The sequence below is a fragment of the Acanthaster planci genome, unplaced genomic scaffold (assembly GCF_054643075.1).
Source record: "Acanthaster planci isolate LZ-2023a unplaced genomic scaffold, COTS_SCS Contig116, whole genome shotgun sequence".
Taxonomy (NCBI): domain Eukaryota; kingdom Metazoa; phylum Echinodermata; class Asteroidea; order Valvatida; family Acanthasteridae; genus Acanthaster; species Acanthaster planci.
The window spans coordinates 1-53,148 of record NW_028257738.1 but is presented as its reverse complement, the minus strand read 5'-3'; the positions used below and the strand labels follow the sequence as shown (position 1 = coordinate 53,148).

Here is a 53,148-nt window from a genome sequence, read left to right as displayed (position 1 = left end):
CTGGCCCATTGTCGGAGGCACTGGCCTCAGTTGCTGCTCAGTTGCTGAGACCATTTTTGTTCATTACTCAAGTACAAAATAAATACAGCCAAATGCCATCACCTCCCATCTAATCCTACCTCTCTTCATACTGAACAACCAGGCTTGTTCACCTTTTTAATAAGACTGTACTATTTTGGCAGAAGTTTAACTTTCCCGCAGAGTTTTGGAGAAGTAGGCCCACACACTTTACCACATGCAAAGCAAATTAACCGCATATATTGAATTTAACAAAATAGATCGAGGAATACTGTTGAACTGATTCCTATTTACCCTAACAGTCCTCAATTTAAAGGGATAGTAACGTCCAATGTGTACAAAACAGCAAGCAGCTATACCGTACAACTGCCTTCCTTGTACCATTATTGTGCCATATTTGCGTAAACCTTTGACGATTCCGTGATGCGAGACCGACATGCATGAAGGCACACTAAGATATTTGATAATGATCAAGCCAAAATTCGGAAAGTTCACCACTGATTGAGAACCGTCTTATCTGCTGTGAGTGCTGTCAATGCATTTTTCTTTCTTAGCATTAATTATAAGAAATATTTTGTTCCAAAGGACTTTATTACAATTCAGTCATCGAGTATCAGGTCATTGAACTTTGCGATTTGTTTTGTTTAATTTGTTCTTTTTTCTGAATGCCAACTATAATTGTGCACCCAACACAGTATGGGAAAACTGCGGCAGCTGAAAAAGACTCTACCGCAACACAGTGCCACGCTTCCTTATGCGTGAATACTGATTGGCTTTCAAATATGTGTCTGTTTGCCCTGTTTGCCGTATCATCCCCCTGGCCAATTTGCAGACAAACCTGTAGGTTACGTAAGAAAGTTCAATAGTCACCTGGAACACTTTTCCTAGGTCATAAGTGACTTTGTTTCCTTTTAATCGAAATGATATGGCATTTTAGAGTGTGTCATTCTACGCCGTGTTTGGGGGATTAATTGGAATATTTCTGGCAAAAAACTCTCTACATATTTGTAATCTTGATTCTTTTCTTTTAACTACAGGCAAAAGGAAGAGGGGTTTCGGAAGCCACTATTGGTCTCGTGTTTAGCGCATTCTCCCTCTCAGCGGGTATTGGATCACCGATATGGGGCAAAATTGTAGGTTTTATTTCACTTTCGAAAGGTGTCTGGACGCCCGGGCAAACTACTACTCCCGGGCGAAATACTAATCCGCCCGGGCGAAATAGCAGGCACAAAGTTTCCTTTAGTCGTGTCTTATATACGCTTCCGTAGTATCCTCAGTGAAATTATCTACTGCAATTTCCTGTGTGTATTCAAAGCCGATTTCTCTCAAACCTTAGGCCTAAACATTTCATGAGCCCTTTTTTCCCAATTTTTATTTCAGAATTCTTTGGTATTCTCTGTATTGTAACGCTTACGTTTCCACGTTATATTTCTACTTTTTAGATTCCTATCGTTGGCGCTCGGTTTGTCTTTTTGGCGGGAGCATTCGTTACTGGCGGTTGCAACATCTTGTTTGGGTAAGCAATTATATCTGTTAATGTTTTACAGAACCGTTTTATGCAAAATGTAAAAGTTAACATTAATATTTGATGATACTTTGTATACAGTCATTCTGTCTCAGTTAAAGGAAATTAATCAAAGGCCTCATTGAGTGTTTTCTTATTTCTTTAAAAGCAAAGTATCCAATCAACTAAACGTCTTTTTCACATAGCCATCAAGAGTTCACGTTTAAATTGGAAAAGAGGGGGAAAATAAATGGTATTTTTATTTGATTTCAAGAAGAAGCTATGTAGGGCATGGTGGCATGTAGTCGAGTAGGCTAGTGGTTAGGTTTGTAGCTTCTGATCATAGGGTCGAAGGTTCGAATCCAGCTGGTGGCAGCATGTTTTGCTGTTGGATAAGTCGCTACGCCATTTGCCTCTCTCCACCAAGGAGTGAATGGGTGCCTGTGAGGGCAGATTTGGTTATGTTATCCGTGTGCACCTGATCGGGCTACATCATCTAGTATACACCCAGAGAGCTGAGATGATTTCAGGAATGGTCACTTGTGAGCTCGTTGTGCAGGGATAAAAACAATGCGCCTTAAGCACCCGAGCAGAGTGGATACACACGCAATATAAGAAATTCTATTGTTTCGCTTTTTTATTCAGGTTTATTGCTACCATGCCAACGAAAGCAACATTTACGGGGTTTAGTTTGGCCATTCGACTTTTGGAAGGGCTAGGAAATTCAGCTAGTTTGACGGCGTCAGCAGCATGCGTGGCTTACGCGTTCCCCGAGAATGTCGGCACAACTGTGGTAGGGAAATGCTGCAAGTTTGTCAGACCTGTGACTTTAAAGTGTACGATGGGTGTCGAATAAGTGCAAGATTCATTGTGAGATTAGTGTGGCGCGTGTTGAATTCAGTTGTAAGAAGGCTGTTGTGTGATCATTTTACATCTGTCTCATAGTATTAGATCGGTGTTAAATCTGTGTCAGCAGACAGCTGAGTGATCGCTTTCATGTTAGTATTAAAAAGCAGTGTAATCTTTGTGACGTAGTTTTGGTGTCAGATCATGGCCACTCAGGTGTGAGATCACTGTATGATTAGATTGTGTAAGATTGGTGTCAGGTCAGTGTTACCTCAATGTTGGATCAAGACCAGATTATCAATATACATACACGTACTTCGACTTTTCACAGAGCTTGATCGAGATGATGGGAGGTCTGTCATTTGCAATAGGACCAGCTATTGGTGGCCTACTCTATGACGTAAGTTCACCATTGGAAAGGGGAAAAAACCTTAACACTTATCCAGTAATTTATAAAAACCTCTCGTTCATCTGAATTGTTTCAGAGAAAGAAGGTCAAGGACTTTTTTCGTACGGTTTCCCCTTCTTTATCTATGATGTTTGTTTCTGACAGGCTGGAGGCTTCGAGCTCCCGTTCTTTGTTCTCGGAGGAGTTGTTCTGGTTGTCGATTTTATCAATTTCTTCTTGCTGCCAGAGCAGGGTAAGACACATTGATCGATGTGGAATTAGTTTCTCTTCAAATCATTTTGATAATGGTGATCTTTCTATTACCAAAACCTTTTTGCAAGCGGTGACGTACGGTCACTTGTATCAACCTTTTTTTCTTCACACTCTACTAGCATTTCTTTGTACGAATCTGAGCCAAAGTCTCAGGTGGACCTGAAGGTAAAGATGTGGTTATAATCGTGCATCGTACATCAGCTATGGGTTTGTCTGTAGCGTATGGAGCGATAGGACAAATGGTTGAACAGGCTTGATAATAAATTATTTGGTTTGTGACGTAACAGTCAGGAAAGAACATCAACATTCTTCCTGAGTGATGTCCGCTGCATGCAGAGAAGTTGCTGAGAAGAAAATAAATTCCGTCTTCGCGTTTGGGTTTCAGTTTTTTGTTCATGTGACATGGAAGAATGATGGGAACCCAAATCCGGGACTATTGTTTTTGTGATCTTGTGTTAAAGAATGATGTTTTGATTTTAACCACCTGAACAGGAACGAAGAACGAAGAACCTGGTTCCTTGATCGGGGTTTTGAGCATACCTGCCGTATGGGTTGCCTTGACAACCATTGTTATGGCCGCAGCTGCATTTTCGTCCTTTGATCCTACCCTGTCGATTCATCTGAAAGAGGTATGTTCCCATGGTAACACAAAAAGTTACAGCCATTTGAAGTAGAGCGAATCTTTGAATACAATTCCAAATTACTTACTCAACTGTGCACATTTAAGACTTAAGCGCTGTAGGGTTGGCTTTGCCTGAATCTATTACATTTTCTTAATCATTTTGCATATAATTATGCATATATATGCATAATATATTTTTTAGAAATAACCAAACTTCCGATGGCATCATGCTGACCAGACACCTTGCATCCTTTCTACACCCCCCCCTTCATAGCTTGATTTCACGGTGATTCAAATCAGCTTGATCTTTCTGGGCTTCGGTCTTGTGTACGCGGTGGTCTCCGTAATTTGGGGAGCTGTTGCTGACGCTACGGTAAGTTATTGCCGCGAGGCATGACTTATCATTGGTGAAACACAGCGTGACCTTTGGGGTCAGACGTCCAAAGATCTCAGATGTTATTTTTCCATTCAAAATGGCGAAGATGGGCATTAAATTAAAAACGATTTAAGGGTGCATGTAGGTGTGTCTGGAAGACAAATCATGGTGGGATGTAAAAACGTCTATCTTTACAAATTGGGAAAAGGTGTCTTAAAAATCTCGAAATCCGCAGATTACAATTGATTGAGGAGTTTAAGAGCAATACTGGAATACCATTTATAAAATACAAAATTTAATCCAAACTTTCTACATGCGTAGACATCTATATACATGTCACAAAGTTGTTTTCCAATCGACCTTTAGCCTACAAGTGTCATGTACCTAAAATATGGAAGTTCTTGTTGCTGCGAGCAAAGTCTTAGCTATACAAGCCTGTCTCAAACAACATGCTAAACAGCAACAGAAACATGTAATTCTTAGTTCTTTTCTTATCAATTGCTTTTGCCGTTTAGTTGACTTGCCTTGTATTTGCTAGTTTTTATTCATACTATCCAATGTCATTTATTGTTTCTGAGAAGAAAAGACTCTCTTGCTCGCTGATTTGGTAAGTTTATTCATTTGGTTGCACAGAAAGCCACGAAGATTATGATGGTCATGGGGGCATTTGGCACTGCAGTCTTCTTTTTACTTGTGGGCCCGTCACCTCTGCTGAAAATACCTTCGTGAGTCGAACAGAAATAGACCGGCACTTTAAGCCTCTTCTCTGATGAATTAGAGTTCAATGCAAAATCATGTCAGTTTTTATTTAGAATAATTTAAATTTGTGCTACAATTATAGCAATGTTTTACGCAACATTTATGGGAAAAAATGAACCCAGAATAGTCTCGAAACGCCCCATTCCATACATAACCGAAACGCCCCATTCCATACATAATTATATTTAAATGTCTTCAACCACAATTTAAAAATATTAATAAATGAGGTTTGGAACCCAAAATAATCGGGCTTTACCCCCCCCCTTAATAGTTTAAACGTGACAGGTTGTAGGATTAAGATAAAAATGTCTCCCGTGTGAACAAGGTTTATTACACCAAAACTCTAAGTGGTAACTCCTTTCCCTTAGTTTTGATAGAGTTTCTGCCTGCGCCACAACATTGTCGTTTCTTCCCTCTACAGGACCAAGTTAGTAGCTATCCTAAGCCTTCTCTTCGGGGCTGCTGTGATTGCTTTGATAAGCATGCCGACATTTGTTGATATGTTTGACTCTGCGGAGTGAGTACAAAGAGTCCCTTTCCATTATTCGTTAATGGCTGCAAAAGACAAAGGGGTCAAATACAGCGGCCGCTGGGAGATGAAAGGTGCTATGGGCCTCGAACTAGAGGGGGAAAGGGCGCAAATTGCTTAGCAATGGAAGCTTCTTTGGTCGGCACTGAACTTTTCTGGTTCACGAACGACTCTGAAATGCACATCTTAGGGCCGCATTGCTTATATGAAGCAAACTATGGGACAGGGCCGCCTTTGTGTTGATCATTGTTATACTGGTATCTCAGGAATTCTTTTCAGACATCTAGGGGGATGTGTTAAGTGACAATAGGCTGGAGTGTGTATAGGGATTGGACTTGTTGGAAGGTACCCCTCTCGCCGATCTCGTGCCTGGTATAGCATCACTAGTGACAAAACACTCCCGACCAATACTGCTCTTTTCAGCCGATGAGGGGGTGCTTCTGCTCGAGGTGGCTCCACGCTTTCACACGTGCGTACAAACTTACGCACGACAAAAGCCTTTTCGTTTAATAAGGTGTTTACAGCATACTTTGCATCCGTCCTTTGCATCTATTCCTGGATAAATTGCGCAAATTGGATCAGAAAGGACGAAAAATAAGACAGTTTCAACTTACAAAATGAGGTAAAACAAAAACAACATTACCTCAAATCTCTCACAACATGAGCAAATCAGTGCACTTATTGTTAATTACGCAGTACAGGAAAACGAGTACCTCTAGTACGAGAACCAGAGTGATGTCCTCGTAAGATATGGTGTACAGTGGGGCATTGCAAACAAACATGTAAGTCCAAATAACAGGGACAAGGAAGGGGGAGCGGGTCCTCTCTCGTGTTTAGTATGAAAGATTACAGTTGGAATGTTGTGTACTGTCTACAGGTGGTATGGTATCCCAAACAACCTTGGACTGAGTTCCATTATATCTGGCCTTTGGAGCGGTGGGTTTTCAGTTGGGTGAGTTGTTGCTTGAGATTGAAACGTAAAGAGAGATCCCCTGCCACATTTACCATAGAGTCAGTTGTTGATATACTGCTGTTGCTTACTACTCCTCTTTTTTGACGAAGTGATGCTGGTGGTAATGAAGATGGTACACATAAGAGTGATGAGGTGCCGAAAGCAATTCTGATGTAAATGGTAATAATAGTATTGTTGGTAATTGTTATGAATGACAGGTGTATGACGACGATGCCACGTATAAAGTGGCATCAACAAGGAAAATAATCAGTCGCTCCTGATCATTATTAAAGCCGCTTTCCTACTTTTTGACGATGTTTATGGCTGCTTATCTGTTGTATTTTATATTTATATGTTGTTTAAATGTGCTCTGTGCGTCGAATTCATATAATTCTTGACAGACTCCTTGCTGGGCCGTTGTTAGGGGGATATCTGACGGATCGCTACGGATTTGCCATTTCGTCGACGATTGTCGCTGGTTGTTGTCTCGTGGTTATGATCTTCATTTGTCTGTTTGTAGTCTGGGAGTATCGGTGTGGCAAAGGGTTAGTACTCAGTCACTAGGTGACTTCACAGGACTGTTTTGTACTACACAGCAGATGCAAGGTATTTTGGATATCAGTTGGGCTTTTTGTGTTTCCATATTTGAGTCTTGCTTTATAATGCCTGAAGTGTACTTAATACTCCAAAGAACTAGGGTTTCACCAGACATAATTATCTTGCCAAGTTTTCATAATAATGGATCTGTTAAAATTCTCATTTGTAAAAAATGAGACATGATATAAGTTTGTCAAGTCAAATTTCAAGTCACCTAGAGCAATGTGTAATTCCACAGTGTGCAAATCAACTCTATCGCTCGGGTTGAGTCTCCGCAGCGTTTCTTTTACAAACAGAAGTTAGTGCAAACCTCCTGCAAATACAATGTTATCAGTGGGTTCACCTCCGGGACTTTTTGACGTTGCAGGAGACGAGTACCCAGATCACGGCTGGAAGCGGAAGCTAACTCGACAGAAGACGAACGGAGGCCACTCACTGCAACGGATGTGTGATTGAAATGTGGGTAGAAAGCTGTTAAATTTCGAAACAGAAAATTCCTTCTGTTTATCGAAACAGTTACTTAACCGGTTTTAAGCATGTTTCTACTATATTTGAGGTCAATTAGTTGTGCATTTAAACTTAAATCATTTATTTTTACCCAACAATTGTATGAAATATCTAGTTTTAATTAATGAAAACTAGGCATTTGTACACAACTAAGTTTTGTAAAGAGTCGAAAGCGATAGTTCGACTGTAATGTCGTTGTCGTTGATAAACAATGAAAGTACATTAATTTACACTTTTGTGAAGCTCATTAATATTGTAACAAAGTTATTTTGTACTGGCCTCAGCAGCTTTCAATTTAAATGTTTCGCATACCATTGCCTGGTTTCGGCCAGAAGGACCCCTGGCTGGGACCACACAAATAAGATTAGTCATTCTTTATATTTATACAACTGGAACCTTTTTTGTTGGAGCCCTCATTGCTTTACTATACAACTTTTCTGTGGTTTCAACCCGGCGTGGATTTGAGACTGGGCGTTGGTTGTGAGAGGTTCTGTTCATTTTTCCTTAGCCATTTGTAATGTGCATTGGTGGACAACTTCGACTCAATTCTGCTCTGGCCTGGTTAGAGAAATATGTAAGTTCTTTTGGACAATTTGGCTCCCTCTCCGACTATATTTTTATTTATGTGTAATAAATTACTGAAACTGTAAATTGTCGGCCTTTGGTATCTGTAGCGGCCAAACTCATTTTTGATTTCTAACCTATTGAGGGCGCTATAAGCGGGTGTCTAGGAAAGAGTTATAGCGCCCTCCTCTGTTCAAATGTGATGTGGAAGACAGGCACAATATAGACATGGCAGACTTCGCAGTCGTTGTGGAGTGTCCTTATTTTGTTAAGCCTTAGAACCCATAACATGGTGTCAGAAGTGAACTGATATATTGAGAAAATATCAGAGACTTGATTGAGCTTAACTTAGTGTTGGAGTAGCCAGCCTTCAACCGAGAACAAGAGAGGTTTTTTCGGGGGTAAGTCAACAACACTTCCGAAATTAGAGTGTAATGTGTGATAGTACATGAGCATTGCTACGTAGGTGCATGCATTCTCGACACACGCATATTGAATAACGACACAAACGACTTTGCATGATGGCGGCTTATCAAATTCCACCGCCGGAGGCCATGGACTGTAAAGGGAGCGATCTTGCCAATAACTGGAACTTTTTCAGAGAAAGTTTTGAGGGAAAGAATTCCATATACAAAGTTCACTTTTTAGGAGAAATTTTTGCAGAAACAGAGATGATCCGAGACCGGCTTGTTCTTGGAACTAGAGATAAAGCAGCAAGAGCGAGGCTCTTCAGAGAAAAAGAATGTGATCTGAAGAGAGCGATTGAAGCCCTCAGAATCAGTGAGCTGTCACAAGAACAGCTCAAGCAGATTGATGTGCCACAAACAGAAACCATGCATGCCGTAAAGAAACGAGAGAGCACAAAAGCAAAGAGCGCCAACAAATCAAAGCCTAAAGACCCCAAGAAGCCCAAGACACTGAAATCTTGTAAATACTGTGGATCTTCACATGAGTGGGACAAGAAGAAATGTCCTGCCTATGGAAAGAAATGTGGAAAGTGTGGAAAAATGAACCACTTCCAGTCAGTATGCAGATGGAGAGAAACACAGAAAAGATTGCACGTAATGCAAGAAGTATCATCAGAAAGTGATACAGACGAGTCTATATTTGGTGTGCAACTACTTGGGGCTATCAGCAGCGGCCACAAAGTGCTTACGGTTCCGCTGACATTCAGTTCAGAGCCTGGCGAGATAAGCATTCAGTGCCAGATTGACACAGGGGCAACTTGCAACGTGATGTCATTTGACACCCTGTGTGACGTCAAGCAGACAAAAAAGCCTCACATGAAAAAGTCATCAGCCAGATTGAAATTGTACGATGACAGTGTCATCAATGTCAAAGGAGAATGTGACCTGACATGTCACTATAAAGGTGTCCAGAGGAATCTTAACTTCAAGATAGTTGATTCCAGTCAGCCTCCCCTACTATCACAACAGACATGTACAAAGATGGGCCTCATAAGCGTACATGTTGACAGTGCAGTCAATAGCATGCAGCATGACACAGTGCCCTTGACAGAGGTTGACATTGTGTCTGAGTTTAGTGATGTATTTGAAGGATTAGGATGCCTAGCAGGGGAGTACCACATCGACATTGATCCTGCTGTGCGACCGGTGCAGAATGCACCACGTCGTGTTCCGGTTGCCATGAAAGATAAGCTGTATGACAAGATACGTGAGCTAGAGAAACGAGGCATCATAGCAAAAGTTTCCGAGCCTACAGCATGGATCAGTAGCCTAGTGGTTGTTGAGAAACCGGGCAAAATGCGCGTTTGCTTAGATCCACGAGAGCTAAATAAAGCTATCAAACGTCCTAAATACCTGATGCCAACACTTGACGAGATATTACCCTCTCTCGCTAATGCAAATGTCTTTACAGTCCTAGATGCAAAGGAAGGATTTCATCAAGTCAAACTTGATGAAGAGAGCTCCTTCCTGACAACTTTCTGGACCCCATTCGGCAGATACCGTTATCTGAGAATGCCGTTTGGATTAGCATCAGCACCAGAAGAATACCAGCGACGACAGATAGAGATATTGCAGGGGCTGCCTGGCACAGCAGTCATCGCTGATGATATTCTAGTGTACGGCTGTGATGTAGCAGAACATGACAGAAATTTGAGGACACTGCTGCACCGTGTTCGTCAAGCAAACCTGAAACTCAACCGAAAGAAGATTAGACTACGACTGGATGAGGTGACATACATGGGTCAAGTTTTGACCTCAAAAGGAGTCCGCCCAGACCCGAGGAAGGTAGAAGCAATAAAAAACTTGCAGCGACCAGACTCCAAGGAAGCAGTCCAGCGTCTGTTAGGATGTGTCAACTACCTATCACGGTACTTGCCCAGGCTTGCCGATGTAAGCGAGCCACTCAGAAAGTTGACAGAGCAGAGTACAATCTTCACATGGCAGTCACAACAGGAAGAGTCCTTTCAGCAGATAAAGGACATGATTGCCAGTGCTCCCATACTCAGGTACTACGACTTGAAGGAAGAAGTCACAATACAGTGTGACGCATCAGAGAAAGAGCTTGGAACAACTCTTCTTCAGAATGGGCAACCAGTTGCATTTGCCACCCAGTCCCTCACCTCTGCAGAGCAGAATTATGCACAGATAGAGAAAGAGTACCTAGCCATAGTCTTCTCGTGTGAGAGATTTGACCAGTATTTGCATGGCAGAGAGCTGGTCAAAGTGAACACCGACCATAAGCCGTTGGTGCCAATCTTCACAAAGCCAATACATAAAGCTCCCAAGAGGCTCCAACGCATGCTTCTGAGATTACAGAAGTACAACTTGAATGTGCAGTACCTGCCAGGAAGCCAGATGTATATCGCTGATATGCTTAGCCGGCCTTCCCTGAAGAGCACAGATAAGACTTGCTTGTCAGAATATCAGATGTTCCAGCTGAGACAGGAAGAGCAACTCCAGTCAGAGATTGAAGTCATCAACCAATCCAGCTATTTATGCATGAAAGATAGCACACAGCTGCAAATCAAGGAGGCCACACAGTCTGATTCAGTTCTTCAAGTGTTGAAGAATGTAGTTCTGGACGGATGGCTAGAGCAGAGAAATGAAGTACCCATATGCATTCGTGAGTACTTTGGTTTCAGAGAAGAAATCACCGTTCAGGATGGTGTTCTCTACAAAGGGATTAGGGTCATTGTACCCAAGTCTATGCACAGCATGATGCTTACCAGGATCCATTCAAGCCATATTTGGGTGTAGAAGCGTGCTTACGAAGAGCCAGAGAAGTGCTATACTGGCCAGGGATGGCAAGTCAGATCAAAGACAGGGTCAACCAGTGCCAGCCTTGTAATGAGTTCATGAACAAGCAACAGAAACAGCCGATGATGTCATATGAAATTCCCAATCGGGCATGGAGCGTAGTCAGTCAAGATCTCTTCCACTACAGGCATGCTGATTACCTGATTACAGTTGACCACTACAGCGATTACTGGGAGTTAGACAAGCTTGATGACACCAGATCAGAAACCATAGTCGAGTGCACCAAGAACCATTTCTCACGATTCGGTATACCCAGCAAGGTAATTACTGACAACGGGCCTCAGTTCATTGCTGTGGATTATGAGGAATTCAGCAGAGAATGGGAGTTTGAGCATGTTACGTCTTCTCCCTACCACAGTCAGAGTAATGGCAAAGCAGAGTCAGCAGTGAAGATTGCCAAGAACATCATCAAGAAAGTGACCAAAGCTAAAGAAGATCTTCATCTTGCAATTCTAGATTGGCGTAACACACCTGATTCCAGTGGCAGCAGTCCAGTGCAGAAATTGATGTCTAAACGGGCGAGAACACTGTTGCCAACACCTGAAGCATACCTGAAACCAAACATCGTCCAAGGTGTGCCAGACAATATCCAACTTCGAAAGCAGAAGGCCAAACACCAATATGATAAATCTGCAAAGCCACTACCGGAACTGCAGATTGGACAACCAGTCAGAATTCAGCCAACCAGCAAGACCACATCATGGCAATCTGGAAAATGTGTTGCCAGTGACGGTTCCCGTTCCTATCTCATCGAGCTAGACAGTGGACAAGTGCTTAGACGTAACAGAAAGCACTTGCGGGCATCAACTCAACAGTCGGAGAAAAGTTCTTCAGCGACAACCCCAGTCCAGCCAGACTCAGTCTCTACCTCAACCCCACCATCAGATAAACCAACAGTCCTATCTGAACCAGCCAAGCCAGTGAAAACGACCACAGATCCAGACCGACCCAAGACAAATCCACCAAGCAGCCAACAGATCTCTTTGAAGTCCACGCGAACTCGATCCAACATGAAACCACCATCTAGATTCAAGGATTTTGTAGTTTGAACGTGACAATGAACTCTAAATTCTGTCATGCAGATTTTCACCGAACAAGGAGTGATTGCACACAAAAGGACACTTCCATTGTGATTCAGTTTTTCAGAGGACAATTTTAATGTTTAACCTGGTTTAATTTCCATACCTCTCATTCTCATACAAACTTACACTTAGGTGCATCATAATAACAGTGAAGTCAAATCAGGCATTTTAAAATTTACATCAAAATGTGGAAGCCTTTGGTTTCAATCCAAGTAAAAGCAGTTCACTTAACTTTATTATCATTACAGGTGTCTGGAGACTAAAGATTCTTTCTTTTCCAAAGTTCTATTTCTTTTTTTAGATAGTCAAGTTTACGAAGAAAGAAAGATGATTTTTGGTTCTCTTTTGTGCAAGTTGTTAAAGGTAAGCTTTACCAAGTTTGTTAATTGTTCAAAAAAAAGGAGGGAGATGTGTAGGAAAGAGTTATAGCGCCCTCCTCTGTTCAAATGTGATGTGGAAGACATGCACAATATAGACATGGCAGACATCGCAGTCGTTGTGGAGTGTCCTTATTTTGTTAAGCCTTAGAACCCATAACAGCACCATAAAAACAGCACTGAAAGCAAGGTGGCTCCGTCACGTTTTGCATCTGACAGATTTTGATTCGCCCATCCTGCCGAAGTTTATTAAACGGTTAGAGCTCATTATTCTCAGGATTTTCATATTAAATTTAAGAATTTGATTAAGGAATTACTGGGTTATTTATAGTCTTGTATAAGCTGACACTCACTCATTTAGGCCACGCTGTTACATCGGTGGAATACTTTATTGTAAATGGTAAATAATACAGATACGTAGATTGGGGGGCCTACATATTGGAGCTATAGTCAAAATTATGGGGTTTCGTATTGCCTAACTTAAATATTTGGCATCACACTCTTTTAGGGGAACTTAAATACATGTATTAGTGTCACTTAGATACACCTCAGTGCAAGTTATAATTGAGGTCGGAGTAAACATTGGGTGCATGTATATTTACGTGTTCAAAGTGGGCACACATACATGTATTATTATCACCTAGACGTCGGATGTACCATACTCATGATTTATGTTTTATTTTAATTTTATTTTAGTCAATCTGTGCCTGTCCCTGTGTCTGTGCATCAAGCTGTATGCATGAACAAGAAGAGAAGCATTAAACAGCTGGATCTGAAGTGCACACTATACATGTACAACATTTTTGTGTGTATCCTTTGGCAGATTCAGTATCTTTCCTTTTTTTCTGAGTTATGTCTGGAGGTCGGGTCTCAACCTGAGGAGGGACTCTTATGATAATTTATACTTTCGTCACTGTTTTAAATTTGGTTCCTGCGTTATCTAGCGTCACTGGGAATCATGAATTATGCAGTGTTTGCTCATTGCTGATGTAGCACACGCACGCATTGTAACTACGCAGCTTTCACCATATCGAGGTGGCGCACTGACATTCGTATGAAATATAAAACTATCTATTCATCACTGTTGTCTTCAAGGAAGGCAGCTAACCAGTGATAATCCGCGTGAAACTACTAACTGGAAGTTGTTAAAGTGTAGCTCAGCATGATTTTTTTTCTTAGACACGAGTTTTCTGCAAAAATAGTAAAACTAAATTTGAAAACAAATTAACTCAGACACAAACGTGAATTTTGAGGTTGGTAAATAAGAAATTGATTGTAGCTACAATTTAAACAAAGTTGGGAATTAACGAATAACATGCAATAAAAGATTCTGTCTGGAAAAACAATTTGACTTGTCTCAGTAGTTTTTTATTTCTATTCATAAATTGCTACCTGGGTATTCAAAAATACAAGTGTCTTTTGGGAAATATGCCCAAGTTAAGCTGAACGTCCCGCTTTCATCTCATTCAAAAAAGGACATGCCATCGGCCTATATCGGAAATGTGTCTGCAAGCGGCACAAAAATATTTAAGCGCCTCAAACGAGTGATAATGAAAAACTTTTTCTGCCTTTTAGTACAAGGAAATCCTTCGAAGTATTTGTACGTTTCCATAAGAGACGAACTGATTCAACATTATAACTATGTATAACTATGACTAAATCTGCTGTATACTCCAAATTAGTTGCAGGTAGGCTCACAGAAGTCCTTTAAACAGTAACGTTACTTGTTAGCATCATAAATAATGCTGATGCGCTGGACAACCTTTTCTCATTGGTCTATCCACCATGGCATACACGCCCACAAAAACCAACACGTCACATTTTCTGAAACTTAAACCAAGTGGTAATTGCCCCCTAACAATACATTTCATAAACAATTTGTTATCCACAGCACTGTCTAGTATTTCTGTATTTCAAGGTGAAATCGAGAGGACAAAATGGAATATCTGTATCGGTTGGCAGATTTCTTTCTAGAATTTGATAAAAACAAGTCGGCACGTTTTTACAGTATGCAAATTAGAATGAGACTGTGATTAAGTTGGCCTGAACATTTTCGCTGAAAATGTTTTTCACAAAAAACACTTGGTTGAATTCTCAGAAAGGCGACATTTTCTTGTCAAGGGGCAGGGGTAGTCTAGTATTATTAGCATTAATTATGGGACTAGTACTGCAGGTGGGATTTGTACTTGCCTTATTGGGAAAAGATCCTTAGAAGATCCCATGCAACCAATTTGATGGGCGACGCACGACGGCCGACGCACGACGGGCGACGCACGACGGAAAATGGCATGTTTGGAACTGGTAAATGGCAGAATTGGGACACAACAAAAGCAAAATGCGACGGCCGACGGGCGACGGCAGATATCGAATTCCATATGAAAACGAAATTGTACAACCTTGCAAAGATTGACCTATCTGCAGTCGATGGGTTCCAGATTCCGTTGAGTTGACATTACGCAGTTGTTGTCAGCAAAGGTTAGATAAAATGTTAGGATCTTTCGTAAAGTAGAATATTGCTTTATGTTTATTACTGTATGAATTATAAAAGTGCGTAAAATACTTTGATCTGTTTTTAGTTCGGCTTTTACGCACAGACTACCATAAAATTTCAAACCGTAAATATTAATTTGCGTAGGAGTTTGCCGCATTGCACTGTTCTTCATGTATTTATATTTTTGGAAGTGATGGGTCAGTTTTTAGCAGGATATTTCTCCTTCTTCAAATTGATATATTAGCAAATATTTGTCAAAGCCCCTTTTCCAAGTGGATTCTTTAAAAAGAAACTGAACGAAAAATATTACAATTCTAAAATGTTTGCACTTTATTTTTCCTCTCTGAAGGTTCAGAAAGTGCGCCATCAGGGGCCAACTTTCAGGCTTTATTCCTTACTATAAAGTCACAGCTAAAGTGGCTTTGTGAAGATCTCTGACTATTCTGGACAACTCTAGTGATCAACTGGGCAGACGGGACGGGGTGGTGGCTCTTACCTTTAATGTGGTGTGGTGTTGTTTTTTTAAATTATTATTATTATTCTGATTATGATTCTTTTTTGTGCCGTTCTTTCCGAAATTAAAGTCAGTGTAAAGTTGATGCAAATACACATTGTTGAAAATGGGTCCACATTTTTGGGCTTAATTATCTTGCAGGAGACAAGTACCTATCATGGCTTGAGGTGGAGGCTACTCCAACTGAGGCCGAAAGAAGGCCACTGCTTGATATGGTGCATGATGTATTTTGTGGAGAGGTGTTCTCTACAGTGATGAATTCCTAGGAGAAAGAATGTAGTTTACCTCAACGTAAAATCACTATTTTTGTAATCCGTATTTCATATATTTAAATATAATTCATATATAAATGAGATATTTTAGCAATTCCTATTGGTCGAAAGCCTGTCAAGTGGCAGGTGTTAAATGGATAGCCCCAACAGTCCCAAATCCTCCGATTGCAAAATGATTCACCACCTCACGCGCTAAGCGAAAAATCATTCTCCTTATACAGAGATTGTTCACAACCAGTCGCGAGAAAAACATATACCATAGCATGGTTATTTGAAAAAACTGAAGTGAAGTTGTTAATCAACAGAATCTCGGGAAATAGACAATTTTTAAGACCTTGTGACTCAAAAGGTATTCCTGAACTGGACTAAATGCTTTGCTCGTCTTGAACGCCCATTTAAAACCGGTTGAGCTTTTGGCTTGGACATTGCCAACGTCCATTCTTTTGATCTGGTCTGAAAAGTTGAAGGCTGTCAGATGACAAATCTTTTTCCTTTCATAGACTTCCACTATGTAAAAGTTATAAACAGCTCGCATGTGCTGCAGTGATACGTCTGTATGTGGTACAGTAAATGTATTTATGATATCATTTATTACATTTTTTCGTGAGAAGTTGGCTTTCATTTCGTGATCATTAATGTCGATTGTTTACCAATAATTCATTTAAAGTTACGAGCACTAACAATTAATTTTATGTTAGGACACCCAACTCTCTTTGCTTGGGCCAGTTTGAAACCCTTTAATTTCAATATGTAATTATTTTAAGGTCATTTGATTCCGCCATCAGCTACGTCCGATCTATTGTGCGTATTATGCTTGACAGAACTTTGAAGTTTGTCACTTTTCACGGAGGGTCAAACACTTTCGCTGGAAGCTGTATATATGTCTCGAGAAATTCGCGGCCGTGTTCGAAAAAAGCCTCCAGAGCCTCGGCTAGGTCTATTGTCTGTGCGTCTCCACGTATTTCCAATGGAGTGAAGACCTAGCCTAAATCCGAAGTTGATCTCTTTGTCAATTGCGTTTTCCCTTATTTAGTGATTTTAGTTATATTTCACTGCTGACACTTGCAAGTGAGTGGTGAAACACTCGTTTGCTTTAAATGAACGCGGCTAGTCATGGTTTACCAACTACTGGTTAGCCGAAATTGGGACAATAATGTAGAAAAAAATGAAAGGTCTTTTTCCACATACGCGAAAATTGACATGACAGGAATTTGGGGGGAATGAGTTCAAACATTTTTTCAGGAAGGATACATGAGAACCATTCTTGATTGGGGTGGCGAAATTGTTTTGCGGTAAAAAGTAGAGTTTCTGATGGGCTAGGCCATGTTAGTCGGGGGCTGTCTTTTGAATGAAGTGAAAATGAAACAGTCCAATAAATTGCCTTTCATTCTCCCTACCCCGGAAACAAATTGCTTCCACCCATAACACAGATTAGATTTTAACCACCGGTTTGAACCATTAGCCTTTCTGTGTGCGAATCATGCCCCAGGATATTAGCTATAACGGCTTTAGCTTACAATTCGGCAATACATGAATAGCATTCGCTAATGCAGGGGTTGATATGTTTTTCTTTTAATCTGCATAACTCGGTCATAGGGTGCAGATGGGAGTGCACCTTTAAGATCGTGACGTGTGGTGAAGTCATGGTAACGGAAGGGTTATATGACCTTCAGGTGTACTCACAGATTCTCTTGAACTTCTCAGTGGGCCACGATTCTACTGTATGGGGTTTAAAATTTAATCTCCGTGTTACTCTGCGCAGCGGACATTTTTAAGGCGACGGTTTTATTTCAAGAGATTATATATGGTAGTGCATTTACATGGGTAGTTCCGCTTTCGTACTCAATCCTTATCCATTTTTTGGTTTGATTGCTTTTGGTTTAGGTCTTTTTGCCGAAATTTTGTCGGAATTTTTTACGACTGAGTTTTTGGAGGTGGTCTCTCTACTTTTGGGTTTGAGAACAGCCTGGTCATGGCATGAACGTTTGAACACTTTTAGTTGGAGAGACTGTGACCGTGATTACGTGATTACATGGGGTGTTTGGCCCATGCTTCTGTACGGTAAAGTATTGATTCGTACAAATCATGTGCTGCACACAGTCAGTGGAGGGAGCCACCAAGCACAAGGGGAACAAGGGACCAGCAACATGGGGCAGACAAGGGGTCGGCGTGTGGTCATTGATCTGTTCCGGGTGAGTTACAGTGAAGTTATGGTGAAGATACTGGTTTCTACCAACCAAATGGCAGGGTTTAACGTAGGCACCGCCAATACCAACGACCACACACTGACCCCTTGTCTGCCGATATCGATAAATCTTTTTTATATCGAAATTATCGTAATATCGATTTTTATTCATTTTAATTTAAAAGGTACTATAACAGGCGAGAGTTGCTGGTGAATTGTTATAACGGTACACCCCTACACCGTAATGATGTGATCCAATTCACTTTGGCGACATGTTCAAGCGTCCGTATCGCAAACATTGCCTTCATGGGATGGGATACATGCTGCTGTGCATAGCGATATCAGTCAGCATGTACTGTAGTATGTCGCTAGTCTACGTACACGTTTGGTTAGCAAATAGTTCTGTGTCTTTGAGGATTCTGTGATATTTGAAAGCAAAGTGTGCGAGAATTATTGAGTGCGAGACTGAGATAGGTGACTGAATTTATTCTTGAAACGTCGCCGTATAAGCCGCCCGGAATATAAGCTATAGGGACATTTTTCAGTCAACGTGAGAAGGAACCAACGATAATTCGTGGCTTGTCGAAACCTACGGTAATGTGACGATACACTTTCGTATATTTAATAAAGTTAAAGGTTTCTCAGTAGCGCTATTTTCGATATATTTTTCAATATCAATGTTTTCGAAATTTCGATATTTTCGGTATTTCTGCAAAATCCGATATTTCCGATATATCGATATAACCAATACATCGAAATATCAATTTATTACCAAATAGCTAGCATCGGTGATATCCATATCAAACGCATATCGATAAGGTCAATATATATCGACGGTGCCTAGTTAAACGTTCATGGTGGAACTGGAAGGAGAGGGAATTGTCAGCTTGTGCTTTATTTTATATCCATGGGCGAACTACACCAGATGTTACGCTTAGAATTATGCCTGAAAGTGCATAAAGGCTTTTATTTCACCAGGATTTGTAAGGAATTTCAGAAGGGGAATTAAACTCGGGCTGAGGGTATATTTCAGGGGTTCATTTGGATGCCAACTGTCTGAACCCCTAGGGTACATACCCAAGGGCGCATGGAGGGGAACGGGGGCATCCCCCCCCCCCACCGTTGAGGTTTTGTTTGTTTCTTTCCTGTTGTTTTTTAATCAAAGTGAAGATATTAAATGGAGGTTGTTTTGTAGGGACTAGAGCAATTTCATTTCGAAAATTGTTTCTGAACAGCTGCTTAATTGTGACTGATGCTGTCAGGTAATGCAAAAGTGCATCGGGAACGCTGCTTACTTGATTTGCTCCCCCTCAAAAAAAAAGGAAAAGAAGGGTCTGGATCCGACCTTGTACACCCCCCCCCTAGCACACGCTCAAGCTAACCTAGGGAACGTATCACTAGGCGTGCCTCTAGGGAACCAAGTGGGACATAAGATGAAGATTGTTTAGAAAACAGTGCTACAGAAAGGGAAGACTCAGTGAGCAACCAGAATTGTATACAGGAATTTTATCATAACAGAGTTTAAAAAATATTTGTGTCTATACAAAACTAGTTTAGTTAAGGTACAGGTTTGTACAGATAAATTAAGTGTCATTATTAGGGTAATTAACGACAGTCAATTGTGGCAGCAAAGTGAGTCTTGAGGACCTAGTGGCAACCAGGATCTCAAGACTGAAAGGAGGTACGTGCCTGAGATGGCTAAACAGGCAGCCTTCCACGATCTGTGCCACTCCTGATGCCAACTATCCAGCACCACAAGACTCGTAGTGACAGTGAATACCGAAGATGGTTTCACGACCGGCAGTACGGTATTCACGAGTGTAAATAGGTAGCAATAGGACGTGTTTGATGCAGGCAAAATAGCAAGTATCAGAAGACGTGTGTTCTTCTCAGAGTTCAGAGCAAATCTGTCCGGAAAATGCGCATTCCTGAGACAAGACGACTAATGCCTGGCCAATGCATAATAGTGCACCAGTGTCGCTAAAAGTGAAAGCTTAACAACTCACAAAATGTGTGTGACAAAACGCAGAGGGGCGTTGGCAAGCTTAGGCTGTCTTGGAGTAGTGCACATAATGGCTAAATTGGCATAATAGTGCCGCATGGAATGTGTTTACGGAATGTTGTCGCCAGAGGGCGTACTATAACCACGTTGAATGAGCTAAGCCATGAGGATCAAATTTTATCGAGATAAAAATAATGGAAAAGTGTGTACATGTATACATTGAAGAAGAATGAAGGACGTGGTAGTTGAGGGACCTCTTGACTATTAGAGAAATAGGTCGACTGATCACACTATATTAAGTTGATAGGAAATACATTGTCATAAACTATTGTAAGTGCTTGCGATAAAAACCTAAGACTTTGTGTACTTGCCTGTCATCAGACCGTACGGCTTTATGGCCACTTTCATCAGCTGTATGTGATGCAAATTGTGATTCACAGTACTGCTCCGTTGGAATGTGACAAGGAGCCAGTCTCATCCACTCCCGGTTATAAGTGAAAGAAAAAATACACATCTGTCGTTACTTTGAATGGGGAAATGGAATTAGGCAGTGGCTACATCTACTAGACAATGTACTGTCATTCTTATTATTATTTATTTATTGGACGAAAGCAATATAACAGAGTTTAACAATGCACATAAAAGCAAATCACAGAAAACAAAATTACAAGGATGAACAAAGAATACAAAAGAAACCAAATCGGCAGACATGCACGGGCGAACAACAACCGAATACAAGGACAAGACATGTGACTGATGTGTGTGGGTCAGGGACTGCAAAAAATACCTACAGGTATGCAGTCCCAATACAGATTTGCATAAACCGAGAATGGTGATAGGTCGGTTCGTACTTCAGGTGAAAGTCGAGCGATCTTGGCATCACAAAGCAATGCATGGTAGCAAAAGTCAAATGTTCAATATTTGAATTGGAAGCACGACTATACACGGGAATATTGATATATTCAATATTGAATATTGAATGCGCCTTCAGACCCGCCCGAAACACCTCCCCAACGTTACCGATATCGTAGCTTTTCAAGTGCGCTGGGGCGTGAGCGACCGCTGGGCAGTGTGGTATTGTGTATACACATATACAGTGCCCGTAAAGTTATAATACATGCAATAAGCGTACAGTTTCATGCCATTGAAAGTCCCAGTGCGTAGATGCGCGCTCGTGAACTAAAGGTCACGAAAGTTTGCGACAGCAGACTTAAAATCTCCAAATTTCAGAAGACCCTTCAGCAAAAGGTAAGTGATGGGCACTACCGTACACAGCACGAGTATGCATACATGTACAGTTTGATTGCTGTTGTGCCTAACACATAGGCCTAGTAGGTTTTACGCAGAATAGCAATGCGCTGCAAATCAGTCGGCATTTTATGACCTTGGTGATTTTTCCGCTTGCACTGATCTAGTGACTGTGTGCGGATGCGGTTTGGCCGCATGTTTTAGTTGTCTCATGTTGCATGGTCGGGCGTGTACGTACGCGACGTGTTAGCATACGGTGGCTTACAACAGCAAGATCTCGTTTTACATTTTACATGTACGCCCATGGACGGAAATCTCTCCTCGGTCGTGGGGGGACATCAATTTACAGTTTTTGTGTACACCGTGTATATTATAGTATTCCATTTATAAAAACCCAAAAGGGAAAATCCTTGACTACAGCTGGCCAGGGAATGGCGCGATGCTGATATGCATGATGCTCCAAAGCCGTCGATGCCCCGCTGGCGGCCCAAGCGCTTGGTACAGTGGAGCTCTCAGCAAATCCAGAGGGGGAAAGCTGGCAAGTTATTTGGCAGTCCCGGAAGGGCACTTCCAGCTGGCACAGACATCCCGGAGTTGTACATCACAGTTGTTAGGGTGGTCGATGGTGCAGCAGACTCGGTAGATGGACCCACAGGAATGGCGACGAGCGACGCCAGCGTGTGGATGGCAGGGCTCGCCCTCAACGAGCTTGACCCTGCCGACATCGAAATCACCACCTGTGGAGGAATAACTCCTTCGGTCCCCTCAACAACGGCGGCTGCGGTGCCGATATGTCATAGCCATCCCCCATTCCGGAGATAGAGCCTGCTGTCGAGACGGCTGGTTCTCCACCGGCGGGCGGTGGAGACATGTCAGATGAGCCAGAGGGGCCACCTTCGTCAGGAACATGAACGGCAGGCTGCGCTGCAAACCGCCCGTACGACGGCGCTGTGCATGTGCGGGCCGTCGTGTTGCAGTTTCCGTCGTAAAGTGGCTTGGGCGGCGACGCTACAGAGTAATAACTCGTGCACGGTACATGGCAAGTGAAAATGGTTAGCGAAATATATTCCAAAAAAGATATTTCTTCAAATGTAAACCTCGTTCTAAAAACACTTCCGCCTCATCCGTGTGACTGTGACAGAACGACGCTCCCAGAAATTCCCGCCAAGAAAATCGCGCCCCTCCTCTTCATTGGCCCCTTTCCCTTTATTTATCTAATTTGAGTTATGTCACGATCCTTTCTCTCGCAAGCTTAACCTTTATTGGCCGAAACAATTTGCCATATTTGCATCTGCGTGCACTCATTTGCATAGCCTAAAACAGAAGGGGTATCTCAAGGACCAGGTCAAGGGGCCGTAGAGTGAGGGAAGCTGACTGTGTTCGCTGAGCATAATGCCTTTATCATGTTACGTGATAAAAGGTGCTATAAAACCCAAAAGGGAACATCCTTGATCCATCACTTCCTTTAGAATGTTGTTTTGCTTTGGAGGGGACACTAGTTCGACATTGTGTCCCCAAAATTCACGCGGACGTGTCCCCCGGGATTTCCACTCATGTACACTACGCCCTCTGGATAAGACGTTAGGACAGGAAACCTGAGCCAACAACAAACAACAACCCTTCTTCAGAACTATACAGAAATATCTGACGTAGGTCCTACATAAACTGCTTGAGTTTCAAAACCTATTTCAACAGATACAAAACAAGATGAAATCATGGTTAGATCCTGCATATGCTTTTGGTCACCATAGCGATGGTACGCCTCAATATGGTGAAAAGGTATTGAATTTACAGCTATTGCATGTATTTCTTATTCACTACAGTGGCACAAGCTAGTTTACCAGTCATAAGTCTTGCACTAAGATTTGTTTGCGATTAACTTTAAACATCTTTGATGAAACCTAACAATTTGATCAGATTCTTCAGTTCCGAAGCAATGATGGAGAGGACCTTGTTGATTTTTTGGGGTTGCGTTTTCAAATTTAAATGCCTTTGTACTTTCAGATCAAGAGTAGGCTGGGTTATGGAAGACCACAAGGATAAACGTAACCCCGCCCCAACACAGGAATATGCAAATTCGGACCAGCAGGCGTCGACCAATGCGGACCTGACCACACCCTCCGCCAATAGGATTGATCTTGGTCACCAGACAGGTACCAGTGAAGCGAGTGAATTAGACACGCCGCCTAAGGAAGCCAAATTCACCTACTACCAGAAGGCTACTTTTGCCAGCGCAATGCTGGCAACGTTGGCGAATTATATGGCCTTCTCTATCATATCTGTCTTCTACCCAATCAACGTAAGAACCAAGCTTTTGTCCCGAATCTAAATACTTTCAGTGTCCATAAAACAGGCCAATAATTCCGTCGTGGGGTTTGCTTTTTATGTCTCCAATGAAGAAAAAATGCTCTTTTTTAATGTGAGTATGATTTACAGAAACTACTATTAGGAGACATAAGTTGGTCTGAGAAGCCTGTCAATTACGCATAATCTTGCAAATATGAACTTTTTAATCCAAAACATAACAGACCTTACAACAGAAGTTTGAAAGGAGAGAATGTTAGGTTTTGAAACAAGGATAAACACCCAAGAACGTTTAGTGGACTTTTTAAGCGAATATAAACAAGGCCAGGGGACTTCAGCATAGATGGGACGTCATTAACAATAATGTGACGAAATTTGCTGTCAGTTATACCCTGAGATGTTCCTACATTTTCCGATTTAAACTATTTTGGCTATTCTTTTCATCCCACTTGGACGCTGTAGGGCCTTCAAGGAGAAAATGGCCTCGGGGTAACGAAGAAACTAGAAAATAAGTAGTGTTTTGCGATTTGTGTTTTTATTTGATCACATTTTGTCTGGTCAATAAATGTGAAATTCCGTGTATCTCTACATCGATCGAGGACCGTATTGGCAGGCTGTACAGTCGCCTTTCATGTCCAATGTGTACAAAACAGCAAGCGCCTATACCGTACAAGATTCTGCCTTCCTTGTACCATTGTGCCATATTTGCGTAAACCTTTCACGATTCCGTGATGCGAAACCGACATGCCTGAATGCACACTAAGATATTTAATAATGATCAAGCCAAAATTCGGAAAGTTCACCACTGACTGAGAACCGCCTTATCTGCTGTGAATACACTTTTCTTTCTTAGCATTATTATAAGAAAAATTTTGTTCCAAAGGACTTTATTACAATTCAGTCATCGAGTATCAGGTCATTGAACTTTGTGATTTGTTTTGTTTAATTTGTTCTTTTTTCTGAAGGCCAACTATAATTGTGCACCCAACACAGTATGGGAAAACTGCGGCAGCTGAAAAAGACTCTACCGCAACACAGTGCCACGCTTCCCTATGCGTGAATACTGATTGGCTTTCAAATATGTGTCTGTTTGCCCTGTTTGCCGTATTATCCCCGTGGCCACTTTGCAGACAAACCTGTAGGTTACGTAAGAAAGTTCAATAGTCACCTTGAACACTTTTCCTAGGTCATAAGTATAACTTTGTTTCCTTTTAATCAAAATGATATGGCATTTTAGAGTGTGTCGTTTGGGGGATTAATTGGAATACTTCTAGCAAAAAAACTCTCTACATATTTGTAATCTTGATTCTTTTCTTTTAACTACAGGCAAAAGGAAGAGGGGTTTCGGAAGCCGCTATTGGTCTCGTGTTTAGCGCATTCTCCCTCTCAGCGGGTATTGGATCACCTATATGGGGCAAAATTGTAGGTTTTATTTCGCTCTCGAATAAGGTGTCTGGACGCCCGGGCGAAATACTACTCCCGGGCGAAATACTAATCCGCCCGGGCGAAATAGCAGGCACAAAGTTTCTTTTAGTCGTGTCTTATATACGCTTCCGTAGTATCCTCAGTGAAATTATCTACTGCAATTTCCTGAGTGTGTTCAAAGCCGATTTCTCTTAAACCTTAAACATTTCATGAGCCCTTTTTTCCCGATTTTTATTTCAGAATTCTTTGGTATTCTGTGTATTGTAACGCTTACGTTTCTACGTTATATTTCTACATTTTAGATTCCTATCGTTGGCGCTCGGTTTGTCTTTTTGGCGGGAGCATTCGTTACTGGCGGTTGCAACATCTTGTTTGGGTAAGCAATTATATCCGATAATGTTTTACAGAATCGTTTTATGCAAAATGTAAAAGTTAACATTAATACTTGATAATACTTTGTATACACTCATTCTGTCTCAGTTAAAGGAAATTAATCAGAGGTCTCATTGGGTGTTTTCTTATTTCTTTAAAAGCAAAGTATCCAATCAACTAAACGTCTTTTTCACGTAGCCATCAAGAGTTCACGTTTGAATTGGAAAAGAGGGGGGGAAAGACATTTTTATTTGATTTCAAGCAGAAGCTATGTGGGGCATGGTGGCATGTAGTCTAGTAGACTAGTGGTTAGGTTTGTAGCTTCTGATCATAGGGTCGAAGGTTCGAATCCAGCTGGTGGCAGCATGTTTTGCTCTTGGGTAAGTCACCCCATTTGCCTCTCTCCACCAAGGAGTTGGTTATGTCATCCGTGTGCACCTGATCGGGCTACATCATCTAGTATACTCCCCAGGGAGCTGAGATGGTTTCACGAATGGTCACTTGTGAGCTCATTCTGCAGGGATAATAACAATGTGGATACATGCGCAATATCAGAAATTCCATTGTTTCACTTTTTTTATTCAGGTTTATTGCTACCATGCCAACGGAAGCAACATTTACGGGTTTTAGTTTGGCCATTCGACTTTTGGAAGGGCTAGGAAGTTCAGCTGGTTTGACGGCGTCAGCAGCATGCGTGGCTTTTGCGTTCCCGGAGAATGTCGGCACAGCTGTGGTAGGAAAAATTTTGCAAGGTCGTCAGACCTGTGACCTAGAAGTGTACGATGGGTGTCGAATAAGTGTAAGATTCATTGTGAGATTCGTGTAGCGCGTGTTGAATTCAGTTGTAAGAAGGCTGTTATGTGATCATTTTACATCTGCCTCATAGTATTAGATCGGTGTTAAATCTGTGTCAGCAGACAGCTGAGTGATCGCTTTCATGTTAGTGTTAAAAAGCAGTATAAGCTTTGTGACGTAATTTTGGTGTCAGATCATGGCTACTCAGGTGTGAGATCACTGTATGATTAGATTGTGTAAGATTGGTGTCAGGTCAGTGTTACGTCAATGTTGGATCAGGACCAGATTATCAATATACATACACGTACTTCGACTTTTCACAGAGCTTGATCGAGATGATGGGAGGTTTGTCATTTGCAATAGGACCAGCTATTGGTGGCCTACTCTATGACGTAAGTTCACCATTGGAAAGGGAAAAAACCTTAACACTTATCCAGTAATTTATAGAAACCTCTTGTTCATCTGAATGGTTTCAGAGAAAGAAGGTCAAGGACTTTTTTCGTAAGGTTCCCCTTCTTTATCTATGATGTTTGTTTCTGACAGGCTGGAGGCTTCGAGCTCCCGTTCTTTGTTCTCGGAGGAGTTGTTCTGGTTGTCGATTTTATCAATTTCTTCTTGCTGCCAGAGCAGGGTAAGACACATTGATCGATGTGGAATTAGTTTCTCTTCAAATTATTTTGATAATGGTGATCTTTCTATTACCAAAACCTTTTTGCAAGCGGTGACGAACGATCACTTGTATCAACCTTTTTTTCTTCACACCCTACTAGCATTTCTTTGTACGAATCTGAGCCAAAGTCTCAGGTGGACGTGAAGGTAAAGATGTGGTTATAATCTGGTTATTGGTGGTTATTGTCTGTAGCGTATGGAGCGATAGGACTGGTTGAACAGTCTTGATAATAAATTATTTGGTTTGTAACGGAACAGTCAGGAAAGAACATCAACATTCTTCCTGAGTGATGTCCGCTGCATGCAGAGAAGTTGCTGAGAAGAAAATAAATTCAGTCTTCGCGTTTGGATTTCAAATTTTTGCTCATGTGACACGGAGAAATGATGGAAACCAAAATCCGTGACTATTGTTTTCGTGATCTTATGTTACAGAATGATGTTTTGATTTTAACCACCTGAACAGGAACGAAGAACGATGAGCCTGGTTCCTTGATCGGGGTTTTGAGCATACCTGCCATATGGGTTGCCTTGGCAACCATTGTTATGGCCGCAGTTGCATTTTCGTCCTTTGATCCTACCCTGTCAATTCATCTGAAAGGGGTATGTTCCCATGGTAACACAAAAAGTTACAGCCATTTGAAGTAGAGCGAATCTTTGAATACAATTCCAAATTACTTACTCAACCGTGCACATTTAAGACTTAAGCGCTGTAGGGTTGGCTTTGCCTGAATCTATTACATTTTCTTAATCATTTTGCATGTAATTATGTATATGCATAATATATTTTTGAGAAATAACCAAACTTCCGATGGCATCATGCTGACCAGACACCTTGCATCCTTTCTAACCCCCCCCCTTCATAGCTTGATTTCACGGTGATTCAAATCAGCTTGATCTTTCTGGGTTTCGGTCTTGTGTACGCAGTGGTCTCCGTAATTTGGGGAGCTGTTGCTGACGCTACGGTAAGTTATTGCCGCGAGGCATAACCTATCATTGGTGAAACATAGTGTGACCTTTGGGGTCAAACGTCCAAAGATCTCAGATGCTATTTTTCCATTCAAAATGGCGAAGATGAGCATTAAATTAAAAACGATTTAAGAGTGCATGTAGATGTGTCTGGCGGACAAATCATGCTGGGATGTAAAAACGTCTATCTTTACAAACTGGGAAAAGGTGTCTTAGAAATCTCGAAATCCGCAGATTACAATTGATTGAGGAGTTTAAGAGCAATACTGGAATACCATTTATAAAATACAAAATGTAATCCAAAATTTCTACATGCGTGACAATATACATGTCACAAAGTTGTTTTCCAATCGACCTTTAGCCTACAAGTGTCATGTACCTAAAATATGAAAGTTCTTGTTGCTACGAGCAAAGTCTTAGCTATACAAGCCTGTCTCAAACAACATGCTAAACAGCAACAGAAACATGTAATTCTTAGTCCATTTCTTAGCAGTTGCTTTTGCCGTTTAGTTGACTTACCTTGTATTTGCTAGTTTTTATTCATACTATCCAATGTCATTTATCGTTTCTGAGAAGAAAAGACTCTCTTGCTCGCTGATTTGGTAATTTATTCATTTGGTTGCACAGAAAGCCACGAGGATTATGATGGTCATGGGGGCATTTGGCACTGCAGTCTTCTTTTTACTTGTGGGCCCGTCACCTTTGCTGAAAATACCTTCGTGAGTCGATATAGACGGGCACTTTAAGCCTCTTCTCTGATGAATTAGAGTTCAATGCAAATTCATGTCAGTTTTAATTTAGAATAATTTAAATTTGTGCTACATTTATAGCAATGTTTTACGCAACATTTATTAAAAAAAAGAAACCCAGAATAGTCCAGAAACCCCCCATTCCATACATAACCGTGTCGGTTTTTGAACAAAATACTTTACATTTGTGCTACATTATATTTAAATGTCTTCAACCACAATTTTAAAACATTAATAAATGAGGTTTGGAACCCAAAATAATCGGGCACTACCCCCCCCCTTAATAGTTTAAACGTGACAGGTTGTAGGATTAAGATAAAAATGTCTCCCCTGTGAACAAGGTTTATTACACCAAAACTCTAAGTGGTAACTCCTTGCTCTTAGTTTTGATAGAGTTTCTGCCTGCGCCACAACATTGTCGTTTCTTCCCTCTACAGGACCAAGTTAGTAGCTATCCTAAGCCTTCTCTTCGGGGCTGCTGTGATTGCTTTGATAAGCATGCCGACATTTGTTGATATGTTTGACTCTGCGGAGTAAGTACAAGGAGTTCTTTTCCGTTATTCGTTAAAGACAATTGGGTCAAATACAGCGGCTGCTGGAAGATGAAAAGTGCTATGGGCCTCGAGCTAGAGGAGGAAAGGGCGCAAATTGCTTAACAACGGAAGCTTCTTTGGTCGACACTGAACTTTTCTGGTTCACGAACGACTCTGAAATGCACATCTTAGGGCCGCATTGCTTATATGAAGCAAACTATGGGACAGGGCCGCCTTTGTGTTGGTCATTGTTATACTTGTATCTCAGGAATTCCTTTCAGACATCTAGGGAAGATGTGTTAAGTGACAATAGGCTGAAGTGTGTATAGGGATTGGACTTGTTAGGGGTACCCCTCTGTCCCATTTCGTGCCTGGTAGCATTGCTACCGACAAAACACTCCCGACCAATATTGCTCTTTTCAGCCGATGAGGAGGTGCTTCTGCTCGAGGTGGCTCCACGCTTTCACACGTGCGTACAAACTTACGCACGACAAAAGCCTTTTCGTCCATTAAGACGTTTACAGCATACTTTGCATACGTCCTCTGAAAATTTCGACACGAGAGCGTGTTTGGTCCTACCAAACGGTTTGATCTATCCCTGGATAAACTACGCAAATTGGATCAGAAAGGACGAGAAATAAGATACTTTCAACTTACAAAATGAGGTAAAACAAAAACAACATTACCTCAAATCTCTTACAACATGAGCAAATCAGTGCACTTATTGTTAATTACGCAGTACAGGAAAACGAGTACCTCTAGTACGAGAACCAGAGCGATGTCCTCGTAAGATATGGTGTACAGTGGGGCATGGCAAACAAACATGTAAGTCCAAATAACAGGGACAAGGAAGGGGGAGCGGGTCCTCTCTCGTGTTTAGTATGAAATATTACAGTTGGAATGTTGTGTACTGTCTGCAGGTGGTATGGTATCCCAAACAACCTTGGACTGAGTTCCATTATATCTGGCCTTTGGAGCGGTGGGTTTTCAGTTGGGTGAGTTGTTGCTTGAGATTGAAACGTAAAGAGAGATCCCCTGCCACATTAACTATAGAGTCAGTTGTTGATATACTACTGTTGATGAGTACTTTTTGACGAAAGTGATGCTGGTGGTAATGCAGATGGTAAACATAAAGGTGAGGAGGTGCTGAAAGCAATTCTGATGTAAATAATAATAATGGTAATAATGGTATCGTTGGTAATTGTTATGAATGACAGGTGTATGATGACGATGCCACGTTTAAAGTGGCATCAACAAGGAAAATAATCAGTCGCTCCTAATCATTATTAAAGCCGCTTTCATACTTTTTGACGATGTTTATGGCTGCTTATCTGTTGTATTTTATATTTATATGTTGTTTATGTGTACTCTGTGCGTCGAATTCATATAATTCTTGACAGACTCCTTGCTGGGCCGTTGTTAGGGGGATATCTGACGGATATCTACGGATTTGCCATTTCGTCGACGATAATCGCTGGTTGTTGTCTCGTGGTTATGATCTTCAATTGTCTGTTTGTAGTCTGGGAGTATCGGTGTGGCAAAGGGTTAGTACTCAGTCACAAGGTGACGTCACAGGACTGTTTTGTACTAAACAGCAGATGCAAGGTATTTTGGATATCAGTTGGGCTTTTTGTGTTTCCGTATTTGAGTCTTGCTTTATAATGCCTGAAGTGTACTTAATACCCCAGAGGACTAGGGTTTCACCGACATAATTATCTTGCGAAGTTTTCATAATAATGAATCTGTTAAAATTGTCAGTTGTAAAAAATGAGACATAGTATAAGTTAATTTGTCAAGTCAAATTTCAAGTCACCTAGAGCAATGTGTAATTCCACAGGGTGCAAATCAACTCTATCGCTCTGGTTGAATCTCCGCAGCGTTTCTTTTACAATGGAGGTTAGTGCAAGCTTCTTGCAAATACAATGTTATTAGTGGGTTCACATCCGGGACTTTTTGACGTTGCAGGAGACGAGTACCCAGATCACGGCTGGAAGCGGAAACTAACTCGACAGAAGACGAACGGAGGCCACTCACTGCAACGGATGTGTGATGAAATTTGGGTAGAAAGCTGTTAAATTTCGAAACAGAAAATTCCTTCTGTTTATCGAAACAGTTCCTTTACCAGTTCTAAGCATGTTTCTACCATATTTAAGGTCAGTTAGTTTAGCATTTAAACGTAAGTGGTTTATATTCAACCACTAACTGTATGAAATGAAAACTATACATTTGTATGCAACTAAGTGTTGTAAATAATGGAAAGCGATAGTTCAACTGTAATGTCATGGCCAGTTGATAAACCATGAAAGTACATTAATTTACACTTTTGTGTGGGTCATTAATATTGTAACAACTAAAGTCATTTTTACCGGCCTTAGCAGCCTTCAATTTAAATGTTTCGCATACCATTGCCTGGCCTGGGCCAGAAGGGCCCCTTGCGTTGGTCACATAATGGGATACCACATATATTAGTCATTCTTTATACAACCGGAACCTTTTTTGTTGGACCCCTCATTGCTTTTCTATAAAACCCTCCTGTAGTTTCAGCCCAGCCTGGATTTGAGACTGGGCGATGATTGTGAGAGTTTGTGCTCATTTTTCCGTAATCATTTGTAATGTTTATCGCTGGACAATTTCGACTCAATTCTGCTCTGGCCTGGTTAGAGAAATATGTAAGCTCTTTTGGACAATTTGGCTCCCTCTCCGAATATATTTGTATTTTTGTGTAATAAATTACTGAAACTGTAAATTGTCGATCTTTGGTCTCTTTCCTTTTCCTGAGTTATGTCTAGAGGCCGCTACAATATAAAGTATCTCAACCTGAGGAGGGGACTCTTATGATAATTTATACTTTCGTCATTGTTTTAAATTTGGTTCCTGTGTTATCTAGCGTCACTGGTAATCATGAATTATGCAGCGTTTGCTCATTGCTGATGTACCACGCGCACAAACTGTAACTGCGCAGCTTTCACCATATGAGGTGGCGTACTGACATTCGTATAAAATACAAAACCATCTATTGACCACTGTTGGCTTCAAGGAAGGCAGCTAACCGGTGATAATCTGCGTGAAACTACTAACTGGCAGCTGTTAAAGTGTAGCTGAGCATGATTTTTTTCTTAGACACAAGTTTTCTGCAACTCTTCTACTCTTCATTAATGTATGAAACCTCTTTCACATTCGTATTTGGTTTAATGTAGGCCCTATGGAAAAGTGCACCTTTTAAACACTAAAACTTATCCATTTCTTCCAGGACATTCTGAGGGCGCGCTGTTGCTGTGATGAGGGAAGAGAGTTTCGTGTACATTTAGTCCAGGAAAATTTACGGAGATTCAGGACTTCTTGTGTATAAATTGATGCGATTTTGAGGCTTTCTTCCTGGAATGACATCACAGGTTTGCCCATGAATGTGGAAGTACTTATTTGCACTACCAAAAAGGCAGAAAAATACCCCGAAAATAGTAAAACAAAATTTGAAAATAAATTAACTGAAACTGGTTGGTATTTAGAAAACTGATTGCAGCTACGATTTAATTAATAAACAAAGAAGGCATTCACGAACAATATTCGATAAAATAATCTGTCTGGGAAACCAATTTGACATGTTTCAGTAGTCTTTTACTTTTTTCATAAATTTCTACCTGGGTATTTAATAATACGAGTGTCTGCGCGCGTGCAGTACAGTGGGTGCGTTCGATTAGTTCTCCTGAATACACCAGTGTTACAAGCAAGGGAAGCCTCGAAATGAGGTGAATCAACCGCTGCAGTGTAATCGCCAAGGCATTCTGGGAAAAAGGTCAATTCCCCGCCACGTTCCATCAGGGTGCACCACTACAAATAAATTCCCATAGACAGCAGTGATAAATCCCCATACTTCACAAATATTTTAAAAATACTCACAACTCTCACAGGTGTTCAGGCTGCACAGAAAAATGATGTTCCACATGTCCTCTTTCATTTTCCTTTCAATTTTCGGGGGGTTTATCCAAAGTGTTACAACTGAGTTCAGATGCCCCATTTTCAAGACAATGGTGTTCAGTCATGCAAGACAAGAGGGATACCATCAAGGTATTATTAGAAAGAATACTGCTTCTACTTTTCGGAGATTCCTATGCATTATAATCATATCTCATGGTTTGGGCATATTAACCCCTTTCCTCGGGGTTTGGTTTTTTTCTGGGACACCATGTATATCACTCGTATCAGAAAACAGGAACAACCAAACACAGTTCAAAAGGTGCTGATGTAAGATTCCTCATGAATAATCCGAATGTAGGCTTACGTGATGAACATCGATCGGCCCCTATACTGTGTCATAGGGTTTCAGTACTACCCCCCCCCGCAGCTTGGCAACTTTCCATAGCCCGACAATTCTTTCTCCCTCATCCACCCCACCCTCATCCCCATTTTCTGCATCAATTCACCGTGACTCCACTGTGCAGATCCCGACAAAATCTCTCTATCCCAAAGAAATAACAGAAATATAGTAGGGGCAGGGAACCAGTCTAGTACTATTAGAATTTTTTTTATTGAGGGCGCACTGAAGTCAGCAGGTGACCTTTGCACATGTGCTTTCTACCGCGTCGTTGCAGTCTACGTCAACTGATTTAGTGGTGAGAATTGTTACTAGAGCCATACAAAGACTGAAATGGGCTTGCCTTTTGTGTAGTTCAAATCCAATAAAATGTAAGTACTTCATGACATGTGCAGCATTTACGGGGGGAAATAAGCTTCACGACGTTGCGTAGGTCAAGGTGTGCCGAACGCGCAACGAAGCCTGAATGCACGACTACCACTACCAGGCCTTGGCCTAGCCTGTGTGGTCGGCTTCTCCAAGTCCACTACATGTATTTACAGACCTGTAAATCACTCACTACACCTTGTGAATTGCAACCCTACTACTTCTTATGGGTACGGTGACGCTATGGGTGTTTGAATCCTCCCTCTCAGCCATTCTTTTGACGAAAACACCCGAATAGCTTTTTCGCAATGCGGGGTCTTCACATGGGACTGGCCCTTGGAAGTTACTATGTGATCGGACTGTGCTGTGTCGCACAGAATATTGACATTGACACGTCTCGGAAGCTTTGTAACTTTCGATAGTGAAGAAAACGCGGAGCTTGCGTCCGATAGTGTACCGAATTCGCAAAACGAGAGCAACCCATGTCGCAGCTGTATCCTAGTGACCATCATTTCCGTTAATAATTACGTCATTACGTCATACAAAAATGAGCCTTATGAAGTGTCTACTAACCAAATGCTTGCTTACGATAACAGTGTTTGATCTCGGTGAAACTAATTGGTCACATGGTACTTCGATGCCTTCTGATCGGACCCTTTGCTGTATTGCGCAAAGTTCTTTGTGGAGATTTCAAGCACTACAGACGACTTGGATTTGGGGGAATTTAGGTGTGACGTCACGTGCCATGCATTTTTTGTTCAAGCTAACTTCCTACATGCACTGTGTGATGCACGCAAAATGTGCGATGCGTTTGGGTTTTTTCATCAGGAGAATGACAGGGTAATGAGTAAAAGTTCGATTTTTTTAAAGAAATAGTCTTATAGTCTTAAAACCACAGTCAGAAGATTTAAAGAGATATGCATCAGTTTTGACGGCTTTGGGGAGGATTTGGTGGAGAATGTGTTTTTTTTAACGTAAATATACCCTGATTTGACATCAGAGCTGCATTCCAAAATCCATAACGTTACGAAGCCACTGCCGAACCGTAGGGTCGCAAGTCACACGGATTAATGACTTGCAATTCTGTAAGTATATCCGTGGATCTGTGTCTCATTACACAAGGTCCAGTCTACTGACTACCTCCGTATCATTTGACATCGTAACTAAATAAAACGCGGCAAAAGACTTATACGTTCTGAAAAATCTCACTGTTAAGCCTTCTCTCAAGCGGTTTTTAACTGCTTGGATGGATGAACGAAGCTGTAGCAATATTAGAAATACGCGAAGCCACTGGAAGCTATTTGTACATACATGTATTTTTACATATACATGTATATATAATTGTCTTAAATGTATTTTCCTGACTTAGAAACTGACCTTCCCCTTGGAAACAATTTCACAACGACATGTCGGTTTATCTTTATATAGGCATATTAAAATAGTTAATTGGTGTCTGTCTCTTTTATTGTTTAGCAATTTGTGAATTGTCAGCCATATAACAATATTATGGAACAGCATAAGGAGGACAAAGATGACGATGACACAAGGCAAGAATACGCAAATACAGGACCAGATTTTCCTCCCATTGAAGCCCTGCCCACTTCCTCGACCAATTGGGAGGGCCCAGACAGACTCAGTGACAGCTCTAATAACAAGAATGAAGACAAGCCAGAGCGGACAAAGTACACATTCCACCAGAAAGCCACGTTTGCTGGTGCATCGCTGGCTGCGTTGGCAAACATGATGGCCTTCGCTATAATATCTGTCTTCTACCCCATTGAGGTAAGTTTACTATAGTGAACGGAGATACATCCCCTTGAACAAAATGGACCAACTGAATTTGGCTTTTAACTAATGCAGAGCTACATCTTACAGCAAGTGCAAAAAATTACCAAACATGTTCATTCAACTGTAACCTTATACACATTAAGTTGTTAACACTGGGCTTTTTTGTTGATTTTTCCTGCAGGCAAAAGCAAGAGGCGTATCTCAGACTGTAATTGGCCTTGTGTTTGGTGCTTTTGCCTTCTCAGCTGCAATCGGATCGCCAATCTGGGGCAAAATTGTAGATGGTTTTCATCTTGAGAACAGTTTTTCTTTTGATAATTAAGGTTTTATCCTGTGTTGGCATTGGTCATCAATGGCTTATGTCAATCTTTGGTGCAATTAGGCAAAAGAAAGTTGTCTATGAGAGCGTCGCCTTAATTAGCCACATTAATGCCACGTGTTCACCAAATCAGTGCTAAGTTTGACGTAACTTTTGTTTGCAAACTATATTCTTTTAGTAAATCAGTTGTAGTCGTATGTCTAGTACAGTATCTGCTAATACATGTACATGGTATTGTTGTGCAATGTAGATACCAACTGTCGGAGCTAAGTTTGTCTTTCTGGCTGGAGCGTTTGTCACCGGTGGCTGTAATGTCTTATTTGGGTAAGTAGTCCTGCAGTTCCGTTGTGTAATGAGGGTCATATTGTGAAAGTTTACTGTCGCTGTTTACACAAAGAAACACATTGATTTTAAAGAGTAAACTGTTGTCAGTATGAATGCAAGAGAAGTTTCTCCAATTTTGAGAGTGCAAATTGCTGCAACCTTATGCAATAAGGGTGGGGATTGTTACTGATCACATCATTCTCTGAAAGCTAAACTTTTACGTGAACCTATTGAACGCAGTGGTTAAATTGCCCGAAATTAATTACTAAAGATGCACATCACTTCGTGCAAACAAAAATCCACATTGTCCTGAATTAACGCCCTTCTTTTCAATGTGTTTCAATAAGGAAACGGCACCAATGTTTTGGGCACCCGGCTGTGAATGCATCAAAGATGCGCGTACGTGTGTGAAAAAAATAGTTAACGTACTTCTATGCCTTTCCAGGCACTACGTTTTGCACGTGGTTAAGGGACAGGCATACCGACATTACGTCTCTTCATGAAAACGCAAATGCAGTGATCAAGATACTATGCATGGGCTTGGCAAGTTAATGTAATTTTAACATTAGTTTGCTTGGTGGTTTGCCTGGAGATGCATTTCAAAGTAGTTAAGTTTTTAAAATAAACTTGAAAAATGGAAATCAACAATACTCCCACTTGCGAAAAAGGGTTACGGAAAAATTATTATTGTTAGAGTTATTATGGAGGAAATGTAAAATTACGTTTTTGTTTGGCTAAGTATTAAGTTGAAAACTTTTTTCAGGTTTATTGTCGACATGCCCACAGAGGCAACCTTTACGGGCTTTAGTGTCGTCATACGACTTCTTGAGGGATTGGGAACCTCGGCTACTATCACGTCATCGGCCGCCATCATGGCTGTTACGTTCCCAGACAACGTTGGAACGGCAGTGGTAGGCATTGTAGCTCACTCATTGGCAGATTTTATTCGATATGAGTTCAGGATCAGTATTGCATCGATGTAGAATCAGTAGATTTAATACAGGGGTGAATGTAACAAGGTGTCTGATATGCGCTTCTTACGTAACTTCACCCCTTCCACTTAGTTTGTGCTTGTTAAAATGGTTCACCAGCCAGCAAACGACTATACCAAAATCCATCTGCGGAGATCTTCCGCATTGTATAAAGGTTTGCTGAATTTATTCCAGAGTAATGTAATCAAGCTTCAGATTTCATTTTGTGATGTGTTTCTTGTTACTCAAAAGTGACATTTGGGAGGAAATGGGGTGAAAGATGTCTGTGTACGTCACATTTCGGAACGTTAAAAAAGGGTATTTTAAACTCAAAAATTTGAATTGTTTTTCCCACACACGCTGCATATCTTAATATCTTAAAGAGTGTTTGAAAAGGGTTACCATATTATGTTTAAGCTATTGCGAATTGGCCTTTGTTAGTTTCATCAATTTCAATTTTGGCTCTCTTTCGACCGGTCGGCCATGATTTATGTGTGCACAGGTGCACGTTCATGTACTCCATCAACGCACGTAAACGTTTACATGCACTACTATTGAAAGGTGATTCTCGTGCAAAATGTTCAATTCGCAATAACTTAAAGGCCAATCAAATGCTACGAGAGATATATGCCCAGCCTCTGTGTACAGAAACTGCAGGATGTCGGTCGTCAGCTACCAGAGCCAGACCAGCTATCCGTCTCGCATTGCATGAAGGAAGATTGTATATGTACATAGACGTAGCCGATACATCATATTTGTCGAGCAAAATACGAAGCAAGTTTTGCTTTCAAGTAAATCATCCGACTGCCACGATTCTATTCACCACGCTATGTTTGGCCCGTGAATGACGCAATGGGTGGGTTTCCTTTTGCTTTGAAAGGGATATAAGTGTAATCTCTTTTTACACTAACGAGATCACATACCGGTATGCTTGCAAGAGCGTTGGAGGCTAATTAGCGGGCAGGCTGCGCACAGACTTGGTTATAAGGTATTTGCAAACAGATCGGTATAAAAGATGCGGTTCCAGAAAGGTGTAAAAAATCGATATGACAATGCAAGCCTGCTGTGAAAATGGTTGTCTGGTAGATATAAAATTGGAGTTGATCTGTGTATGACCAGTGCGGTGATATAGGTCCACAGTATAACTACAGGTTCGGTAAACAATTTTTTGCGTCGATGTGATCCTTGTGTAAATTTTGTAAAAACTTGACAGTGACATTGAGTCATATCGGTAACAGAGTACTTTTATTGCTTTTCTTCTTTCAGAGCTTGATCGAAATGATGGGAGGGCTGTCATACGCAGTTGGGCCTGCTATCGGTGGTCTACTTTACAATGTAAGAGCAAGTTTGCATCCGTAAGTAACGTAATGAAACACTTACTTTACTTTCCACGTAATTTTTGCAGGTTTTTTCTCTTAATGAGTTCCCAGACTTGGTTGACCCTTTGAACTGTATGTTTTAAAACAGGCAGGAGGTTTTAAGCTTCCTTTCTTTACTCTGGGTGGATTTGTTTTGGTAGCCGACGCCGTCAACTTCTTCCTGATGCCTCAACAGGGTGAGTTGTGTTTTCATGATACGTATATCTGTTTAGGTAAAGGTTTAATGAGGTGCACTGATAAACATGACATGTTTTTCCATTTTAGAGCCAGAACAACGGATCAAGGTTCATGACCAACAAAGACCTACTTCTTTCTCAACCTCATTCCATTGATACTGGTTGAAAAGCATCAAGCATAATAAGGGAGCTATAAACCTATGTTACCTGATGTTCTTGTAGTTGAAGTGTCAGTGTAGTTTATATTTAGAATTATTATCTTATGTCCACCCTCTTCTGGTCATTAAGGTTCCCTGCATCCCTTTATTTTTCACACTGAAGAATGCGCTTAGAATTTGAACAATTGCATTATTTTGAGCACATTACCAAACACAAAACATGGGCACAAAGCGCAGTTTTTACAGTGACCTCGATATGAACGGTTTCAGGTTGTGCTTCCAGTGATTATAAATTTCAATGTAATCTGCCAAAATGCTGGCAGCGTTACAGATTATGAGAGCAGTCAGTAATGATTGTTTTGTAGTCTGTCACGAACACCGAAGACGCGCACCGCTCTTTAAATGTGTACTGTAATACGAGATATTCATTTTTATAAAGTACGTGTTTGCTCGATGTAAACTCAATATCAAGTATAAAATCTATTGACCATATTCACCACAGAAATGCTTGTATTAGGTTTATATACGTGTATTGGGTTGAGTTTGAAACCAAAGAAAAAGTATCGATGCATGGAATATTGACATATTTTCGTTTTCAACAAATACGCCGCCCATTATCGGCATACATTATTGAATTATACTATATTGCATTATATTATTTACTTAGGAAGTACCAATCAAGAGACGGGTTCCTTGATCCAGGTTTTGCGAATACCGGCCATTTGGATCATTTTACTCACCATCGTTGTAATCTCTGTATGCATGGCATCATTTGATCCTATTCTCTCCATTCATTTGAAGGAGGTACGTTGCTGTAGTTGTAAATGAGTTTATACTGATTGAGCACAGACCTACTGTAGACGTTGGCTTTGTCGGAATCAACTGGCTGTGACTTGTAGTGAGCTGGTCTACGGAGAGTTACAGCAGCCGCTGTAAACTACTCGTGGTCTCGCCAGCCCCAGCCACAATATTCGGACACAGTCATTCTTTAGCGGTTGCACTTTAGAACTTTACCATTGTATAGTTTTGAGGGTCACGACTATGCATGTGGTAGCCCCTGACTTTTGGCAAACCCATTGCCTTATCCTAACACACAAAAGACTGCGTGTCTCTTTCACAGACCTGTATGAAGAAAGTGCTGACATTGCAAACTAGATATCTTCCTGCCTTGGTGCTCCCATTACTACCAAATCTATACTCTCTTCAAAGAAGTTGTCTTAACCGGCAACCTTAGGTAGGCGAGGAACACGACGCTTTCCAAGTCTCGAAATATTGATTGCGCCTGGCTGTTGGACTCTATCATACCCGCGGCAAGATGTTGACATGACCATTTTTGGTTCGATTCTTGCTTTGTTTCACAGCTTGATTTTACAGTGATACAGATCAGCTTGGTATTTTTGAGCTTTGGTCTCGTGTACGCGCTGTCCTCCGTATTTTGGGGAGCTGTCGCAGACGCAAAGGTAAGTTAGATGATGGGCAGGGGCCATTATCGATGGGGGTGTTAATGCTGGGAATTGTAGGCCTTAGAATCTTTGCTTTCTCGGGTCATGCTGTGTTTCAAGCTTCCCCTGTCAATTGTGAGGCTAAGGGCATACTCATACTGCTAGGGTAATGTTACATTTGAGGAAAGTGAGAAAAATGAAACAGTTTTATTAAAAGGCCAAAAGTAAAACCATGAATCATTAACCATGAATAAAAGGCACAATAGGCAGAATCTTTTTATCATTTTTTATGTAAGATATGAAAAGAATTTTGTTCCTTCATTTGTTGAAGCCCATTTTAGATTTAGTTCGTATTATCGCTGTGAAACAAGTGAAGATTCCGTTGTGTAATTGTGCTACCTGCAACGTAGACCTCTAAACCCTGAAGTCAAAATGGCTTGGCGCTGTTTAATAGACTTCGACGAGGTGCTTCTGAGGTCATTCGAAAACAGCAGTATGCATGCGTAAGGTCTGCCCTATTAGGCCAACCATTTGCCGATTTTCAGACTGGCTTTCCAAAGCTTTTTTCTCCATGTGCCCTTGCCTTTTACAATTACCAAACTGGTAAGTGCAGTTCGAACACCAAACTAGCCATTTTTACTTGCTTAATTTTCACCGGGGTGATTTGATAATTTCGGTTTCAGAAAGCCACGAGAATCATGATCGTCATGGGGTTGTGGGGAACCACAGTCTTCTTTTTGTTAGTGGGGCCATCACCTCTGCTGAAAATCCCCCCGTAAGTTTCCCGCCTCTGGCGACTCCCTCAGTTTCTTGTCAGTTTACAATGATATTTGAGAAAGAAACTTCCATTCTTTCTGCAAGTGTACAGACTTGAAGCAGAAAGTCTGTAGACTGACATATTTCTAGATATTTGATGTTTTAGAAGGGGCTTAACACTGCATTTATACCGTGTTTCTGAATTCGTGTTAATTGTAATACTCTTGGAACTGAAGTGACGATTTTAGGGAATATTACATGGGAAAATGAGCTAATACCTGCTTTTGCGCCCTCTTCAGGACGAAGCTGATACCAATAATTGAGATTCCTTTTGGATCCGCCGTGATCGCTCTGGTCGCCATGCCAACGTTGGTTGACATGTTTACCTCTGCTGAGTGAGTCTGAGTCGAATTCTGAAACCGTAGATCATGTTTTTCTGAAATAAGATTGATTTCGTGCTGTTGACTGCCCCTTGCTATGGTCTTTCCGGAAACAATATGTATAATCATTCTGGCCAGCCATTGAGGAATAATGTAAACCCGAGCGATTCAATTCAAAGATAGATAGTATACATGTATTTCCAGCCAGAAATGAGACCGAGGGTACCCCCTCCAACATGTCCAATACTACTGTACTACGCTGGACTATTGTTACCTAACACATCCCCTCACATGTCTGAAAAGAATTCCTCAGATTCCAGTGAAACAATTACCAACACAAAGCAGGAGGGTTCTCTCAGTCTCATATCTTGCTTCATATGTGATAGTAGGTGAAGCGAAAAGGGAGAACGGCATAAACATGTTAGTTCGGGGAGTTTTAAGAGACATAAATGCTGCAATGATATACTTTGTCAACTACTGACATTAAAGCGTTGGTTATCTTCGTCAACAGGTGGTACGGCATCCCAAACAATCTCGGGTTAACGTCCATAATATCTGGCATCTGGAATAGTGGATTTGCCTTTGGGTATGTTTTGGCTTGCAGCAGCTGCCGTCCTGTGTCATGTTAATGCTCTTTGTCTCAGTACGTGCCACTGACGTTCTGCCTGTGCTTGCTGTTGTTTGAACTGCCCGGGCTATAATATCTGGCCAATTACTGCTTTATGGCATGTCCAGTACGTCCATAGCCAAAGTGAAGTGAATGCTTGCTACGCACTACCTGTGTTGCACCCATAAGCTCCCTTTGTACCCCATTATTATCGCCGCAATTTTTCGCTGGTAATCTGCATTCCGAAAAGTTGCGTACTGCAGTATAGGAAGTTGAATATACATGCCATCACTGGTGCTTGATATGATCCGACAACGTCAACTTTAATGCTTGCGCAGTTGCTTTTATTTGGCTGCCTACCCAAAGTCTTCATGTGCAGTTATTTGCCTCATCGAACGCTTTCTTCTGGACATGTTTTGGGATTAAATAGCCAAGTTTTTTCTAATATTTGATGTTTTATTCGAATCATTTTGTACCTCGGAATTTACACAAAAAGGTATTTTATGAGATCCCATGATTGCTCCTCGTGATGAAACAGCGCACTTCGTTTTTCGTGAATTTAACTGTCCTGTGGTGGTTAACATGTTGGCCAGTCTTAGCCGAACTCGTACAAAGACTTTGAAAACTGATTTTTGGAGTGACAAAATAAAATTGCAAACATTGCATGGACAATTAAAGTGCATTAAAATTTTAAAAAATTATTCACGACGGCAAAAGTAACTCTACTGTTAGATACTTTTTCTATTTCCTAGTCACTGCGATACATTGTAGTTCAGAAAACACCACAAAATATTGCTAAGATATTATTGGCCCCACTTGTCCTGCTAAGCTGAAAGCAGTAATCATGCTTTTTGGGGGGAATGTTTACTATTGTTTGTCTGACAGGGCGGCGATGATCATCTAGCACTTTGAGATGCCAGAGTTGTAACTGCTCCTGTGTCCTTCCTCCATTGTTTATTACTGCCATGCTAACAGCGGTGATAACAAATTGCTGCGGCGAAAGTGGTAAATTGTTGTGATGACAGCAACGCCGAGTTTGAGACGGTGGAAAATATTGATGCTGTTGAAGCAGTGGGTTTTAATCTTTTTAAAGCTTCACTTTTTGCATATTTATTTATCTCTCGACAGAACCATGGCAGGTCCGATAATAGCGGGCGCTCTGACAGAGCAATTTGGATTTCCAATCACTACGACGATTCTTGCTGGCTGTTGTCTTATGGTCATGTTGGTCGTCTGTCTCTTTGGAGTCTGGGAGTATCAGTGTGGAAAAGGGTTAGTACATGGTGCTGCAATGAACAAACGAGTGAGAATTAAGCTTAAGAAGCCAAGTTTCAAGTCACTCTAGTATTGAACCACGACATGTGGTAAAAGTCCAAGTAAGGCTGAGATCAAGTCTCATTTCAATCTCTTGAGGTTTCCAGATTCTTTGCTTCGCTCGAGTCGAACTTTGCTTAGGTCAGGTCTCAAGTCACTTGGTTAAAGTCTCAAGACAATCTGGTTCGTCTCCAGTCTCTTAAGTCAAGTTAGGCCAAGTCGTATCTCACAGCTTAGGTCAAGACACTCAATTTCAAAATCTCAATTTGGGCTGAGATCTAGTTCGAAGTCAGGACAAGTGCAACTGTTAAGTAGAGCTGAAGTAGTTTCGATTCAGTCAAGTAATATGAAAACGGACGTCATGTATCGAGTCTCTTTGGTTAAGGGTCAAATCAGTATGGTCATGTCTTAAGTCAAGTCTCAATTGATTGGTCAAGCATCCAGTTACGCTAGATTATCAATTATCATGTTTTTGGCCGCCATGATATATAAGTAACTCATCTAAGGTAAATTCATCAGCCTGACTCAGGCATTCGGGGTTTTCGTGATGAAAGTACCGCTAGCAAGATTTGAAATTCCCTGGAAAATTTCGAAGTCTTTTGCAAACCTGCAAGGACTTTAAAATGAAAGCTTTTCTTACTTATAAAGCATTTTCACTTTCAACTGCGAGCCTGCTGCAATTTAACAAATAGGTATGATTTGTGATCGCCAATTTTTTCATCTGCCTTTTGGTATTAATACCCGTGAAGGTTTTCTGTTGCTATTGTAAAGCCACAATTGCGTAGATGCTGAAAAAATCAACACGTTCTCTATTGTAACCTCACTGCAGGAGACGAATACTTAGATCACGGCTTGAGCTGGAGTCTGACTCAACCGAACACGAAAGGTCATCACTTATACCAAACAATTTATAATACAAAAGTGTTGATTTAATGTCCATCTGTGAGCTAAAGTACAATATCAACAACTACCTCATTTAAAATAGAAAAAAAGCCACTTAACATAATTAAACAAGTTCTGTTGATTTTAGGAGACAAATAAACCAGTAGGGCTATAGGATGGAGAGATCTCGCGAGAAGCAGAGCTTGTTGAATTCAATCCCCTAAATGAATCACAACAAATATTAAGCAAATACATTGCAAAGAATATACACAAACATAACTCTGAAAGAAGTCACAGAGGTAATGAAGAAAAACAAGAAACGGCGTATTACCAAGACTACACAAACAGAGGATAAAAAGTAACATGGTAAACTAGAGTTGACAAGAAGGGATTAGTGTTCTGTATCGAAGTACTGAATTTCTCATTGACGGTTTTAAATCACGAGAAATTGCAACGAAACAATGGCACGTACATTTATAATGCTGAGAATAAACTGAGTTTAGTTTTGAATGTACACATAGATACTAGACAAACTGCAGTGCTTGGGTCCCTCAACGTTGAACCTTTTTGTCATGAAGAGAAGGAACTCACCAAAATAATTTCTGCATACGTAAGTTACCTCGCCGAATGTTATTATGTGTTTACATTTGGAGAGAATTGTCGACATAGTCTGTTACATGGTACAGTTAATGAAACATGTTGTGTCTGTTTACTGAAAACAGCTCAGGTATCATATTGTTGTCTGCTTATAGCTTTTATTGTTTCCTGCAGGCTAATTTATTGTAAATAGGTAAAATTTAAATTTGCGTGTTATTGTTCACGATGCTGGCCACCAGTTTACATGATTTCTCCTTCTGTGGACTGAAATTAGAAACCGAATGAAAGTGGGGAAAAATTATTGTACATCATCCCGATTCACACTGAAATACATCAGACTTAAGTCACTGAAATACAGAATATGACATGGTTTTTTTAGTTCTAGCTTACTGTTAAAAATATTTTTGCCTGTGGTTGTTGCTATCATGAACAGTAACTGAGCTTTGATCGCTGCAATTTACTGCTGATCTAAGCAGTGTGCTTTGATAACGAGTTGTTATTTTTCACTTAAGACTTACTTTTTAGTGGATATTTCGTAAATAGGCCGATATTTGTATATATTGGTACCTAGAGATATTTTAACAGCTGTGTTTACGGGTGTATTAGTAGTAGTCCCTTTGTGTTGCTGTGTTTTGTCTTCCATTTGATTTGGTTGTGATATTGATTGCTTATTGATCGGGAAGTTCTGCTCTGTCGGCCAGGGAAATATGAAATATAAAAAAGGAAGAGAAAAAGGCAAAGCGACAAATACGATACAGGGAAGAAAGAATATGAAAATCGCCAACCCACTCCCTCCCCGAGCATAAACGCCTGGCGGTATCGTCGACCATAACCTCGTTGCCTGTTTGTGTATATACCAGACAGTGCAGGTCTCATTGCAAAGCAACCCGAGCTTCAAGCCTGTGACTTTCGAAGGATTGGCCTTCGTACCCACAATGAGATGGTCATGCCTAACTGAACTCATACACGACTAACTGAAACCGGAACAATACTACTTTTGCACACAATGAGTTACTGCACTGAGAAGATAACAAAGAGTAGTCGGGGTTAATATCCCTTCACTTACTAAGTTGCGGTCTCACTAAGTTGGCAAACTATGCCCAGTCATCAATGCAGAAATATAAATTACAAAGTTTTGCTAAAAATGTCATGGTTAAGCTGTTCGGGTATTCGATGAGATATTATACAGTGGCTTCTATTTAAAGGCAGATTCTACGGGCAAGGGGATCATTCGCTCAGCAATCCTTGTTTTGAAATATAATGGGAAAGTCATTTTTGGAGGCGGACTCCCTTTCAAAATTGTGAAAAAGCCGTAGCCCCATACCTCAGAAAGACCATACATGGATACACGTATTTGAAAAACCCTAATCGTTTTGTCCCCCCCCCCCCCGGGGTGGCTCAGGATCCACCTCTGCTTATGTAGGATAATTTCCCTAAAAAGCAGGTAAATACGCCTCACTGCTTCCGTAATTACTGAGTGAAAGAGAGTCTCATACGTGTTCGGCTCTCACGCACACGAGAGGTTCTATGTAAACCATAGATCGTATAGGCTGAGTTCGGGCGGCTTGTTCTCGTATGTTCACGAACAGCTCAATTTGTTATTGTTGGTTCAGCCGCTCCAATGCTGGGAACGTACAACGGGTTTTCGCTGATAGTTAGTGACATGCAACATGGCGGCGTCCCATCATTACGTTATTTGAGAGTTAATGTTTGGAAAACTGGGCTGAATTCTTTTCTGTTTAAACAGGAACATTCATTTCTGTGTTATGAAGAATAATTAATGACACTTTTTCAAAATTTCCTATTGTCTCTAGCTTTGTAAGCCATCACTCTACGTTTTGCCATGTTTGCATCTGTTCAAAATCAAAATCTCACGAGTTTTTCCGTGTGTTCTTGTAAAACCCCTGACGAAGATGTGGTGTGTGATCCTGTTCCGAGAACAGTGTTCTTGAATCGTGTTCCCGCCTTTCGAGCGCGAGAACAAGAAACCTGTGTCAAGAACAGGCTGCCCGAACTCGACCATGGAGTACCAAAGTGAATACGTCACGCGCACAATTAGTGTGTAAAAGGCATTAGCACGAGAACCACGGCGGCGTGTGAACCAACACGCGCGCGTACTCCATTCGTTTTCACTGCACTTTCTGGTTCACATTGACGTCACACTTTGGTACTCGATAGCGCTGCGTAGCGGCGCAAGATGGAGACTTCACCGTGAATACACGTAAAACATTGTAATCGCATAGGCGCCATTTGAGCAAGCGATACGCCTGCGCAATGCACATTAAGGCGCAGGCGCCGCGGCAGGCACGTACACTTGGTGCGCCTGTGCTTAAGCATTACAGGGAACAGCGTAGGCGTATCGCTTGCTCAAATGGCGCCCCTGGTAATTACACCTTTTGGGCGGAGTTATCCATCTTGCGCCTTCGACGCTAAACGATTTTTGATGTAAAAATCATCTCTATAAATAGAAAAGGTACTTGCGCATGTGCAGAACTAAACCAACCACGGATCCCAGAAGCCAGCAAAAGTACCGGTCCCTACACGGGGACCAGTCCAGTGGGACACTAACACGAGGCCAGGATAGAAGACTGAACCGAACTAGCGTGTTGAGCCGGGGAATTTCACTCGTTTTTCTATATAAAGGGGCCATTCCATCGTCTTCTGGGAAGCTTTACGTCGTGGGATCAACGATTGGTGAGTGTCTTGACCTCGTGTTGGCCTGATCGCGATTCATTAAATCCTTGTACATGTATTTGCACATTCAAACGAAAATGACACCTTTTGGGATCATTCATTCACGTGCCAGTACCTGTGTGGTTGTCTTATTGAGTACCTACGTGCGCACAAGTGACGTTAACGTGCATGTACATGCACACGTAGGCCTGCAGTATTGTGTCCGCGTTTTGATATGCTTGAGCAGCTTTTTGATGCTTTGACCATAGAGGAAAGACACAGAAGGAGTCTGCACGGGCTATAGCATCTGGCCAATAGAGCCTGCAAGTAAAAGGTCACGCAGCGAGCTTCGGGAACCCTCGCGCGGTCCTCCTATGGGGATTTTACGCAGGGCTGTCTAACACGTTCGGTAATTTTTGGAAGAATAATTACTAATTGAAACCACCCCATGAAACACTCATGTTGGAATTTGACCTTTGTCTCCGTCAAGTAATATTTTGGAAAAGTCACATGGAGATGGGTAAAAAACGAATTTTTTTAACGACCTTTCACTTCTGGCGATATCGTACCTAGGTCTTCTTGTTCATGCAAGTTTGTTTTCACTGCCTGTGCTTACGTGAAAACGAAGTTGTACAACGTTGCAAAGATTTACCTACCTGCAGTCGTTGGGTTCCAGATTCCATTGAGTTGGCATCACGCAATTGTTGTCAGCAAAGGTTAGATAAAAGATTGGAATCTTTTGTAATTGAAGTAGAATATTGATTTCAGTTTATTACTTATAAATTATAAGGCTGTGTAAAATATTTTGATGTGTGTTTATTTCGGCTATTACCGACGGACTACTATAAAATTTCAAACTGTAGGCCTAAATTTAATGTTCATCTGTGTACGAGACTGCCGCATTGCACTGTTCTTCATGTATTTTAGATTTTTGGAAGTGAGGGTCAATTTTTGGCAAGTTATTTTTCTTTAAGGTCAGGTGATGTTTCAGTTTCTATAACTGATATACTAGCAAATATTTTCCAAAGCCCCTTTTCCGAGTTGGATTATGTAAGAAGTAACTGAACGAAAAAATATTACAAATTCTAAAATCTTTGCACGTTATTTTTCCTATCCAAGGGTTCCGGAAGCGCGTTAACACGGGTCAACTTTCAAGCTTTATTACCGCTTTCTGAGATGCCAGGTATATTCATAGCCACAGCGCAGCGAATGCTTGCTACGGACCACCTGTTTCACAACCAGAAGCCCCCTTTGTACCCCATGATCGTCGCCTCAATTTTCACTGGTTATATGCATCCTTAAAACTTTGTTTACTGCAGTATAGGATGATGAATTCCTGCCATCGTTGGTGCTTGGTATGATTTGACGATATCAAATTGAATGCTTGCGCAGTTGCTTGTATTAAGCTGTGTGCCCCGAGTGTTCGTGTGCAGTCATTGCCTTTTTCGAATGCTTTCTTTTGGAGTTGTTTTGGGAATTAATAGCCAAGTTGTTTATAAGGTATTGTGTTTTATTTGAATCATTTTTATTACGGCAATTATATAGAAAGGTATTTTATGAGATTTCATAATCAATCCTTGTGATGAAATAGCGCATTTTGTTAGTTATGAACTTAAATGTCATGTGGTGGTCAATATGTTGTTGGCCAGTCTTAGCCAATTCGTACAAAGACTTTGAAAACTGATGTTTTTGAGTGACAAAATAAAATTACAAACATTGCATGGATGATGGAAAAGTGCATCAAAATCTTAATAATATTATTCACAACAGCAAAAGTACATCTGATGTTAGATATTTTTCTTTCTATTTCCTGGTCGCTGCGACATACAAATATTGCTTGGATATTACTGGATCCAGTTTTGTAGTATGGCTAAGCTGCAGGAACTGTCAGGCATTTTTGGAATGTTTACTATTATTTGTCTGACCGGGCGGCGATGATCATAGAGCACTTTGATGTGCCAGAGAAGTCCTTCCTCCATGCTTTGACGCTGTACGTGCAGTCACGGGTGTAAATCACCCCCCCCCCCACACACACACACACACTTTTTGTTGTGAGTCAAAAATTAAACCAGTTTGTGAAGAATTTTTAAGACTTCTAACGACTTAAATGTATTCCATATCACTCAAAAAGGAAATATGCAAGTTTAACAGCCATTAATATGCCATTCGAAATACGTATTACAGATATCCATACCATGAGCATTGACTTCTACATAGAGTCATAGGCCTATGGTGTCTCCCTCCCCCACCACTTTTCAAATTTTCATGACCAGGCAAGTCGACCCCCCACCTTTCCCCACCCCCACTCCCCAAAAATCTCCGGCACAAATTTATGCCACTGTGCGTGTAAACTAGGTAGGTTTGCGGTAGCATCATGGATATCTCTTTTTTGAGTATGTGGGGTTCTGAAAAGAACCGGTGGTACTCAACGTTTCCGACAGACAGCATGCTATGTCCGTAAGTCAGACCGAGACTGTGAATGGTGGTTCAAATGGATAACCTGATGCCGGTGCCTGCTTGTCCACCTGTCGAGTTCTATTGTCTACCTACATCGCAATTATGTCTCAATTTTGGTACTTCTTTTATTCATACTTTTTACCATTTAATATTCACTGTAGTATAAAGTTATTCACTCATGAAAAGGATTTGTTACCCTATGTTGCTGATGAGGCTACCACGTACAGAGCAAAGGTAGGTATCCGACTGTTGGGTGAAAAAAAAATCATTCTTGATACCGTGCACGATATGGGGCCGATGGGTACCCCCACCCACATGTCCAATCCCTTTATACACACTCTAGACGATAGTCACCTAACACGTCCCCTCAGAAGTCTGTAAAGAATTCCTGAGATTCCGATCAAACAATGACCAACACAAAGGCGGGGGGTCTCTCCACCCCATATCTTGCATCATATGTCATTCTTGGTAACCGTCCTTTTTGTAACTCTAACAATTACAACTCTCTGCAGAGTATTAGACTGTAAATATATTTTTGCACGTAGGCCGTGTTTATTTTGAAGTATTTACGTCTGTTTAACACATACAAAGAAAAGCATACCACCAAAAATATGATGATAGAATAAAAAGAAATAACGAAAAACCCTACACCGTCGTAGTTTAAATTATTTTCGATCGAAAGTTAGTGCCGTAGTACATGGCCCCAGCCCGGCAAAAGTCTCTGTATGTGGTCGTAGACTCCAGACGTCACAGCGCTAAGTCATATTGACGGTAGGCAAACAACAACCAGATATGTCCGGTCCTACTCAGTTGGACCATGGTTGGACGGTCCGAAGTTCAACGATGAATTGAAACGTTGATTCACTATGTTGTGTCATAATTTTGAGCGCGTGTATGGTCTAGGACCAGTGGCGTAGCTGTAGGATTTTGCAAGTGAGAGGGCACACGAGGCGGGCACCAGCATCGTATCGGACAAGCGTTTGTTATATACCCAGCAAGAAATGAGACCGAGGGGTACCCCCAACATGTCCAATCCCTATACACATTCCAGACTATTGTTACTTAACACACACACACACCCCCAAGATGTCTGAAAGGAATTCCCCAGATTCCTGCGAGACAATGACCAACAATGCAGAGGGGTTCTCTCCGTCTCATACCTTGCTGCATATGGTTTGTTAGCCTTGTTCAATATCCATTCATCAGTTGTTTTTTTCAGTGGAGGGGGCACATGGGGTCACCGGGAATTTGTGGGGGGCACAGCCTGTCTAGGACGATGAACTGAAGAAAACATCGGTGTAGAACGAAAGAACTGTGAACATAACCGTATTAAAAATACACTGTTCAATCCAGCTATCTTTTCCCTAATCTTCGGAATTCTAGGTTCTCTAAGGTAGGTTTTGGCGTATTGATTCAAACAGTGTAACTCCCACTGCACTGACCATTGTGTGTAGCCGAGTAGAAATGGATTAGCGTGTGGAAGCTGGTGTTTGCTATGAATGATTCGATGTCTGGATGGTCTGAACTTTAGCTTTATATTGGTACATAAAACAAATAATACAATCTTCTAAATGGTTAAGATCTACGTGTAGAGCGTGTCAAGCACAATTACTTTCAAACACATCAAAACAAATAGGTTGACTCCATAAATCTAACTGTCGAAACAAAGGGTGTATGTTGATCAGCCTTTTTCTGTTTGGTTTTCATTTTTATGAGTATCTTCCTCACAGAAAATTATCAATGTCCTGAATATCACGTCATGGTGTGAAAAGAACCATACTGGAATACTGCAAGAGTTACAAACCGGTTTTAGAGTTTTAAACTACTAGTCCATAACTATCGATATCTCTCTCTTTATCTACGTCTCGATCTCGATATCTTACTATTTACTCTGCAGGCTCTTGTCACAGCCGTCGTAGACACCCACACTCTCTATCGGGAGATACAACCTTGGTTTCACCGCAAAATCTGGCACTCTGGGTGTACTGCTGCGAATCTTGATAATTATTTCTGACGATTGTTTAAATTTTCTCTTTGCATAGAAATTACTGCGAATGTCTGCAAATCGCAATTGCTTCAACCAGTTGTTGCCCACCTGTCCAAGGCAGCATGTAGAACTACCACACTTGGCTCGAGTTACAGTTGAATAATATTTTGTGATTTATTTGCCGGTGGTCGAGGGATCTTTGGCTGCCCAAAGATATCGGCCTCCAGAAATTTGAGGAAGGGGAAAGAAAGAAAGCGATAAGAGGGCGAGAAGGCTGTGTCAAATGGCAAATTATGCTGTTGTGTGTGAAAATTTTGATTTCAAGCGTAAACTGTCTTTAAATGCGTCATGTATCATGTATAGTGATCCGAGTTTTGTTCTGAATACCACTGAGCCAGTATTGGCCTAGGGACTTAGGATTTTAATTTTGTGCAAAGTTTGTCTGAAATTGACGTTAGCATTGATGTTTTTTGCAGTCACTGAGTCACTATCCCATTGCGGATTACCCATCACGTAGCATACTGAATTTCAAGAGGAAAGTTCCCCGATGGAAGACTGTTATGGTGACGTCAATTGCGGCAACCAATCGCATGAGAGGACAATCATGGCAACATCTATGGACACTGAGAGCCATCATTGCGACATGGGCGTCGTTTTCGGCCAAGATGGCGTCCAGCAGACCAGCAAGTTCACATACCACCAGAAAATCACATTTGTTAGTGTCTTATTGGCAACATTTGCTATACGACTGAGCTTCTCCATCATAGCGGTGTTCTTTCCATCTGAGGTAGGGAGAAAACGATGCGTATCATTTTATCTCTATCTATAATAAGAATATTTCTCAAATGTAGCCTTTCGTTTTCCATGCATTTGAATGGTTCACACCTGTATGTCAACGAATCCTTAAGAAAGGGTTTTCTTTCAAATGAAAAGTTCGAACACAAGTTATTTTTCCCTCTCTGCAAGTCCCATCGTGACGCCTTATTTTCTTGACTTGCTTTTACGCTTACTGACTGCATTTCTCAAATGCATGGAACAAATAAACACACAAACGTAC

General features: G+C 41.2%; 3 protein-coding genes across 12 annotated transcripts; all 3 read left to right on the top strand.

Annotated features, from left to right (window-relative positions):
• The first annotated feature begins 1,061 nt into the window (after window positions 1–1,061).
• On the top strand, window positions 1,062–7,871 carry LOC147795233 (MFS-type transporter SLC18B1-like). Its single transcript, XM_087132186.1, has 12 exons — window positions 1,062–1,151; window positions 1,461–1,534; window positions 2,168–2,315; window positions 2,700–2,768; window positions 2,922–3,009; window positions 3,522–3,658; window positions 3,926–4,024; window positions 4,661–4,752; window positions 5,208–5,303; window positions 6,193–6,267; window positions 6,669–6,812; window positions 7,232–7,871. Exons 3-12 carry the CDS (start codon window positions 2,181–2,183, stop codon window positions 7,314–7,316), a joined length of 1,020 nt encoding a protein of 339 aa, XP_086988312.1. The 5' UTR covers window positions 1,062–1,151; window positions 1,461–1,534; window positions 2,168–2,180; the 3' UTR covers window positions 7,317–7,871.
• Window positions 7,872–17,789: 9,918 nt separating this feature from the next.
• Window positions 17,790–31,949, top strand: LOC147795232 (MFS-type transporter SLC18B1-like). Of its 6 annotated transcripts, XM_087132181.1 has the most exons (14): window positions 17,794–18,147; window positions 23,395–23,689; window positions 25,021–25,116; window positions 25,422–25,495; window positions 26,077–26,224; window positions 26,610–26,678; window positions 26,830–26,917; window positions 27,419–27,555; window positions 27,819–27,917; window positions 28,549–28,640; window positions 29,108–29,203; window positions 30,124–30,198; window positions 30,604–30,747; window positions 31,169–31,949. In XM_087132181.1, the coding sequence occupies exons 1-14, from the start codon at window positions 18,041–18,043 to the stop codon at window positions 31,251–31,253; spliced, it is 1,605 nt and encodes a 534-aa protein (XP_086988307.1). In that variant the 5' UTR covers window positions 17,794–18,040; the 3' UTR covers window positions 31,254–31,949. The 6 variants fall into 6 exon arrangements, with proteins under 6 accessions (XP_086988306.1, XP_086988307.1, XP_086988311.1 ...); XM_087132180.1 differs by lacking the exon at window positions 31,169–31,949 and having other exon boundaries at window positions 17,790–18,147; window positions 30,604–31,161; XM_087132185.1 differs by lacking the exons at window positions 17,794–18,147; window positions 31,169–31,949 and adding an exon at window positions 18,448–18,734 and having other exon boundaries at window positions 30,604–31,161.
• A 1,775-nt stretch (window positions 31,950–33,724) lies between these two features.
• LOC110985078 (MFS-type transporter SLC18B1-like) lies at window positions 33,725–45,602 on the top strand. Of its 5 annotated transcripts, none has more exons than XM_022245819.2 (14): window positions 33,725–33,813; window positions 35,355–35,663; window positions 35,851–35,946; window positions 36,239–36,312; window positions 37,076–37,223; window positions 38,550–38,618; window positions 38,751–38,838; window positions 39,664–39,800; window positions 40,358–40,456; window positions 41,122–41,213; window positions 41,494–41,589; window positions 42,086–42,160; window positions 43,310–43,453; window positions 44,325–45,602. In XM_022245819.2, the coding sequence occupies exons 2-14, from the start codon at window positions 35,388–35,390 to the stop codon at window positions 44,407–44,409; spliced, it is 1,479 nt and encodes a 492-aa protein (XP_022101511.2). In that variant the 5' UTR covers window positions 33,725–33,813; window positions 35,355–35,387; the 3' UTR covers window positions 44,410–45,602. The 5 variants fall into 5 exon arrangements, with proteins under 5 accessions (XP_022101511.2, XP_022101510.2, XP_086988305.1 ...); XM_022245818.2 differs by having other exon boundaries at window positions 33,754–33,886; XM_022245815.2 differs by lacking the exon at window positions 33,725–33,813 and adding an exon at window positions 33,927–34,111.
• The last annotated feature ends 7,546 nt before the right edge of the window (window positions 45,603–53,148 follow it).

Coding starts and splice junctions, on each gene's coding strand:
- LOC147795233 (XM_087132186.1), top strand. CDS start 2,181: ATGCCAACGAAAGCAACATTTACGGGGTTTAGTTTGGCCATTCGACTT. Junction 3,659..3,925: donor TGTCGATTCATCTGAAAGAG/GTATGTTCCCAT, acceptor CCCCCTTCATAG/CTTGATTTCACGGTGATTCA. Junction 6,268..6,668: donor AGCGGTGGGTTTTCAGTTGG/GTGAGTTGTTGC, acceptor AATTCTTGACAG/ACTCCTTGCTGGGCCGTTGT.
- LOC110985078 (XM_022245815.2), top strand. CDS start 34,046: ATGTATTTACAGACCTGTAAATCACTCACTACACCTTGTGAATTGCAA. Junction 38,839..39,663: donor CTTCCTGATGCCTCAACAGG/GTGAGTTGTGTT, acceptor TTATTTACTTAG/GAAGTACCAATCAAGAGACG. Junction 39,801..40,357: donor TCTCCATTCATTTGAAGGAG/GTACGTTGCTGT, acceptor TTTGTTTCACAG/CTTGATTTTACAGTGATACA.
- LOC147795232 (XM_087132180.1), top strand. CDS start 18,041: ATGTGCTGCACACAGTCAGTGGAGGGAGCCACCAAGCACAAGGGGAAC. Junction 25,496..26,076: donor GGTTGCAACATCTTGTTTGG/GTAAGCAATTAT, acceptor TTTTTTATTCAG/GTTTATTGCTACCATGCCAA. Junction 26,679..26,829: donor TTGGTGGCCTACTCTATGAC/GTAAGTTCACCA, acceptor TGTTTCTGACAG/GCTGGAGGCTTCGAGCTCCC.